Source organism: Mixophyes fleayi, chromosome 2 (genome assembly GCF_038048845.1).
Source record: "Mixophyes fleayi isolate aMixFle1 chromosome 2, aMixFle1.hap1, whole genome shotgun sequence".
Classification (NCBI taxonomy): Eukaryota; Metazoa; Chordata; class Amphibia; order Anura; family Limnodynastidae; genus Mixophyes; species Mixophyes fleayi.
This window is the reverse complement of record NC_134403.1, coordinates 28970078-29037298: the sequence shown is the minus strand read 5'-3', so window position 1 is coordinate 29037298 and position 67221 is coordinate 28970078. Positions and strand designations below refer to the sequence as shown.

General features: G+C 43.0%; 1 protein-coding gene across 1 annotated transcript; it reads right to left on the bottom strand.

Annotated features, from left to right (window-relative positions):
* Positions 1-8004: 8004 nt before the first annotated feature.
* Positions 8005-45031, bottom strand: DEUP1 (deuterosome assembly protein 1). The gene is made up of 13 exons (XM_075198727.1): positions 44890-45031; positions 43001-43068; positions 42353-42524; positions 40768-40863; positions 37042-37176; positions 34622-34735; positions 31294-31548; positions 29582-29718; positions 28477-28567; positions 24357-24527; positions 19062-19249; positions 11723-11963; positions 8005-8871 (listed from the first exon to the last, which is right to left on the bottom strand). Exons 1-13 carry the CDS (start codon positions 44971-44973, stop codon positions 8698-8700), a joined length of 1926 nt encoding a protein of 641 aa, XP_075054828.1. The 5' UTR covers positions 44974-45031; the 3' UTR covers positions 8005-8697.
* Positions 45032-67221: the final 22190 nt, after the last annotated feature.

Below are 67221 nucleotides of genomic sequence, written 5' to 3'. Positions count from 1 at the left end.
TACTTCCGCGTATTAGCCTGAAGATGAGCGGATGCTACAAGCTTATTGGGCTAGGACCCTGAACCCTTAATCGGACCCTGGAAAGTTGTTGCCACCACAACTTCAGGATGTTGCTGGAACAGCGCAGAGCCCTGAAACGCACACTCTGACCTCTTCACAATTATGTAGACATTGTGCATGGCAGATATCGTTGCACTTGGTCCCTCAATACACACTGTCATTTTGCAGCTATTCCCGTCACCAACTCTATTCATAAGACTGCAGCTTAGCAGGAACTTGTGACGCCTCAGAGAGAGAGCATAATCTGACACTCCCGACGAGAAAACAGGCCATCAATATACTAGCCAGTAATGTCACTGTTCTCTAGTGGTCGGCTGCATCTACCTGAATAATGGTTCAGCCCATAAAATGCCTTGTTCCACCCTAAGTAGGTCACAGGCACCCTGCAGCCTGTGGATATCCTGCATTGTTATGTGGAAATGTGCTCAACTTGTATTATTTGTACTTTGAGTAATGACCTGTATATCACCTGGTGTACACTTAGTGCCAGGGCCTGATCAACCACTAGGCTGACCAGGCTGCAGCCTGGGGCGCTGGGTCCCGGGGGGCGCGGCACTGTGGGCATTTTTTTTTTTTTTTTGTTCTTCATTCATTTTTTTTTCGGGGCGGGGGGTCGGCGCGGGGGAGTGGAGGGCTCGACGATCAAAAGCATTGGTGGTCAGTGGTTAGCAACACACAGCCAATCGCCAGGCTGCCTGTTGCTGTGCAGCAGACAGGAAGCAGGACGTCTTCACTTCCTATCTGCTGATCTGAGGAGAGGAGCGACGCTGGCACAACTACAGGTAAGTGAAGGGGGGAACTGCCCTGCATATCTATAGGGAGGGGGGAACTGCCCTGCATATCTATAGGGAGGGGGGAACTGCCCTGCATATCTATAGGGAGGGGGGAACTGCCCTGCATATCTATAGGGAGGGGGGGGAACAGCCCTGCATATCTATAGGGAGGGGGGGAAACTGCCCTGCATATCTATAGGGAGGGGGGGGGGGGGGAACTGCCCTGCATATCTATAGGGAGGGGGGGAAACTGCCCTGCATATCTATAGGGAGGGGGGGGAAACTGCCCTGCATATCTATAGGGAGGGGGAGAACTGCCCTGCATATCTATAGGGAGGGGGAGAACTGCCCTGCATATCTATAGGGAGGGGGGGGGAACTGCCCTGCATATCTATAGGGAGGGGGGGGGAAACTGCCCTGCATATCTATAGGGAGGGGGGGGGAAACTGCCCTGCATATCTATAGGGAGGGGGGGGGGAAACTGCCCTGCATATCTATAGGGAGGGGGGGGGGAAACTGCCCTGCATATCTATAGGGAGGGGGGGGGAAACTGCCCTGCATATCTATAGGGAGGGGGGGGGGAAACTGCCCTGCATATCTATAGGGAGGGGGGGGGAAACTGCCCTGCATATCTATAGGGAGGGGGGGGGAACTGCCCTGCATATCTATAGGGAGGGGGGGGGGAACTGCCCTGCATATCTATAGGGAGGGGGGGGGGAACTGCCCTGCATATCTATAGGGAGGGGGGGGGGGGAACTGCCCTGCATATCTATAGGGAGGGGGGGGGGAACTGCCCTGCATATCTATAGGGAGGGGGGGGGGGAACTGCCCTGCATATCTATAGGGGGGGGGGAGGGGGAACTGCCCTGCATATCTATAGGGAGGGGGGAGGGGGAACTGCCCTGCATATCTATAGGGAGGGGGGAGGGGGAACTGCCCTGCATATCTATAGGGAGGGGGGGGGGGGGGGAACTGCCCTGCATATCTATAGGGAGGGGGGGGGGGGGAACTGCCCTGCATATCTATAGGGAGGGGGGGGGGGGAAACTGCCCTGCATATCTATAGGGAGGGGGGGGGGGAACTGCCCTGCATATCTATAGGGAGGGGGGGGGGAACTGCCCTGCATATCTATAGGAAGGGGGGGAACTGCCCTGCATATCTATAGGGAGGGAGGGGGGGAACTACCCTGCATATCTATAGGGAGGGGGGGGGGACTGTCATGCATATGTATAGGGAGGGAGAGGGGACTGTCATGCATATGTATAAGGAGGGAGAGGGGGACTGTCATACAAATCTAGAGGGAGGGGGGGGGGGGCTGCCATGAAAATCTATAGGGAGGGAGAGAGGTTGATATGTATGTATGAAGGAGGGCAGAGGAGGGGGGCTGATATATGTGACTGGGGGAGTTTGGATGTGACGGGGGGGGGGGATAGCTAGCTGAGTGGAGGTAAGGAAAATAGCTGTAAGGGGGATGGATGCAGGGTGGGAGGTAAAGAAAATGGCTGTGGGGGGGGGGTTCTGGTTAAGGAAAATGGCTGCAGGGGGTATTTAAAAAATAGAGCAGCTTTGGGGGGCAGAATCTCATGATTGTGTGGTGGTCACATGGGTGGTCTCAGCAATCACTAGAATACTAAATATTAGTTAGATGGGGCTGGTAGAGGTTTGTATTTGATTGACAACAAATATTCAGATATTGCTTATATATGCCTGTCCAATGGGGTACTTTTAGCTGGCCATAATGGAGTGTTTTGTTTTAACTAAAGGGCCTTATCATTCAGGGTTTGCATTATAATACATTTTTGCATTTTCAAAACAGGACGCCAACTTTCCAGAAGCCAGCGAGAGGATAACAAAGTTGCAAGAGAGAAGAGCAAGAACAGGTAAGAGACAATGGCACAATCTGTCTAAATTTGAATGCTGGAGAATACACCTGAACATTCATATTCAGGAGTGTTCCTATACACCTATATATTCGGAGGAGGGGGGGGGGGGCGCTGCGGCCGTATTAGCCTAGGGCGGCCAGAACCCTTAATCAGGCCCTGCTTAGTGCTATGTCTGCACTTCTGGAACAACCGTTCAAGGATGAATATTGTTGTGCAAGATGTGAGCAAGTTGCTCATTTGGAAGTCCAGATCCTGGAGCAACTGACAAGACTGAGGTCCTTTGATAACATGGAGAAGAGTTTGATCCTCAGTGTTCGGGCACTTGTTGGGGCCATTGTAGAAGGGGGTGAAAACAAAGAGATGCAGGATCCTGATGTAAGTACCTGGGTTACTGTTGGTAGATGTAGAGGAGAGTGTGTCGGGGAGGATAGTTCTGGTCTCTCACAACGCCAAATTAATATGAAGAATTAATCTGTTGTGGAGTAGCAGGATGCAGCTGCCCTATCTGCCCACACCCAGTTTATTATTTATTCAAGGATGACCGCATAGTTTACTACGATGGTAGTCCGTTTAACGATACAGATTACCCCGACACAGAAGAGGACGACATGAGGACTCCAAATACGTAGTACAGAGATCTGCAAAAAAAACAAACCACTTACCAGGATGCGGATGACTTGATTGGACGACTCGCTCTGTTGCCGACTCTGCAAAACGACATCAGAAACTGCGACTCCCGTAAAAGGCACGGTGGATGGACCCGGCTGGCATTGATGTAATATAAGTATTAGGGTTAGGAGTTAATTTTAGGGTTAACCAATAATAGGTACTACACCCATTTACCTTCCTATTTCACTTATTCGAAGTTCTTCATCAGTATAATTGTTTATATTTCTCAGGCATCCATCCGTTGTACTTTGGGGTATAGATGCAGGCACCTTAATTTCCTAAGGGTATCTCTCTATACCCCCACTCCTGTAAGGCACTCGGTTTAAGTGCCAGTCAGTGAATGGGGCATTTCTTCTCTAGGAGCTGCCAGATGGTGCTTACTGCCAGAGCAGGGTATTGGAGGTACCAGGTGGGTGCTTCTGCTGGATGACTCCGGGGGAGCCGTCGCAGGCTGGAGCGGAAGGCTGCGAGTATAACACTCTCCCAACACACAGAGCTATGGAGTACCTGGCAGAGGCAGCTCTGGATACGGGACTGATTGGGGCTAGGTTTTCAGCCTCAGCAGTTTAGGCTCTGGTTGAAGGCCTGGGAGACTGATGTGGAGTCCAAGAGGATTCTAGAGTCACTTCCTTATTCTGGAGGTATCTTGTTTGGTCCTGAGCTTGATAATATCATTAATCCGGTTACGGGAGGTGTTTTTAGTTTTATTCTTCCTGTTAATGATCCCAAGTCCAAAGGCTCCATGTTTTGCTCCTTTTGATTTTCTGGGAGAATGAGGAGCCTGTAGACCAGAGGGCAAATTTCTGCCCCTAGGAGTGGTATACAAAGAGGGAGGCAAGCTTGGGCTGTTAGACATCCAGCAGCCAAGCCTTTCGGTCAAGCAGTCGGCATGACTGGCATTCTGTCCACCCAGAATCCACTGGAAAAAGGACATAGGAATACTAGTAGCTGAACATGGAGGAGCAGTACACAATGCCAGGCAGCAGCTGCAAAGGTGGATAAATTCCTGGCATGAAAAGGAGAATAAAAGCATGTTGGGGAAAACCTCAGTGTATTAAGCTAAATGCAGATGAGTGGTTCTTTTCTCACTCTTTGCTTTTGTCCAGCCAATAAGCGCAGTCATTTGTTGGGGGGGTATGGCCGGAGGAGGAGGAGGAGGAGGAGGAGGAGAAGTCGGGGCTGAGCTGGTAACCATACTAATAACCATGAAACCTGTTGCTCAGCTCACACTTATTCTCCTTGTGCTGGAATAGTCCGTCTCCTCTGCTCCAGGTTTCAGTAGGACCTCGCTACATCTAGTACCTAAATATTTCATACAGTGTCACTGTGTGCCAAACACTTAGGCTTTATACATTACTCTTATTGTGTCACCCGTTTAGACCACATCTTTAATCAGTGTTCTTGGTACTTCAGTGTAACAAGACCTACGGGAACTCTAGAAGATTCAGATCATTAGTAAATGGAAGATTAGAAAAGGTAGGCATGTTTACTGTCTGTGTGTGTGAGAAACGGTGGTGTATAGGTGATGTAATTAATATGTAGACATTTGTTACAAAGATGTCTAATAAACTTCATATCACAGGGGATGAGGGGTCATAAATTGTGAATGAAATGGTTACACCATCAGTCTAGAAAGGATTCTTTACTGTAAGAGCGGTTAAGCTGTGGAATTCCTTACACATGAGGTGGTGATGTCAAATTCAATTTAAAAATGAAGTGTATATCTTTCCTACAATAAATGGGATGTCCTTTTGATGAAAGTGCTGTTTGCACAGAAACGCATCAAGGCTATATTCAATAACACGTCAGTGCTTGTGTAAGACATTTGAATTTATATCATCCGTTTTTCACCTGTTACTTCAATATCTCACACGTTGTGGAGAATCCTCTGTGTGAAAAGAATCCACATCACTCAGTCATGTGATCGGGACTGGAAACTGCTATCAGTGTGACATTGAAGTGTCCATACTTCACCAAATGGAACAGAGAACACGGTGCTGCTTCAACTCAGCCTGGGGACCGATGTGAGTAGCCGTTTATACGGTAATTTAACCACACTGTGCAGAAACATCATTTATATTGCTACAATCCGGCTCCTGGAGTTATATCAATTGGATAGTGCCCTTATTAGAAAACTATGGTGAAACTAAACAGAGACTGTTTTATGCCTGAATATACCATCATACCAGGTCATAGTTACTGCACGTCATTCCAGTAATTGGCAATTTATACGGTTCATGAATTTGTAACCTTTTTTAAGGGTTTTAAATTTATACTTGTATATCAATTTTTATGAATAAATAATTTTTGGTTTATTGTGAATGGGAATGCGACTATTTATACATAATTACCGATTACTAGCGCAGTCACAATACACTTTTTCCTATATTAAATGGTATCTGTACCTACAACTAGTAGAACGACATTATGGTGGGGACTGATCCAGGGATTTTGTCATATTGCCCTGTTTGGCATCAGGAACTGGTTTTTTTTTTGTTCTGTTTAAATTATTTTTAACCCTTGCCTGTTAGACTAAATCAGCAAATTTCAAATTAGGATTATGTTTTGCCTTTCTTGAGATCAATTCAATTAGAATTCATGAAGCGTTGACCTCAATGGATCACTGTTGTGTATTCCCCCACCCCACCCAATCTTACTAATTATAGGTTTCTGCCACTTGGTGGGCAGTGAAGCAAGATGACGAGGGAGATAACCCATAGATTGTAAGCTTTCGAGCAGGGTTCTCTTACCTCTGTCTGTATGTATGTATGTATTACCCAGTATTGTCTTATCAATGTTTGTTCCCAATTGTAAAGCGCTACGGAATTTGCTGGCGCTATATAAATAAATGTTGATGATAACCAACTACAGAACATAAAAGAAACAAAGCAGTCCTAGCAACAACTTCTAGAGGAAAAAAACTCTTTGTTCATAGTCAAGAGACTCTGGTCCAGGTCTCTGTATTACAAGCTGAATCATTCTGGCCCTGGCTGTAGATTGTCGGAAGTCCCAATGTTTTGTTTTACTTAGCTGTTGGCTCCAATAAATTATATTTATTAATTAGAAATGTTACTAATTAGATGCCTCTACAAAATAACATTAAATACAAACGTATTCATTGGTGGCATACGGTAGGTTTATAGCCGCAGTGGGATTCGGTGTAGCAGAATGTCAGACTTATTCGGCGTTTAAGCAAATATCGCAAGATCAGTCATAATTTATTTAAGAACTCCTTGTGTTTTAGCTATATCCTGCGTTCCTTTACGATTGGTAAATCTAGGACACATTTGCTATTATAATGCATTATTATTACAGAAATAAAACATTGCAGAATTGTACCTCTATGCAAATGTTCAGATTTAAGACCTAGAGAACTACATTACTGCAGCTGTGTATAACATAAATATCTTAAAATGCAACATTTTGGTGATGAATTCACTTGTGGGAAGGTAACTAAGCATCATAGGACGGATGTGGAGACAGCTGAAACAGTTTAACCGATTTATGTAATGTGCCAACTGTTCGGAGATAATTAGGACGATTACTTAACATTAATCTTCAATAATAGGATTAATGTTTGAGTGGGAAACTGAAACATTAACTACCACATTTTTATTTTGCATACAACTAAAATTATATATAATACTTTTTAATGAAGTAGAAAATGTGAAGAAATGTAGGTAATAGGTCTCAATACCTTTTTAAGGAAGGTGTTCTATGATATTACATATAAATAAAACTTAGCTCTCTGTTTCAGCTGCACATTACATCATATTTGCCAACTTCTTGTCCGGGAGCTGCCGGGGGGGAAGGGGGCGGGGACCTGAAAATAACGTCATTTTGGCCCTGCCCCCTGTGACGTAGAATCACAGCATTATGGACTTAATTCGGGGGAGTGCTATACACTTCCGGGAGACCCACCCCGAATCCGGGAGTCTTCCGGACATTACAGTAGAGTTGGCAAGTGTTACCTCATACTCTATATTTCGCTGTATGTAGAATTCTTTCTGGCTGACAGGGAGAAAATAACCCCAGCACTAGGAGATCAATGTCTGTCTGTGAGGGAGCAGGACCAGCTCCCTGGGAATCCCCACTCACGCACGTGCCCCACCTTCTGGGATGCCTGGAGAAAGCAGCCACAGTGCTGGGAAGCTCTCCATAATGGGGGTAGGAGGACCGTTGCTGCATAGACATTGTTTATCATCGGATAACTAATTTATTTGGCTCCATAGTCCCTCCTGACGGAAACGCATTTTTGGTTGTTTTTTATTTCAGACATGTTTTTATACCATGAAAGAAGTTTTGGGGTTTTATTTTAGTTGCCTTAACAACAAAACCCAGAGAACACCCCTGTGTATTTTCAAACAATAAAAAGTAATCAATCCTGCCTGATATACGAACATGGCTGAAACACATAGAAGTAATCTAAACAAAAAAAGTTTCATGAAACCAGCTACCCAAAAAATAAATACCGTCATAATCAAAAGGTTATTAGCGCTCATCTTCCTGCGTTTATAAACATGTCCACATTCGGTTCTTATTGAATTATCGGGCATCACAAGGGGGTTGTGGCCCGGGATAAAATGGCAACTGCATAACATTGCAGCACGTTACCCCAGCCCGAAGAATTACTGATATATACAAAATAATAAGAAAGCTGGTAAATATTGCATTGGACTTTGCAAGGAATTTGTTTAGTGTTTTGTGTTTGTTAAAGTATATGGAATATATAAATAAAATACATTTAAAACATATCTGGCACTGTTATAGTATGACACTGAAAATTAAATTTAGAGAATAAGAAAAAAACAAAATACATTATTGTCATAAAACACCTGTCAAATGTTAAAATAAGTATAGTTTGTGCAAGATATAGATAGATATATTGTGTATATACATAAACACACAACTTGTGAACTGTTCTTTAAAGTCCACCTGTCACCCAATAGAAGAAGCCATGTTGTGGATGGCATCACTATTCATAAGAGTGCAGCCAACCACTCTACAAGGAAATACTGGCTCATTAAGCACCACAGCGATATTACTGGATAACGATAGGTTGCATTCTAATCAAGTTTGGTTTAGCCCACAAGATCTCTCCCTGGATGTAGGCGACAAGTGCTCTTTAATCTCCAGCTGCTGCCTAATTACAGTCCATCATTCCCTGCTAGACTGGCAATCTCTGGCGCTTTTCATTCTACAGCTGGCGAGCCGTAGCTTAGGTTGGCGATATCCATTTAAGTAACCATAAAATTCTGTTCTGTATAGTCCAGGAAGTGATCACAAGCTGAACATCTCTTGTATGTGTTCAGTTATGAGGACACTACGTATCGGCTGTGAGATATGTATTTGTTCAGAGTGCGCTCAGAGTTTCTCTGCAGTTCTTCAAGGTGAGAGTTCAAGATCTTTTCAAAATCTGTGGCTCGCTGGTCCTCCTCCTGCAGGAACCTCTCTGCGGCCGATATGAAGGACATTTCTTTGTCAGGCTGCAATGGAGCAAGATAATGTTTTTAAAGTGTACCTAATTTATTTTTTGTTCTCTTTTCATTTTAAGTAATAAAAAAATAAATAAGTTAGAATGCCACCTTGGGAATTCACTCAAGGCTCAAGTCTGGGGCAGGACAGTGGCTCAGTGGTTAGCACTGGGGTCATGAGTTCAATTCCCGACCATGGCCTTATCTGTGTGGAGTTTGTATGTTCTCCCAGTTTTTGCGTGGGTTTCCTCTCACACTCCAAAAACACACTGATAGCATCCAATTAACCTATCAAATTGACACAGGTGTGCATTTGTGTACGTATGATAGGGAATTTAGACTATAAGCCCCAATGGGGCAGGAACTGATGTGAGTGAGTTCTCTGTACAGCGCTGCGGAATTAGTGGCGCTATATAAATAAATGATAATATAAAAGAAAATATTTAGTTTGTCTATAGAGAACGTCTAATGTATTGCTGGGTTTTTATATACAGCGGACAGAGTAACATTTACATCACACTGGTATAAGCAATGTTGATTGTACACCTGGGAGATTATGTGAGAATAGATATAGATATACAGGGCCTGATTCAGAATGGAACATAAGCGGCAATTGCGACTGAAAAAGTTACACACAAGTGTATGTACTCTGTATTCAGAGTGGACGATGCGTCCAGGTCTGAATGAGGAGCAGATGAGTCTACTTAGCAACAGACACCCCTCATACAGTTACATCTAACATGTACAAAAACATTTTAAAATGTTACGTACATAAGTGCTATGAAGCATCATCTAAACTTCAATAACCTAACTTCCCAACATGCATACCAGAAAACACCAATATTTATTTTAAATACAAGTCAATCTATGGTTGAGCGACTGCTAAAGATTCAATAATCTGCTGCAAACCTAATTACAAGCAGATCTGGCGTTATCATCATCATCATCAGGTATTTACAGCTCCTATGAGCACATGGCCCAGTATGCTTGGGCACACTATACTGTACAATGCTTACATTAGAACAGCCCCCCCCCCCCCCATCACACCTCTAGAGACAGGAGGAATCACAAGTGTCAAAAAGTCGCAGGTCTGAATAATCTTAGTTGCGTACGTTTACTTTCTGAGCATTCGCAGTGCGAAAAACCACAAAGATACTCTATGAAATGGGCGTTCGTCTCACTCTGACAAGTCTTTTTTCTTCACCAGACGGTGGTGCCAAGACCAAGATCTGGAAATTCATGTATATCCTTAATTTATAGAGCGCCACCGATTCCGCAGCGCTGTTCAGAGTTTGTCATTCACAACAGTCTCTGCCCCATTGGAGCATACAGTCTAAATGCCCTAACATACATACATTCATAATGTCAGCAGCTAATTAACCTACCAGTATGTTTTTGAAGTGTGGGAGGAAACCAGAGCACCCGGAGGAAACCCACGCAAACACAGGGTGAACATACAAACTCCACACAGATAAGGCCATGGTCGGGCATTGAGCCACCATGTTGCCCCATATAATGACCCCACCTCTAATCCACTCCCTTATTTTAACCAAAGCTATACCCCATCCAAATAGACTAAACCCCTCAAGGGTCGAAACACCCAGACTGTGCTTCTAAACAGGTTTTTGACCCCAACTAGGATGTGACATGAAACAGGACTGCATCGGGATGACAGTTACTGTCAATGCAACTTACTATTATACATACATTTATTTAAGGTGTCCTGTTTGAGAAGTTTCTTTTTGGTTTTTGTAAACACTAATTTACATAAAGAGGTGACAAGTTGCTGTATACACACAGCGGAGGCAGACATTTTGTTTGAACCAAAATTCACAAATGCACAGCCTATCAATTCTCTAGATCATCCCCTAATGCTACATTCTCAGTGACGTTATATGACAGGGCAGCAAATACAACAAGTAATCCTTATCTGTGTGGAGTTTGTATGTTCTCCCCGTGTTTGCGTGGGTTTCCTCCGGGTGCTCCGGTTTCCTCCCACACTCCAAAAACATACTAGTAGGTTACTTGGCTGCTACCAAAAATTGACCCTAGTCTCTCTCTCTGTGTGTGTGTGTGTGTGTCTGTGTGTGTGTGTGTCTGTCTGTGTGTGTCTGTGTGTGTCTGTGTGTGTGTGTCTGTGTGTGTCTGTGTGTGTCTGTGTGTGTGTGTCTGTGTGTGTCTGTGTGTGTGTGTCTGTGTGTGTGTGTCTGTGTGTGTCTGTGTGTGTGTGTCTGTGTGTGTCTGTGTGTGTGTGTCTGTGTGTGTGTGTCTGTGTGTGTGTGTCTGTGTGTGTCTGTCTGTGTGTGTCTGTCTCTGTCTGTCTGTCTGTCTCTGTCTGTCTGTCTGTCTCTGTCTGTCTGTCTGTCTCTGTCTGTCTGTCTGTCTCTGTCTGTCTGTCTCTGTCTGTCTGTCTCTGTCTGTCTGTCTCTGTCTGTCTCTGTCTGTCTGTCTGTCTGTCTGTCTGTCTGTCTGTCTGTCTGTCTGTCTGTCTTAGGGAATTTAGACTGTAAGCTCCAATGGGGCAGGGAATGATGTAAATGACTTCTCTGTACAGCGCTGCGGAATCAGTGGCGCTATATAAATAAATGGTGATGATGATGATATTTTATTTTATGACCCATGGACACTATGAGGGGGGTGGGGGGCGGGTGGGGGGGGGTTGGCGCAGATGGCCACTGCCTCAATGTAACATCACAGCACATAGAAGTGCACAGACAATTGTGTGATGTTCAGGTACTGTAGTACCGGAAACGAGCGCAGCCGGAGAATCTACCCATTTAATCACTTGTCTGTGAGGCTTGTTCTCTCCAATATTTACTGCATTCATAAAAATACTAAATAATAAACCAAGAACGTTACTTACGGCTGTGGTGTAATCTTTTTGCTGATCACAAACAAAAACAAGAGAGAAATCTGTTAAATCCATCTCTGGAATGGTACAGCCATTTTGTAGAGCGATGGCGTCCAAGCATTCCTGGTCCACTAACAGGCTCTCAGACGGGGTGCCCCAGCCACATCCATCAAACTCACTGAGGAATGTTAAATTATTACAGGTGTCATTGAGCTGGTTCAGCCTCTTACAGGGTGTTTCTTCATTACAAGGTCTGAAATCAAGGAATATAAAAGGATGATGATTAATGTTTTACCTCACGTCTCATAACCAACCTGTTCCCCAAATAAATATGTGCTAAATTACTGCAAGGTTTTCTGTGCATGTAATGAAAATATGTACAAAAGTCTGTATATATGAAAGAAGTTGTCTGTTACAAATTAACGGTGTATTGGTTAATGTACTCCAGTGGTTCCCAAACTTTCTCAGTTTGAGGCACCCTTAGGGTCTCCATAATTTTTTCAAGGCAAAATAATTACCAAGTAGTCCCCGACTGGCTGTCCACCGACCCTGGCACCCCTATGAGTTTGCCGCAGCACACAGTTGGGGGAACTACTGCTGTAATCTAAAAGGGTTTATATTAAATAATATTTCCCAGGGCAAACTTTCTAAGCTCCCTGCCTATGGACTTTGTGCAGAAGGATGTGATCTAAAAAAAAACCCTCAAATTTTAAATGAATTTATAGATGCACGTGACAAAGAAAGTAGCGGTGTTGTAATAATTTGTTGTGGGCACCAGGATATAAAAAAAGAAAAACAAACCTCACAAGAGACCCCTAATTTAGTAACCTACAGCATTAGCAGAAATAGCACAACGTACAGGCTTTTACCATGCATGTCAGTGGAGGTTGGGATAGACCTTAGTTGCAAATGTTTGCCTTTTGTGCTGAAAAAGTGTAATAACCATTATTAAAGCAAATTCGTTACCAATACACAGCGAAGGCAGACATTTTGTAGGCGGAGCCAATATTCATGTGAATACCGCCGACCAATCCCATAGAACAGGCCTGGCCAACCTGTGGCTTTAGAGTCGCTGTGAAACTACAAGTCCCAGCATAGCCAGCTGATACCTAGTAGGCCATCTACCAGCAAGGCATGCTGGGACTTTTACTTCCATAACAAATGGATAGTCACGGGTTGGTCAGGCCTGGACTAGGAGCTAGTGACTCTGCAGCTTATCATTGTACAACGTGTCTCTGCAATTTACTTTGTGCCTCAGTGAGGTCACTAGTCTTTAATGAACTGGTAGGCTCATACGCTGCTATGAATTGTTCCATCCTGGCCCTGCCCTCTGCACTGACTCGTATCACGGCATTGTTCTGCAGGGGACGGGCTGTGATGATGCGAATTGGAGGAAAAAAAAAAAAGACAGTAAGTTTGGGCAGGCTCACATTCTAATGAATATTGGGACAGCCCACAAAATGGCTGCCTCCTCTGTAGGAGACATGGTGAGGTTACCCCATACTTGGCAAGTATGATCCGGGAGCTGCAGAGAGAAGGTGGGCGTGTAGGAGACGGGGCTCCGAAAATCTCGTCATTTTGGCCCCGTGACGTAATGACGCGAACCGCGTCATTGTACAGCAGGGGCGGGGCCAAACGCCGCGATTCCTGGTGAATTGCGGCCATTTGGACCAAATTCTGCCCGATGCAGGAAATTGCCATACTCTCCCGGGAGTCCGTGAGACTCACCCGAAATGCAGGAGTCTCCCGGACATTCCGGGATAGTTGGCAAGTATGGGTTACCCACTATAAATGAACAACTGTTTCCTCCAATCATCTTACTGGTTTATGGTTTAAACGACCATTTTATATGTCGTCGTCTCCCACCCCCTAAGAGTCATCTGGATTATGGCCACACCCAGCAGCGTGGTATATTATAACGGATTTTCCCAAACAAACTGGGTAGTGCAGTCCAGCTAGTAGTTTAAAACAACAATATAGCTTTTATTATAAACAACATTTCATCTTGCACATTCTTATTACCTTCTTTTATAAAAATAAACATTTCAGTATTTTAGTAGATACACTTTATACTATACAGCCAAAACAAGCCCGAAATAAACCAAAAGTCCCATCAAACATGTTAAAATCCAAATCACAACAGGATCATGCAGAGTTTTGTATTATTCAGATGTTAATACTCTGGATGAATAACGTTTAAGTGTAATACAGCGCCTGCCTGGACATGCTTCAGAGCTGGATGCATTTTGATTTTTCATTATCCTACAAAAGACAGCTTGGCTCATCTCATTCCATGTGCGAGAGACATTAATCGGACGTATTAGCATACATATCTCCCCATGTACAGAACACATTAATCAGTAGGAGCTCTCTGCAGTGCCGGCACACAGTAACGTCCGGGCTTCATGCAGATGTTTGCACACAGATTGTATCAGGTGATAACACACTGTCTTACATTAAGGAAGGGGAATTGTTTACCTAAATATTTAAACATTGTTTATTGTACAATATATGATCAGCAATCCACACATCTACATGTTTGGGGGGTGATGTCACTTCTTAAAGTCAACCATGAGATGGATTAGGGGATACTTAAAAAAGTTGTAGGCTGTTAAATTAAGGGAAGATTAAAATATTTAATAGCAAATACAGATTAGACTTTAGTTCACAATAGTAGGGAGGTCACAGAACGGTAACATTATTTAATTGGTAAGCGAAAAACTTTCATAGACTGCCCTATAAATATTTACTTGTGTAGTGTAGATGGTAAAAAGAAGCTATATGCTATTTTCTCCTGATCTTAGTCCGAGCCAGTCAGTCATCAAGCTCTTTGGTGGTCACATGACTTACTTCCATTCTTCAAAAAGAAGAAATAGTTTACCGATTGAGTTCTTTAATGTGTTCCCTTAAACGTAGACAGAATGAGTGGTGTTATGATTATTACATGAAGTGACATTTTAATCTACAAATTCTATATGAATGACCTTCCCTCAATAATTACCAATAAAGGATATTACAAGTGACCTCAAGGATCTATGACATTGTACCCCATCATTTTTTGGCCAAGGAAATTTACTGTAGGATGTAGAAACCTTATGTGGCACTTCAGCTTTGTTGGAACTACAAATCCCAGCACATAATCATCATCTATTTATTTATATAGCGCCACTAATTCCGCAGCGCTGCAGAGAGAACTCACTCACATCAGCCCCTGCCCCATTGGAGCTTACAGTCTAAATTCCCTAACACACACACACAGACTGAGAGAGACTAAGGGCAATTTGATAGCAGCCAATTAACCTACCAGTATGTTTTGGGTTTTTTTGGAGCGAAAGGAAACCGGGGCACCCAGAGTTAAGAATGGGTCACATGGGTTTGTCTCCCCACATCATAGATCAAGAGGCCCCTCTAATTACATAAGGTCAAGTATCTCATATAATGTACAGCTTAGAGTGGAGATTTCCAGTTAACTAATAGCAGTATTTATGCACATGCATGAGTATAGAGCAGCAACAATTTGTATATGTAAATGTTCTGGTTGTTACGACATGACCCCTAAGAACCTATAGATTAGCAGTAATTAGGATAGAGAGAGCTATTTATTGATTACAAGCAACAATCCTCACATTTGATTCAGATTTAAAGAGTAATTATTGTATTACTATTGTAGGCACACAATACAGTCACACTGGTGGTATTAATGTCTGTAATTATTTAGCTGAATGAGAAGACGTGAATATTGTGATTATCTAGACCAGTGTTTTTTCTGTGTGATACAAGACAAATCACCGTCTCCTAGGCCCCAACACAGAGAGTTGGGCTAATTGAACCTAAACACTATGCACGTCATTTACGACCATGGAGCACGGCGGAGATACGGCAGAAAAGAGACGTCCTCTTCTTGCATGACATTTAGGGATCGCGGTTACGCACATAAAAAGTGCCAATGTGGTACAGCAACATCACGGATTTCCCATTGCAACCCTATGGGGTAACCCGATGGTGCGGTAACAGGAGTATGCAGCCGCGTGTAACCGCGCTCTGCTGTCTTATTTGATTATGCCCCTTGATGTTAATTCTTGCAGGTACCTTCACAGGCATGGACAGGCCTTTGTGCATTAAGATGGTGCCAGTTGGGGAAGGAACAAACCTTTTCTCCTTCTGATGGGAGGAACTAGACCGACATGAGTGGATTAGGAGTGTTCCAATGCCACATTCCGTAAGACCAGCACAAAGCTCTTAACATTCTGTTTGTTGGTGGAGGGCTTTCATGAACCCATCACCACCAAATATAATAGGGGTGGTGATCGACTGGGGTTGGGTACGCTTTACTGATGTCCACTACTCCGTCATGGAGAAGACCTACAAAGAAAATCCGAAAGGATGAAAAACCGATTCCAATTGGAATCACTTGCGGTCAGCTTGGTGCTCCCATCGGAGATCTCCAGCGTTGGGTTGTAGACAAGTCTGTTTCTTTTCCAATCGGTTTTTCATAATTTCGGATTTTCTTTGTAGGCCTTCTCCATGTTGGAATAGTGGTAATCGTAAAAACGATTACCACCGATAGACTGGACCATCTCTTTATTATTGACCATCAGTCTCAAACCATCAGCACGGCTCGTTTTGTGAAACGGATACATCTGCATGTGCTATATTTATTCCACTCTTTTTGGGGCAAAATGGAGCATTACCATAACTAACCAGCAAAAGTATAATACAATATGCTTATATATAAATAATGGGACCAATCCATAGCAACCAATAACATCCTGACGCTTGAGTACAGTTTACAGACAGTGACAGCAATCTGACGTTTTGGCTGCTAAAGGTCACAAACTTTTTCCTTTATAGCTTCATAAATGTCACCGTTCTTTCTAATAAAATGTTTATTTTTCCATCATTGTTTTATGAAACCACAGAATGGTTTTCAATCTCCATACTCCTATATAATGACTCGCACAGTTCTACAATAAATTATAGTAAAACATATTTCTTCGGAGGCTTATTTCAGTCTCGTGATAAACATTAAATAGACTTATCAAACACAGATTTATTTACTAGAAGAAGCAGCAGAACAGTGAGATATTTCTGCCAGACAATCTGGTTATTTGTGTGGTTTATTACTTTGCAGAATGAAAATTAATAGGAGCAATCTCAATAAATGTCATCCATGCATTTATCTACTCTCCAAATGATCATTGTCTATCGCTGGTTGTTTATGAAGAACAAAAAGATCATTTTGGAGCAGACACACACACACACACACATACACAGACACACAAACACGTTATTGTGGCAGGGACAGTAAAATCTTCAGAGTTCTATCCGTAAAGAGTTTAATACTGGGGTCAGAGATGGCAGGATACAAAACTGGTCCTTTATGATGTTTTTTGGATCATTTTTCAAAGTAAAAGTGAACATGTAAAATATTTTAGACAAGATACTTCATTAATTCACTCTAGCGTGTTAAAGATGTTACATACGGAGAAGCCACATGGGAAAATAGGCCCGTCTGATAGTGTGTAACACGAAGCTTGGCACTCCTGGAATGTCATGTTGTCAGGCGTTCCGTTATAATGTACATACTGACTGAGTGCATTACATACATGACATCTGTGGGACTGGGAGAGTCCAGTTGACCTCACTAACAGTATTATTACTATTGATCTTCCTGGGTTAGTGTTCAGATTTGACAAACTACCAATACGACACATCTAAAACACTATGATCCTCCAAGAACAGTCCTTATGTGCCGTGCAAACCCTTACTAACATTATCCATATGTGCTCCCGGTCTCCACTGAACCGTACTTCACCAACATGCTACGTCCTGTGTCTGAGGCATTTACACTACTGGTTGAAAGAAATAACATTGGATGTATTTTATATAGAGACCCATTTCTTAAAACACTCATCCAGCCTCAGTGCCACAGGAGCCTCACATCACCACACTGAGCTGTAGGAGGACCCTGCTCCTTCCTCTATATAACTCTCAGTCTGTGGCTTCCTGCTGCCTCCATTCCCCTCCTCACATCATGTCACTGCCCCTGTCACATGCAGTCCTGTCCTCACTAACACATCTCTCATCTCCTGATATACTCTGTGCTGCTGGGGGACCCTGCTCCTTCCACTATATAACTCTCAGTCTGTGGCTTCCTGCTGCCTCCATTCCTCTCCTCACATCATGTCACTGCCCCTGTCACATGCAGTCCTGTCCTCACTAACACATCTCTCATCTCCTGATATACTCTGTGCTGCTGGGGGACCCTGCTCCTTCCACTATATAACTCTCAGTCTGTGGCTTCCTGCTGCCTCCATTCCTCTCCTCACATCATGTCACTGCCCCTGTCACATGCAGCCCTGACCTCACTAACACATCGCTCATCTCCTGATATACTCTGTGCTGCTGTGGACCCTGCTCCTTCTACTATATAACTCTCAGTCTGTGGCTTCCCACTTGCCTCCGTTCCCATCCTCACATCATGTCACTGCCCCTGTCGCACGCAGCCCTGTCCTCACTAACACATCGCTCATCTCCTGATATACTCTGTGATGCTGGGGAGCCCTGCTCCTTCCACTATATAACTCTCAGTCTGTGGCTTCCTGCTGCCTCCGTTCCCCTCCTCACATCATGTCACTGCCCCTGTCACATGCAGCCCTGTCCTCACTAACACATCGCTCATCTCCTGATATACTCTGTGCTGCGGTGGACCCTGCTCCTTCTACTATATAACTCTCAGTCTGTGGCTTCCCACTTGCCTCCGTTCCCATCCTCACATCATGACACTGCTCCTGTTACATGCAGCACTAGTGCAGGCTCTACCGATAAATTCCCTTATGTCCTCCCAAAGTCCTCTTCTGGAATAATTTTCAATTCTAGTGTAATGTATTATGACATTACAAAGCATTTTGTGCACAAAACCTGCAATGGCAGGTGGTGCTAAAGCCAAGTAGGACTGATGTGCGTCACCTTTCTTAGTTAATAAGAAAATAATGATTCAGTTGCTCCTTACACATACCCAGCTTTCTTGGAAAGTCTGTCCCACATCAATAGTCACGGAATCTATCAATAAACAAACTGGTCGTGTAGAATAAACATCATTTAGGTCATAGAAATGTATTTTCTCGCAGCATATAGAACAGAGTAAGGCTGAAATTTTAAGTCGATATAAAAACACCCAACGATCACTTTCTTATGTATGTCAGTAAATGTCTAAAACACAAGCTATTGGCTCTGCAGTGGTTACTGAATTAAAACCATAGACTGTTAGGACTCACACCGTGCCCTAGTTACACGACAGATAGAGTGCCACGTGTTACCAGACTCCTAGTGGGAAGACATCGCTGTGTACCTGTGTTGTTGTACCAGGCTCTGTGCCCTGGTGGCATCTCTCTGCCAGAGATCATCTTTCCTCCTCTCCGGCTTCTCGCGCTCTATCTCCTGAGCGCTGGTACAGTACTTCTCCGGCCTGTCCTGCTGTGGTTCCAGGGACGCACTACAAAGGTCCGCGTGGATGGACTCTTCTGCAGATTTCAACACCTACAAGATATTATATACAAGTCATAATATTACACCTTCTAGTCATTCAATAACCCACAGGGGACAAAAACAGCGTTTATGTTTAGTTTTTATGCAGTATTCTAGGCTATGTTCATGAACATACATACAATTCTGTATAAAAAAGGGAGACTTATCTCACAGAAGAGGAGCTGATCACATCATTATTTTCTACCCAGTTGAATACTGATCACAATAAACCATACTGTAGTTTTGTTTCTCTCCTCTTGGTTTTGTCTCTCCTCTTTGTTTCTCTCCTCTTGGTTTTGTTCTCGGTCATTAAAGCTGGTCTGTCATCTACACGCTGTGGAGGCAGCCGTTGTGTGTTGCACTAATACCTACCTATTAATGCACTAGGAACCAGTGACACTGCAGGGCACACGTGTGATGGATCTGGTTCCTAGTGAATAGAGGCTGCAATCTCATGTGAATTAAATTCCCTGGTTTCCACCAGCTGTATTACCAATATGGAAGACAAATATTTATTGGTCATGGGCAGCACGGTGGCTCAGTGGTTAGCACTTCTGCCTTACAGCACTGGGGTCATGAGTTCAATTCCCGACCATGGCCTTATCTGTGAGTAGTTTGTATGTTCTCCCCGTGTTTGCGTGGGTTTCCTCCAGGTGCTCCGGGTTCCTCCCACACTCCAAAAAAAAAAAAAGAGAGAAGAAGAAGAGAGAGAAGAAGAAGAGAGAGAAGAAGAAGAGAGAGAAGAAGAAGAGAGAGAAGAAGAAGAGAGAGAAGAAGAAGAGAGAGAAGAAGAAGAGAGAGAAGAAGAAGAGAGAGAAGAAGAAGAGAGAGAAGAAGAAGAGAGAGAAGAAGAAGAGAGAGAAGAAGAAGAGAGAGAAGAAGAAGAGAGAGAAGAAGAGAGAGAAGAAGAAGAGAGAGAAGAAGAAGAGAGAGAAGAAGAAGAGAGAGAAGAAGAAGAGAGAAGAGAGAGAGAGATTAGGGTTAGCCTAGCGCTAACCTGGTGCTTCTCTGCTGGAAATTCCCCCCGAGAAAATCTAGTTGCACTTTAAAGCTTTTATTGACTCTGTAGCTTATAGCAACAGGTCTGTATTTAAAGCACATAGAACTCAGAGTAGGGAGCAGTGATTTATGTAGGTTGTGAAGGCATAGAACTCAGCAAATGTTTGTAGCTTGATTCATAACTGGGAGCTCTGCATGGAATGTCACCATGTATAAAAGTAGAAATGTTGGAAGCCATGTGACCGTAGGAATCAATGTATCTGACTTTGCACTTTACAAGCACTAACAATACAGTCAGGTTGTTCTTATTACATGGCTTGTAAAAGACATTGCAAAAAAGCTAATGTGATAAAAGCACTTATAGTGTACCTGTTGCTTACACACAGAGGAAAAAGCTATTTTGTAGGCTGAACCAATATCATGCAATGTCAATGCACTAAAATCAAGGGATGTCACTGAAGAATAAGTCATGATAACGCTTCAACACAGAGTTTATCCATTTCAAATTCATCCTCTTAACCTATTACGCTGTCCTCTCTCTTGCCAAACAGTCCGACTTTAAAACCCTTATCTCCTCGCAGTACAAAAAACACCATTGATTCTTTTACACCATCAGCTCCCCTCCCTATTTTGTGTAAAATCACCTTGAACCGCACCCCAGAGAACGCAGCAACGTCCAATTCATCTTCGAGTGCAAAGGACAATTACTACAGCCTATGATTTCATGGGTGGAACGGGGAGTGGACTGGGCGTATGCAGGTAGTCAATGTACAGTAAGGACTTGCCAAGCTCAAGCGCACACAGCAGTGTCTGATCCAAGCTTTGGGCATCACTAAGATAAGCGTTTTACTGTCGTATCACTTGCTCCATCTACAAGTTAGGTGTAAGTGACCGCTGTGTATGCATGTACAGTAGGCGTTCATAACATCCTAATAAATGTATTTTCTGGAAGGAAAAAAAACCCAAAACACTTAGCCATTAATGACAAAATATTTTAAAAAACTATATTATTATTAACAGGTGACATGAATAGATTTTTTTTTTTCTTTTTCCCATGCATTCTTTTTTGGACTTTATATTCCACATAATTAACTTGTTTGTCAGAGAAGACATATCTTTATAGGCGATCCTTATTGAATACGGACGTGCCTATGCCCACTTTCCATACGTTTTTTGTTTTTTTTTTTAAAAAAATAAAAAATGCAATTCACGTTCGTTTTGTGTGCCTTATTGAATCAGGCCCGTAATATGATCTGATGCTTCCCTGAAAAGGTAATGTTTTAAGTCCTCTGATAAATATACAGAGATGAGCCGCTACTTCACCAAAACTACACTCAAGCATTCCTTTATTTTCCAGTTAAAAAGTTCTATTTAATAAGACTGGTGTTTGTACAAAATAGCACATTCTGTGTTTTCTTCTCTACTGACGTTTTATGAGCAAAGAAATCAAAGTTCTACTGAAAAGAATTCGGAATTGTCCCCAATACATTGCACCCTACACAGAGATGAAAGACACCCTGCACCTGCCAAGGAGATGTCTGAAGATATGAACCATTCAGCTGAACGAGTGATGTTGTGAAGAAGAGCCTGACACGCGGTAATTCATCACGCCTGTCTGTTTTTATAGCCATATAAATTATCATGTTACTTTGTAGGCTTCCAAGCCTCTCTACAGACTGACGAATGTGGATACACATAGAAGGCGAGGGGGAGCGGAGAGCCAGGGATGTATCCAGTCTCTCACCCAGTTACATATTGCTCTCTAGGCATCAAAGGTTTGCTTATTCTCACAAATCACTATACAGTATTGTTAGGATGATGTTGGCACGTCCGCTGAATGCAGCCCAATTACAGCTGTACTGGTTCTCACAATAATTGACAGCTCTGTCTTTTTACTTTGGTCAGTGTCAGAATGAGAGCGAGCAGCAAAACGGACAGTAACCCTTTGTGAACTAGCAAATATTGTCCTACCAAGGTGACTCAGATATGTGTTGGACTGAGATTAAAGTGGACGTTGTAGATTCATAGCTGGTGATCTGGTGACAACAAGAAGCAGCTTACAAGTAACCTGTATCCGATTCATGCAGATGTTCCCCCCCCCCCCCCCCCTCCCCACTCACATCAATGTGTGCAGGCAGCCTTATTCCGGCAATACCAGGAAAGAACAAGAGACCGAAGGATTTGTTTTTAAACCTCTAGATATAGATTTCCAAATAAATCTGTGATGTTTAGGTTATGTATTCACTCCAAAGAATTTAATATCCTATTTGATAAGTATAATATGACAAACAGAGATGTCACTTCCGTAAAATGCATCTTAGAATGTTATATATAACTAACCCTATAAACATTTTTAGTCGATTAAACTACAGATAACTGTTAGGTACTCTTTGACAGAGTGTATCCAACAACTTAAAGCAGTTAGATGTGAAATTGAAGTCAAATGAAGTGGGGGGGATTCAAATGTAAGAAACAAACCCACTCAAACATTTATAAAAGTGGACATATGTGTCAACCCTCCATAAAGTATAGGTCATTTTTACAAAAAAAAAAAAGGGACACTAAAATTGCTTTGTCTGAACCCAAAACAACTAGCAGTTGAGATGTGAATTGTTCAGCTGTTGATTGGGACAGGCAGAAAATCAAGTAGACGATGAGCGATTTGCCAGTGTTTGCCGTCATCTGCTTATCACACTTACTGGGCCTCATGTCACCCATCTGATTTGGTCAGTCACGTGGGTGACCATATTGGACTAAGTCTCCTCACTGGCTGCTGAGGCCAGCCGGATACATCTGCCCATGTACAAGCAGCTTCTGACACCATCTACTGCCCAGAAAATGCATATTGTTATTTTCAACTTAAATTTTCTCTTCTCTGATAAGACACGTCCCTCTCGGATTATCTTAATGTCCCTCTTGAAGAGCCACAGACTATGCTCAATCAGTCTCAAGTAAATAATGGAGAAAGCCAACTCCCAGGGCTAGATTTACTAAGCTGCGGGTTTGAAAAAAGTGGGGATGTTGCCTATAGCAACCAATCAGATCCTATCTTTCATTTATTTAGTACTTTCCACAAAATGACAGCTAGAATCTGATTGGTTACTATAGACAACATCCGCACTTTTTCAAACCCGCAGCTTAGTAAATCTAGCCCCCAGAGTCCATCAATCAACTCAGTCTCTCTCACTTGTGTATCAGTGAAGCTGTCCACACGTAACAATTGCATCAATTTGTCCAATTTAGACCAAATTGGCCCAAAAAAATCGCTACATGTACGTGGCTGAGGACAACTGAAATCCGACTGGACTTTAATCAGTCCCGAATGAAAACGTAGTCAGATAGTAAACGCTCCAGTAGTTTGACAATCAGGCTGAATGTCCAGATCCTAATGTAGTGGTGGACAACAGTCAGCCCCCAGCTGGTTGCTCCCGATCTGCGGTCTGAGTGGAGTGCGGAACTATTATGGAGCGCGTGGTCCAAGGGGCGTGTAGGGCTATTATGGAGCGCGTGGTCCGAGGGGCGTGTAGGGCTATTATGGAGCGCGTGGTCCGAGGGGCGTGTAGGGCTATTATGGAGCGCGTGGTCCGAGGGGCGTGTAGGGCTATTATGGAACGCGTGTGGATGGAAGAAAATACAGCTGCCAAACCAATCTGAACACACTCTAAGCTCGTGTAGTCATCGTTATGCAAGAAAAATTCTGTAACCGTGTCTGAGCCACAAATCAAACCAGAGCCGTAGTGTAAAATTTTAGCGCCTAAAATATTTATAAACTGCGCCCCACTTCATCATTGCGGCCTCTCACACAGCCCTAGTTACGGCCCTGCATCAAACAACAAAATGTCTATTATTCACAACAAATATATTTTTAAGAGAATCTAATAGTAAAAACCAAGAACCTAAGCAAACAAAAGAGAGTGCTTTCTTAGAATGCCCCATCTATAATCATGAAATGAATAAATGTAAGACTGAATGGACGGGCTCTGCATCGCTACCTGGTGGTTATAAGTGGCACGGCAGTTTTTTTCTTTAAAACTTTAAAATTGCAGGCACCTGCAATTCACCCCAGTGGATGGAGCACAACATGGTAAGAGCGTATAAGTGCCAAATGTAATTTACAAACCTGTCTGTGCACAGTCTCATGCTCTCTCACTTCCAGCTCCTGCTCCAGGCGAGACACTTTTTGGCTTATGGTTGCTATGGTGACATCTTTCCGATTTAGCTTTGCAGTCAGGTCAGAGATGTCCGCCCTCAGCCTCTCCAGGTCAGCGACTTTAGAGGGGTCTTTTTCAACCTGTCAGAACACAAAACCATGTACAAGATTGGCCACAAATCCGAGTTATAGAGATTTCCATGGGATATTAATACAAAACACAAGGTTCATATATTTCTATCACACTGCGGCAATATAAATAAAATAATGATATGAACAATGTTTCTATTTCTTATTTCAGATGATTTCTTTTTATACTCTTATCACTCTGTATGGTCACACCCAAGCTGTCTGAATAGCAATTTTTGGTAGATTATATATCTTAAATATACAGTGAGTTTTAGGCAATGTTTACTTTTTACTTAAAGCACACCAGTCACCTATACATGTGGGGGCATCCATCGTGGGCGTTGAACTAATATCATGCTTATCTAGTGTCCTGGAATGGAAGTGGGGCCTCCCTGGACTCCCGCGAGAGTTGGCCACCCCCCTGGATACCGCTTCTCTTTCCTTGTGAATTGAGCAGGCCTTGATGACGCGATATGCGTGACCAGGCCCCGCCTCTGCGGAGCAAGGACTGATGAAGCATTTTTATCTTTGCATTTTCTTACCAACATTCGGTGTATAGGCATCGATGTGTATTATAATCTTAGTAACTGACTATATAAAACTCATAATTGTGCCCCCCCAATTCATATTATGCCTTATAATTGTGCCCCCCCAATTCATATTATGCCTTATAATTGTGCCCCCCCAATTCATATTATGCCTCATAATTGTGCCCCCACCAATTCATATTATGCCTCATAATTGTGCCCCCCCAATTCATATTATGCCTCATAATTGTGCCCCCCCCAATTCATATTATGCCTCACAGTTGTGCCCCCACCAATTCATATTATGCCTCATAATTGTGCCCCCCCAATTCATATTATGCCTCATAATTGTGCCGCCCCCCCAATTCATATTATGCCTCACAGATGTGCCCCCAGGTTTTAGCCGCAGCTCACTCAGCAGGATACAATCCTCTTCAATAGACCTGACCATAAAACGGTTCTGCACATCTCGACGGGAGAGATCGGGTCCTCCTGTGCAGTCTCCTTCTGGCTTCGGGTAATAAGAGAAACACCAGTGGAGGGATCAAAACCAACGGCCTTGTAGTCAAGTATAGCAAAAGAAAGTCTGACCAAGGCTCTCAAGAAGAAATGCTTTTCAATATATTCATAGTGTCTACAAATACATCATATTTACCAGTAGTAGGTCCCAATCTATATTAACCAATAGATTGGGACCTACTACTACATACAAAGCGAGGGTAACATTTACCCTCGCTTTGTATGAATTACATTTGTGCTAACAAAGTTACTCTGGGGGTGACAGGACACTACATTACCAACGTGGCCAATTGTTTTCTTGTCTAATCAGCGTTACGCTAATATTAGTGAATGACCCTCGGGGTTGTGTCATTCTAAGTAGACATTATTACACAAGCCGTAGGTGTACCATCATTTACCGACATGCGGCAGAGGATGTAGAGTGATGTCATTGACATTACATAGAACATTTCAAACATTGCATCATTGACATCATAGGATCTTCTGAATGATGGGGGCTAATTAAAGTTGCGTGTACCCGTAGCCCAATTTCCTGTGTTTTTTTTGGCTTTCGGACAGATGTAATTAATTAAACCGCACTCTCCCATAGCAGTTGTACAAATAGTATTAGGGCGCTAGATAGGACCTATAAGATAATTACAGCTGCCCCTGATCGCTAGGATGCAAACCTAGACCAAAAGACAAATAGACATAAAACAGATAAAGAGGCGCTAGTAATTACTTGATTAAAAAATTATTGTCATTTATTATTATAAACATATACCAGGAACATATATTCCCTAAATAGGGATTTTAACAAAGGCTCCTATACCTTGGGTAGAGCAGGTAAAAAAATCACAGCACTATCAGCTATGAGCACTCGGACAGTTATTTGAAATGACAACCAATATTAATAAAAGTCAATAAACTCCGAGTGCTCATAGCTGTCCGAGTGCTCATAGCTGATAGTGCTGTGATTTTTTTACCTGCTCTACCCAAGGTATAGGAGCCTTTGTTAAAATCCCTATTTAGGGAATATATGTTCCTGGTATATGTTTATAATAATAAATGTCAATAATTTTTTAATCAAGTAATTACTAGCGCCTCTTTATCTGTTTTATGTCTATCTCTCCCATAGCAAGCAACAGTCCTAAAAGATTTTTAGACATTGGACACTTAAACATGTCTATTTCAGGATTAAAAAATGGATTCTTGCTTATTGGGTGATGATGATGATGATGATAATGATAATAAACTTTGCCCTGTATTGGTAAAAGTGAACTTGCATGTATGTTTATTACATTCTCCAGCCATTACCGGTCATTGAAATTAAAGACCACTGTCAGACAGCTGTTCCTGCAAACAGATCACTAGAACTTATCTTCTCTAACTATTTATTCATAGAACCCATTAATGTTACATGACGGAGTCTTACACAGTCTGCACATCCATCTGTCACTAAGCAGCAATTACCACATCACTGAATTCCATTATAAAATAGGACACAAAGGAGTATGCTAATCATTTATTTATTTTAATATATAAGTAAGGACAGTGTCAAAACCCAAAACAAATATCTGCTGAGGCGGACATGGATCTACGTAGAACATTACCACTTTCATCAAAGTAGTAGAAGACTGGAGTATGTGGTATATGAAACGCAGAAACAATGTGATCTGAAGGGTAGTAAAGGACATTACAATGAGCCGCAACCGGTGTAATCTATTTACACTTCATATGGGATGACACAGGGCCTAGAAGCATGTTTTAGAGAAACAAACTGCATATTCAGAACCACCCCGCTACCAATCAATGGGCCAACGGCTTCATCAGAACCACCCCGCTACCAATCAATCAGCCAACGGCTTCCTCAGAACCACCCCGCTGCCAATCAATCAGCCAACGGCTTCCTCAGAACCACCCCGCTGCCAATCAATCAGCCAACGGCTTCCTCAGAAACACCCCGCTGCCAATCAATCAGCCAACGGCTTCATCAGAACCACCCCGCTGCCAATCAATCAGCCAACAGCTTCCTCAGAACCACCCCGCTACCAACCAATCAGCCAACGGCTTCCTCAGAACCTTGGGGGTTCTACTATTTGGCCTCTGTATGCAAACTTTTCTTTCTCCAAATTAGGCCCCGCTTTGAACAATGGGCTATGGAAGAGCCCAGCAGTGTCACTGATGATCATCATAAGACTCGGCTATATCCAAGTGCCAGGAACCTGCTAAAGACAGTTGGTGGTGGGGGGAGGGACCACCCCCGAAGTGGTATTATTAGGAAGGGAGGGGTTAAAGTAAAACCCTCTATATAGTGTGGTGTCATCTAAATCGCAATGTGTCTTCTGCATCAGTACTGTCACAGGGTCCTAATGCACTCTCCAACAAAGTGGGTGTCTCCACTGTGACAAATTATAAACTGACTTGGAGGCAGTATATCTGAGTGAAGGTTATAGAATTTTACGAAAAATGTGTGAAAAAGGTAAAATCATTGACAACTGGAATAAGTCCTGATATATGGAATAGGACATCTTCCTGAAATCAGCAGTTGAAGACTCAGACATGACTACTATTGCAAAGTTTGAGGTTCAACTACCGTTCTTCAGTAAAATTTCTATTTCAAGCATTAGGAGTTATTCCAACAGTACTCAGACTAATTATTTTAATTGGGCAAGATCATTTTTGAATGACGTTACCCTTTACCTTGAAATATAATTTCTTGAAACCTGAATATTGGCAGTATGCTTTATCTCTTTATGCAGTTTGTATCTAAATAATGTCAGCCAAAGACTTCACATTGCAGAACAGTCTGCGTGTCCAGGAATTGATTATGAAAATATCAACCTTTCAACAAATTAAGCAGAATAAATATCAGCTGTAAATGTATACCATGAGCACCGCCCTCAGCGCTGTCAGTTCTCCTGCGGTAACATTACCTGATCTTTACAAGGAGACAATTGTAACCTCTTCTGAACCTTCTCTTTGTTCGATGTTCTGTTCTTTGTGTGTAAATCAGACTCTGGAAAGCTGAAATACAGAAATAAAATGTATTTTCTCATGAAATATGACAAGAAGCTGCTTTACGGTCACTTCATTTACTTTTGAACCCGAGAAACTGAACGGTAAATATATATATATATATATTAAAAAAATCTCACTTAAAAATGATTAATCTGACTAACAGTACATACATCTCATTATGTATTAAGCTTTGCTATGATGTGGAGGTTTTATTAGAAATAAATCCATCACAATTTACAACATGAATGTAGCTTACAGAATATAGAAATACGATGTAAGTTGTGAGTGTTTGGAGGTCACTATATTATAGGATTGTTGGGGTTTGCCATTTCATAATAAAAAAAAAAAAATAGAAACATGTTTTATAGAAACACTGCATCTTCAGAACCGCCCACGGCCTCAGAACTGCCCGTTAACCATCAGCCAACGGCGGCCTCAGAGCCGTCCGTTAACCATCAGCCAACGGCGGCCTCAGAGGCGCCCGCTACCCATCAGCCAACGGCGGCCTCAGAGGCGCCCGCTACCCATCAGTCAGCGGTCGGCATCAGAACCGCCCGCTACATAGATATATTACACATTTTCAAGTTTTCAAACCACCACTCCCGCTCCCCATCACAATAAATATGCACTGGCCCCCTGTGTCTCCCAATGTACAGGGCTTCAGTAACATTGCTACACCAGAGCAACAGATGGGGCACATCTTCGGCTACCCGTACACTCTAGGTGGAAAAGCTCACCCCTCTTCCTGTCTTTAGATCAGAAAGGAGGGGGGGGGGGTTATCCAAACTCTACACCGCAGCAGTCCTCCGACATGATTAATATCAGCCACATACTAAAGGTTGTGCGCCTAAAATGTAGTTGTAAACCCCGCTGCCCCCTTTCTGGTCAAAGGACTGGAAGAAGGGTGGTCTTTTCAATACACTGCATCCGACCAAGCCATCCCCTGTGCAATACTTATCACAATGGGCATGTACATGGCAAACATGGTGATACTTCACCAGTGCATAACATGGTGCTTACCTGAGCTTAGTGGCCTGTGAATTCGGATACTGCATCATGTCTTTGTGTATCTGCCTCTGATCCAACTCCACAGCCCTCAAAAGGTCATCGCGGGCCTGGAGTTCAATTGTAGCTTCAGAGAGCTCACTCTCCAGTCTCTGGAGGGGTCAAACGATACAAAACAAAAATTGATTTTATATTTTAAAATGTGCGAGTCTGTTAAACATGTGATAATCAATCAGTAACCATTTAAATAAATAAAACGTTTTTATGTTGGCATTGGGCCATTATTAGACTTTTGTAACTAGCAGGATAATGACAAGACTAGCCAGCCATGCCATAATCTTTACTTATTGTGCACGTTTCACAGAGAACACCCTGAGATTCTTCAGACAGACAATCTCACAGGCAAATGTCATCATCAAATTATCTAATCAACTACTTTCTTTAAGTCCCATCAGGCCATCCCCAAATTTCAGCCTTTAAATATTCTGTTCAATCAGGACCACGTCCACATGTTCTCTTTACATCCCTCACTGTCTCCTTGTTACTACTTCTATCATTCAGCTTTACTTTATGCCGTCTGGTTATCACTGGTTATCAGCGGATGCCAGTACTGCTACCATCCATCACCATGTGTTCCCTTTAATGTCTAACAAACTCCAATTGGACAGAGCCGTGTCACATGCTAGTGATGGAGAGCGGGTCTGAACAGAGCCCATTAGACAGGTAACCACAAGACCAAAATCTTTTCTGCAAACACCTAACATGCTGAGAATTTCAATAGTACTCATTGGGAAGTCCCCTTCCTTGGCAGGGGACTTCAGGAGCTTGTTCAGGAGCCGCTACATGCGAGGCCTCCACGAGCCACAAACAATAGCCAAGAACGGCTTTTGGTCTGAAAAGGAGATTGGCCAGTGACAAATCATTGTGTGTAATAATTGCCCTACTGCACAAAACAGTGCAGTCTTATTTGCCTACCCATATAGGAGGACAAATCGAAGACAGATCCAGCCGTTTGTTGATCAGACAGAACAACCAGACTTTGATACGAGTGATGTACCAAAATGTAATAAAATGAAAGCATCTCAAATAGATTCCATGATACAGATTCACAGTATATAGAATATTGAAGCAGACACTTAATTCATGGTGACAAGTTCCTCTAACACAGTGTTGGCTAACCTGTGACACTCCAGGTGTTGTGAAACTACAAGTCCCAGCATACCCTTCCAGCAATAAGCTGCTATATATTGGCAAAGCATGCTGGGACTTGTAGTTTCACAAACACCTGGAGTGTCACAGGTTAGCCAACACTGCTCTAACACGATGTGGGAGTTGCAAAATGCCCCATCAATGGGAAGTAATGTTTTTCAATACACACTGAACATTATGCGACTCTCTGTGTGAAATAAATTGAGGGGACCAATGTTGTCTAATATTTTACAGACTATAGCTTCATTTTAGTAAGAAAGGTGCAATACAAATACATTCCTCTCATAAATACTAAAACATCCTTTCAATTGTGACTCTTATTTTAGGTCACATGGAGAATCCTGCAGCCAGGAAACGTACTTGGCAGCCTGTAAGGTCAGCACTGAACTTGGTAAATGTTCCATTACAGAAGAGCTGGATATTTGACCCGTAAGAGTCTGTTAGGGTAACACTGTGGTTGCACAAGTGACAAGTTATGACCATTGATACTTATGTGCTGTGTTCTATAATTTCGTTACCTGGCACCGCTGCTGACAGTTCCTCAAACCTTGTAAGAGCTTCTGCTTTTCATCTTTCAGAGAGTCCCTGCTTAATGTGATTTCTTTTACAGTAGACTTTAGCTTCTCAATGATGAGCCCATCAGCCCCGATCGTCTCCTGAGAAGCATCAAGCTGGCATCTCAGTCTTCTCCTCTCACTTTGGATGTTGGTAATTGCTGGATCCTGCATCTGTGTCCTGCTGGACAGCTGTTCCTGATAGCTCAGCGACTGCTTCTATACAACCAGACATCACATTACAATTATACACTGTATTCTCCATCGCCGGGGAAAATAATTACACCCCAAGTGCCAATTAGACAGATGAAAATGCAAAAGCTTTCTGCTCACTAAGCAGAATAATTACTGGATTGGAGTATTTAGAGTAAATATAAGGAGGTGAAAGCAAAGGGCAAAAGAAAAGGTGTCTATTGAGGTCAGTGCAAAAAAACCCCCCCAAAAAAACTTTAAATGGAATTACTGACTTGTGTCTCTAGGTTCACAGATCTAATTTTATAATGATCATGACACAAGCAAAACAAAAATGTAATGGATTAAAGAAATCCAGTTTTCATTGGTGCGAAGGTGGAAGAAGTTAAAGGGTGTCAAAAACTAATTGTTAAGATGATGAATGAATGAGTGAATGAGTGAATGAATGAATGGATGATGGTGATGATACAATTCTTAAACACAATTTCAGCAGCTCCTCTTTAAATGTTTAAAAGCATACCCACACTTTACAATATGGTCATTAAATTTGATTTGGATTGAATCTTAGAAGAGATATCGGATTCTAGAACTATTCTTGCAGTTTTATTTTTGGAACTACAGACTTTCTTTCTATTTCCGGTCTACGGCTGTCTCAGTATTAATTGATCATGTCGTTTAAAGCCAAGGCTAGGTACACACTGGACAATTTTCGGTCCAATCTGTTGTCTACACAATACAAACGATTTGCCTTCAGATCTGTGCTCTTCATCTGGTCCTCTAGTCGGTTATAGAATGACAGAACAATAGTCATTCATTCACTCATTCCTGTCACACGGATTAAAACTACCTTGTTATAGCTTTTCACATGACTGTGACTCAAACTAAATATTCAGTCTCAGAATGAACAGATTACTCCATCTACAACACTTTCTACATTTAGCCACCGGGACATGTTCATTGCCGGCATCGGCTGAAAAGACCACGACTCTAAGCTCTACGGAGATCGTGGTCAGTGAGTGCACACACGCTGCATGATCGGAAGGAGATTATTAAACATGCCGACCAACCAAATGAAACGACAATCGGCACTTTGTCGTTCATCGTGCGAGTATACACACCAACGCGATATGCGGCTGAGCGACTGTTTATCGGCTGATTGGCCCGATAGATGGCTGAAAAAACTCCAATGTGTACCTAGCCTTAGGTAGCCTAAGGAAGAAGATCTTCACTTCTGTGCAAAACTCTTATAGAAACACGATGACCGTGCACATGGAGATTCCAAGTCGGCACAACAGAAAAAAACTTGGCTGCACATTTTGATGAATACCGACAACAGCACCATGCTCTAAATCTACCATAAAACACAAAACATTTTATATGACATTTTACCTTTACCATATAAACTGTCCTATGGCAAAAGACGTCCATTAATATGGAAATTTATTTGTGCTCAATTACTACCCACTTTTAGACACATAGCTATGAGATAATGTACTATGGATGAAATTTGTATATATTACAAATGTATCCATTTAAAAGGATTTAAAAAAGCCATAAATACTATTCTGTTCGTATGTGTAATAATAGCTGTGTTGCAACACTTTACTTAACTTGTATAAGAGGTTTCAAAATAATTCGGATGCTTTGCAACCCATAAGAGAGATCAGAAACCGAGAAGTATCCAAACATTCCGAGCCACCAAGTGATTGTTTTAACCTGGTCAGCGATATACAGGACAGTTTGTATGTAGAGCTGACACTGCACTTAGATCCAAGCCAGGAATTATATCTGCTGCATTAGGAAGGAGCTTATGAATTTTAATCCGTAATAAACCAGAACACACATCAAAATCAATGGAGTGAGTCAGTCACATTAATTCCATTACAAGCTGAGGTTCACAAGTATCTCCATGAATCCAGTTTCTACAAATGAACTTTAACCTCTTATGAATGATAAAGGTCAGGACCTGCATTCATCATTTAATAGATACAATGATGACATCATTGCCTGGAACGGCAGCTACAGACTTCTGCAATGGTTTAGAGAATACATTACCATAAACTGGCTCAACTTCAATTTCACAGAGAAATCAGCTACCTGGACCTCACACTGAGAATAGGGACACAATAAGCCCCACGCCCCTGGTTTGTCCAAACCCTGCCCATACCCCCCTAAAACACCCACTTGTAGGAGAAAGTCCACCCATTTCTGCAGAAGCCCTACTCCTTTCGAGGCCAATGATTAGGGACTGTCCCAACAAACTTGAGTTGGGAGGTATTGTGCTAACCTTGTGGATAACCTCAAAATATAATAAAAAAAAACCAAAAAACAACATACCACAAGCACGCAGATAGCTTCTTACCAACCAGAAATGTTGTGACATGTAAGAAAAGTACAGTCTACCCTCCACTACAACAGTTATACAGTCTACAAACACCTCCACTGTTAATAATGACATTGTTCTGCAGCGTGCAAATGGGGCTTTCAGTTAATATAGCACACAAGTTAACCCGTGCATGATACTCATGCATTCTAGTCAAATCAAGCTACTTAAGGTCTTAAAAAGGTTCTTGTCATGCATTTGGGCCTAGCCCAGGCCTCCTCAGGGGAAGAGCGTTACTTCCCAACGCAAGCGCCCTTTTTAATGTGTGTTCACGAGGTAAAATAACCTCACGAAAATGAGTTTGACCCCTCAACTCGTAAATTTAGCCTTTACTACCCCTCCCACGGGGGGAAGGGGGGGATGATGGAAGTTAACTGACTTCACTATTCTAATTTTTTTGTCAAATAATGTCAGTATACCAAATTTCAGGTCAATTGGATGAGCCCTTTCTGAGAAAATAGTTTTTTCCACACACACACTAACACACGCCGCTAGGCTTTTATATTATAGATTCTCTCTTCTGCCAATAGAAGGCCTTTTACAACAATCCAGAGAGGAAGTCTTGCAGTTTCTAGTTGTCATTGAAATACAATACTAAGAATAATATGTTCGTAAGCAGGGGACGGACCATCCAAACCAGTCACCTAGCATACAAAGACTAAAACATATTTCTTCTTGAAGCCCCCCAACAGAACAGATTAGGAGCAGGAAGATTACCTGGAAAAAGTCACATTTCTCGGCTAGTGTTTTCCTCTGTTCATTTAAGGTTTTTAAATTATTCTGACACAGCATCCATTGCTTCTCCTGCCGCTTGGCTTGCACTTTATATTCCTGTGTCAGAAAGAATACAGAAAAGGTGGTTTACAAAGACTCATCAATTAGTAGCATGCACATCAGTAATTACTTCAATCTAACTAGCACTAATAGGTTCAGCTATAATTAGATCCCGGTTACACTGAATCTATTAGTGCTGACATTGCAGGAGACACATCAATCCTCTGATTCCTTATTATCGCCATTGCAAAAATAAAAACAAAAACATAACATATCTATGTTTATTTTATATTTTTTTAACTACTTGTGGACTACATGAAGTAGATTTACAGCAGGATGAGGTCTCTATTTATTAGCAATGTTTCATTAGGCCTCCTTTTAATGACGCTGCACACGGCTGTCGCTGGATCTGGGCTGTCACTGACAGACGAAGGAACACAAAGTATAATGAACAGACTAAGGGAGTTCCTGACCCTCCGATCACCACAACACTGTGCTCTAAGTGAACATAGTTTGCTCAATGCGAAAGTATTTCCCAATCCCAACATAGTGATGAAGTCCCTGTCATGGTAATGTGAGGGGAGCCCTTACCAGATCTCTTCCGCCACTAGAACTACTAGATCCATCCAGTGTCCTCCTTGCCCTTTGTTGTCATGTCTGCAGTTGTGTCTACCTTGTATGTCTAGAAAGCACCAGATGTAATATTACTGTGCTGGGGAAGGGGAGTGGGTCCATAAGAAACACTGTTGGCTTATAAATTACATAATTAAACAAATAATTGTGGGGGGGGGGGGGGGGTGAACCCAAGAAACAAAAACACAATGGGCCCAATTTATTAAGTAAAGTAAAGAGGGGAAAAAAAAAAAAAAAAAGAAGGAACTTTGCACCTTGACAAAACCATGTTGCATTGGAGGTAAATTTAAAATGTGATGGCAGATTTATATTTGGGGAGAGGCAAGTCCTAGGTCAACTTTATATTTCATGAAAAAACAGTCAGTATTTATCTAATGAGCAAATTAATATGCACCCCTCGCATTGTACCATGGTTTTGTCCAGGAGAAAACTTACTCCTTTTTTTGCCTTACTTTTCTCAATGAATCAGGCCCAATGTATTTTGTGGCACAGTTACACAAACAAGAGTGCGTCTACATTATGTTCCATGATCAAAATTCCCCAAACTGCCCCCCAGCCAACGAGATATGTCTTCCTAGCCTTGGCCCACCGCCAGTTTCTTAAAAACCAACCAATATTACAACCAACCTTTCTGGACTCCTAGAGTTACGTCAGACCTTGTACAAAACTACAGCTACTTTGTATTACTATACTCGGGCTGTGTATGATTATTATCAGGAGGGCAAGAAGTCATTAGTGCAATTAGTCTGGAAATATCAGTGTTCTCACTAAACGAGGATTATTTACGGCTACACTGCCAGTAATCACCTTGCGAGATACTCCACACTGAACACTCTGTAAATTGCTGTACTCAAAATAACTATTTACTTAATGATTCAAAGCTATTAACGGCAATAAACAGCAAACACGTCGTAAAACAGCTCCGGGTGAGCGTGGGGATCTGTAGCATTAAATCTGTCAGAGACTAGCTGTGTACCACATTTCTTTATTATCGTACGGACACCAGATGAAACAACCTCATAATATTTAATTGTCCATCATCGTTTAGCTTACGGAGCAGAAGGAAAGCTGTGTGTGCAGTCCTAGAGCCTTAACACCATCAGGAACAAACAGCAAGACCTGTACAATTCTCCCTGGACAATACCGAGTGGGGTGGAAATGTTCAAGATAAAAGCAGAGAAAAAAATAATAATCCTGCACCGGGTGCATCCCATATTCTATATGGTACCCGCTGCATGGCAATAGAAATGCCCATATATGATTACAAAACAAAGACAATTGTTGTCAGCGCTTATCGTAAACACTGCATATCTGTGTGTATCTAGCAAAATGACATGAGGTATTGGTTCATATTTAGATAAAAACAGTTAAGCCTGCATCCCAGCGTCAAGGGCACCTCATTATATGCAGGTCTTGCTAGATGTAAACCCCTATACCTTGGAGGCGAGTGCACCCGATTAGAACTGCATTTTAATCCCTTGAAGCTTGGATGCAGGCTTAAATGTTTTGATCAAAACATGAACCAATACTTCATGTCATTTTGTTAAGATACACACAGATATGCAGTGTTAAGGATAAGTGCTGACAACAACTGTCTTTCTATTGGTAAATATTTAAGAATCCTTACCAACCAACTGGATTTTTATTAACGAATAAATAAAAGTAATCTGAAAATGTGGGGTTGTTCTGTTATATACCACAAAAGACATATATGCAGTAACTCCACTCACCTCAAGCTTCTGAAACAACCACCGCAGCTCACACTGACTTTTCTCATGGTCTGCAGAAGCCTCCATACAGTTGTGCTTCTGGTTTTTTACATGATAGTAATGTAGTTTTTCATAATTCTTCTTTAAATTACACAGCTATGAAAAGAAGAAAGAAAATGAACTTAAGGAGCAGCTACTTTGATTGTCCATAGAACAGTAACGGACAGCAGAAAGCTCATAGTTTCTCTCTACATGATGTCCAACTGTTCACAGGACACAAAGCAGCCAATACCTCCCATATTAAAGTTGACTTGTAGACTAAACAAAGTGCAGGAAGCAATTCCCAACTAATAAGAGAATGCAGCCAATCAATTCATGAGAAACTAGTAACATCACTGAGGCACAAACTTATCGGTTCATTGTCCTAGTGACATCACAGGTTCACTGTGTTCTGTTGGATATTCATCATAATCAGCTATTTATATAGGGTCATTAATTCCACAGCGCTAGAGAACTCACTCACATCAGTTCCTGCCCCCTACAAGTATGTTTTTTTTTTGTTTTTTTTTATTGTGGGAGGAAACCCACACAAACACAGGGAGAACATACAAACTCCACACAGATAAGGCCATGGTCAGGAATCAAACTCATGAGCCCAGCGCTGTGAGGCAGAAGTGCTAACCACTGAGCCACCGTGCTGAATTTTCATGAATAGGAGTTCAGCCTATAACATGACTGCCTTTACTTGGCTTCACGTATGAGGTGCAACACAAAAAGGTGATTTTGTAAAAGGTGTGCCTCCGTGATTCAGTTAAGGTGTGCGCCTACACCAATGGTGGCCAACCCGCGGCTCTTTAAGCTTTAAAATGTGGCTCCTGGCATGACTGCAGCTCTGGGTGACCGCGAGAGCATCCAGTGACAACATGTAGGGAGCTCAGAGTGTCACCGATTATCCAATCAGGGAAGGAGGAGGAGAGTCTTCTCCTTCCTTCCTCTGCGCGGGCTCCAGCTGCTAAGTGTGGGAGTTGTAACAGGTAAGGAGCATGTGAAGAAACGGATTGGCATGTATGGAGATCTGATGGCATTTGGGGAGATGTGGGGAGGTCTGATGGACATACAAGGGACATTTGGTTAAGTTTGATGGTGTGTGGGGAGATATGATGGGTATATAAGGGGCATGTGAAGAGGTCCGAGGGGCATGTTAGCCATTTATGACTTTTTTTTATTTTTTATCCCCACTTCAACTGCTTATTGTGTATGCGGTAGCAGTGTGAGCTACTGTAAAGAGACTATAAGTACCCTTTGAACCCTCTTACGCTGTACGAAGCAGCGAGGTAAGAGCTGTGCGGTGCAGACCGCTGCCAATTTGGCGATTGTGATATTTTCTTTTCACTTCACAAAATATTGTAAATGATGTAATATTTTCAATGTACGTGGATACAGTATGCATCTGTTTATACTGTGTATAAGTATATACACACATATAAAAAGGTAAAGTTGGCTCTTTGCCGTATCTATAGATATTTTTTGTCTCCTTGTCTCTGACTGGTTGGCCACCCCTGGCCTGCACTATCTCAGGAGACCTCTCCACAAACTAGAAGTGTGTACAGACGGAAGAGGTGCACTCTATACGGCACAATTCCAAGCTCCTAATACTTTAGTCACTCCAATTATTCCATAAAATGTGTTTTTCTACTACAATACTCATCTATTTAACATCATTTATCACTGTAATGCTACGAATGAAGGGACATTAAGACTGGTTTTATTACAGGTGGCATTTTTGAGTGTGTAAAGATTGTTATTAAAGTGCTTGGAGAGTGCCTAGAACCACACTTCACTGCAGCATAAGACAGAAAACGTGCCCCGGTACGCCCGCTTAGTAGTTGACAAGGAAATGCTCTTACTCCATCCAACACCTTCTCTAAGCCTGCGCAGACTTCTGCTCCCCTGCAAACTATCATCATAATTTATTTATACAGTGCCAACATATTCCATAGCGCTTTACAATTGGAGACAAACACAGTAAACTAATAAACAAACTGTGTAAAACAGACAAAGAGGTGAGCAGGCCCTGCTCGCAAGCTTACAATCTATTGGACAATGGGAGTTTGATACATGAGGTTAAGTCTACATTTTGCATTTCGGTCCAGCCAGACTGCAAAGGTAAAAGTGACTCATAAGCTAAATGATCCTGTCACACAACAATGTTGGTCAGGGGGTAGTTGTCTTGTGTGAAATTGTGTAACGGGTGGTAATAGGGTAATGTAGCGAGGTTAAGAGGATGGTTGAGGAATATTATAAGCTTGTCTGAAGAGGTGGGTTTTCAGAGAACGCTTGAAAGTTTGTAGACCAGAGGAGAGTCTGTATGAGGGAGAGAATTCCATAGAGTGGGTGCAGCCTGAAAAAAGTCCTGTAACCGGGAATGGGAGGATGTAATTATCTGCTTTTGCTGATATCTAGTGCACTAAATGGAGGTGCACAGTGACAGCTAATGGAGTTTGTAAATGGTCTCCACTGTAGGTGATCTTATTTGCAGTACCTAATGCACTGTGTTTTGAAAGAGTGACATACGTGGGTCTTTTACAGTGAACCTTTAAGTGTCACGGTTTCGTCAAGTGAAATATTGGGAGGTATGCAAATGTAATATGAGAGATCAGCAAACGTGTTAACACACCCTATAAAATATAGATGTTTCTTATACAACACTATTTATTGGAGGGAGAATTCATTACCTCTAAGGATTTATCTTTTTTAGAGGGTGAAATGATCATTGAATACCATGACACGACCATTTTGGTATTACATTATAGTTATTAACAGAAACAATACAAACAAAACAGAAAACAATACATTTTTCATCTATTTTGCATCATATGTACCTAATGAATTAATAGATCCAAACAGTACACATGATCCATCCAGCAAGAGAGGAAACCCAATTAGACACAAGTGGCAATGGTTTAAAGAGTAATAATATTTGCTGTAGCTCAGCAGCTGATCTGAAAGTTTAATATAGGATACAACCTTAAGCTCCCCGCAGGCTGAACACATTTTATTTAAAGCACCGTTTTCTTACTTTTCACACATGTCCCAGTCTTTATTTTAATATCTCGCCGTAATAGGTTGTATTTGTAGAGACATTTATATTTTAAGAATAACTAATAAATATTTAAATTTTGGACTTTTCAACCTAGTGGACCGGAGCTTCTCCTTTTGTTCAACTCTAGTCTTGTAGTCTAAATGTATTTTTAAAACTAAAGTGAGGAGTTTAATAAGATTGCATTTTTTGTACTGAATTCTTATAGTAGAGAATTACAATAGTTGACAAGACTATGTGGTCTTCCATCCCACCGGTGGCCTCCAAAATCCATATATGATGCTGCTACAATAATAATCTACAGCGCTTCCTGTTCTGCATCTACCCCTATTCACACAGTCCCCAGCTCCACCTGACTTTCCAGCTGTCAGTTACACCCGGATCATCGCCTTGGTACTAGATCATATAAAAGAAGGGGAATGTGCTCACAGTCAGCCATTGACGCTACACCCGGTTGGAGTAGGCCCTTCCAGCACCTCTTGGGGCGCCAAGATTTTAACAGCGCCTGTTATTTCATCGATGCCAGCAGCGATCATTATGTATTGGTGCTTGAGGTCACTTCCACATCTCCTGGGGAGCGTTAATAAGAGGCTTTGGGGCTTCCAAGAACAGCTGGTTTGCAGAGTACAGGGAGCGAAGACCTTTACCTGACTTTTCAGAGATTCAAGTTGTCTCTCGTTGTTCTGGACAATCTCACATTGAGCTTCATCTGCTTGTTCCAGCTTCTTTGAGAGGATTCCAATCTGACACATGAAGAATAGATTGTAATGTTATACAGTTTTCATTTACCAGATTATGAAGTATGTTATATACATGAACAGTCACCCTTTACCAGAAGGGTCTTATACTTTTGTTTCCCCCCCAGAGAGATGTCCTCTCATCAATGACCAGCAACATTTACATTCTCTAAAGACAACTTACTCAAATGACGAGCACCAGCGTATTAACCACAACAATTACAGATCACTAGACATGACAATGACACTATTACTTCAACTACTTATTGAACAAAATTCAAAATAACTATTGGGATGCATGTGTCATTATCATTATACATTTGATTGCAATACAGACACTCAGTTCTAGACATGCAACAAATCATTAGAGATATACATAATTAACAGGTCATGCCAGTAGTACATAGGGTTTAACTAACATTAGCAATATCTAACTTTTGAGAGGTGTGTTCTTATTTGGCTTGGTTTTATCTATATCTATCCAGGATGGCAGAAAATTATTTAAATAAAGAGGAGGTCAGTTTAACACATTCCTGCAACAATGTGGCAGGAGCCTAAAAACACTATGTTCTGCTATTGATGACCCCACTCCTTCTACTATCTAAGATTTAGGATTTGGCTTCTTCCTTGCCTCCGTTCCCCTCCTCATATCATGTAACTGCCCCGTCACATGCAGCCCTGTCCTCACTAACACATCACACATCTCCTGATATACTCTGTGTTGCTGGGGGACACTGCTCCTTCCACTATATAACTCTCAGTCTGTGGCTTCCTGCTGCCTCCATTCCCCTCCTCACATCATGTCACTGCCCCTGTCACATGCAGCCCTGTCCTCACTAACACATCACACATCTCCTGATATACACTGTGCTGCTGGGGGACACTGCTCCTTCCACTATATAACTCTCAGTCTGTGACTTCCTGATGCCTCCATTCCCCTCCTCACATCATGTCACTGCCCCTGTCACACGCAGCCCTGTCCTCACTATCACCAATCACAGGAGTGGACAGGTCACTGCCTCCTACAAGATCAGCACATTCATATCCTGCTGCTGTGACCATTCTGATGATCTGATCAATACAAAAAAACAGGACGCACACAGACAAGCAGGAGATGAAGACTGAATACAAAAAGTTATCTGACTCTAGTCAAATACTCCTTAAAATGATGATATTATGTAGTGGTGAGTTAAGTGAACTTCCATACCTTTCCATGGATGTCAACACAGCTGTGAAAATATTTAAAGCTGCACCCTGCCCTATTTTTATATTCCCATTAGCGCCTACAGCACAGAGGAAATATTCTGCTCTCCAGCTGTTGTTAATGAAAAGTCCTGGTAAGAGTCAACCAAGGTGATGGAAGTGCAACACTACATGACCCAGGTGCTGAATTGCAGGTGAGAACATACTGGCATGCAGTACTGATAAGGGGTGAGATCTCCCCTGCCCATACTGTACTCTAGCCCTGACCACTATAGCACTGCTGCGCGGTTACCTCGCAGTCTTTTTGCGCCAAGACACTTCTGGCTTCTGTCAGCTCCCGATCCCGAGCTTCCAGTCTCTGTTCTAGTACATGGACCCGTTTCTCCCATTCCACCTTCTTACTGTTCACCATGATGTCAATCTGATGCATCAATTCCTCCAGATCATTTTCACAGGACAAATCGCTAAATACAAAAACAAACAAAACAATCATTTACACTTTAAATAAATAAAATATTTTCCTCTTTTTCATTTCCTTTATATGGCTAGTAATATGATTTATAAAATAATATTTATAATTATATTTTATATTAAATCGCCACTTACTGTAGATTATATAGGTATTACCAATCAAAGACAAGCTATGTGACCAAATAAAAACACGAGGCTTCAGGTGCTTTTATCAAGGTCAGAGAAATCCATGACGACTTCTAATATCTATATAAGTTTACAGTATGCGGTTAAGTGATGATAACAGAACTCACCGATTATAAGAAAGAACATCAGAACTTAAAATTATATATATATATATATATATATTTACAGGAGTTCAATGGATCACCTGGTGACACAAACATGACATTTCTTTTATGTATATATAGTTATTAGCAGTGACAATCACAGAACCCCTTTAAAGATCGGGAGAAGCGACCATACTCACCCCATTGTCTGGTATGTATAGAATCCGGAGTGCTGCCCGGCGAGATGTTCTCCAATTGGACCGTTTGTCTGTCATGAACAATATATGGTTAGAATAAATCAGTCCAATGCAGCGCTGAACATTAGACTCTCCCACAGAACATATGTGCACAGGTTGATTATTCACACGACCGAAGACATAGATATATATCTCTATATATAGTGAGGCACGTTCAAGTTCATCTAGAGAGTGGAGCAGAGCCCGTTGTACGCTAACTAAAAACACAGTATTGTCACCTCCATTGCAACTGTTGACGACTTGTAGTAAAGGGGGTAGTTCTATTGGGTAGTGGGACCATTTAGCAAAAGATAGAAAAAGTTTTAAAAAACTAAACAGCGCTGCAGGGGAATAAACAAGCACACAAGTTACAACTGACACAGGGGATGAGAGTGTTGTTGGAAGGAACTCATGTCAATCTTGTATGGGTACAATGGGGCCATTACTTAAACCCTGCCCCAAGTCTTAAAACATGCCCACCAATGCAAGTCAGAAAACAGCACCTTCCTCCACATCTACAGATTTCAGTTCATAGCCGCCCACAATACTTTTTGGTTACATTATGAACTCTGAACACTTGCCATGTTGGATGAAATCTCTACCCCGTTTCATATGGGTCATTTCAGACTGTAGTAGTTTTTGAGGGCAGATCTATGCTTTATATAGTACTTGAAATAGATCTGAATAACATGAGATAAATATGAGCTCCCTCTATGTATGGCAATAACTAGAATACCCCCTTTATAAGGAGGAGTGCTATGCATATCATTTGCATAACGCACTTCTGTGCAGCAGACTTGGATATGCTAGGCCACAGAGCTGACAGTCTATAGTAGTACAGATACATTATAAGACTGAACTAGGCTGGTTACAGCTAAACCGAGGGTTTCTTTTTACGTTTATACCTGATGTAGGTAACCTGTGGCTTTTCAGTTTGTTCCTAACTACAAATCCCAGCATGCCCTGCCTACATCTAAACCTGAGGTAGGATACCTGTAGCCCTTCATCTGATGCTGGAACTACAAATCCCAGCATGCCCTGCCTACATCTATACCTGAGGTAGGAAACCTGTAGCCCTCCACCTGATGCTGGAACTACAAATCCAAGCATGTCCTGCCTACATCTATACCTGAGGTAGGTAACCTGTAGCCCTCCACCTGATGCTGGAACTACAAATCCAAGCATGTCCTGCCTACATCTATACCTGAGGTAGGTAACCTGTAGCCCTCCACCTGATGCTCGAACTACAACTCCCAGCATGCCCTGCCTACATCTATACCTGAGGTAGGATACATGTAGCCCTTCACCTGATGCTGGAACTACAAGTCCCAGCATGTCCTGCCTACAGCTATACCTGAGGTAGGAAACCTGTAGCCCTCCACCTGATGCTGGAACTACAAATCCCAGCATGCCCAGCCTACATCTATACCTGAGGTAGGAAACCTGTAGCCCTCCACCTGATGCTCGAACTACAACTCCCAGCATGCCCTGCCTACATCTATACCTGAGGTAGGTAACCTGTAGCCCTCCACCTGATGCTCGAACTACAACTCCCAGCATGCCCTGCCTACATCTATACCTGAGGTAGGATACATGTAGCCCTTCACCTGATGCTGGAACTACAAGTCCCAGCATGTCCTGCCTACAGCTATACCTGAGGTAGGAAACCTGTAGCCCTCCACCTGATGCTGGAACTACAAATCCCAGCATGCCCAGCCTACATCTATACCTGAGGTAGGATACATGTAGCCCTTCACCTGATGCTGGAACTACAAGTCCCAGACATCTTTGCCGCCTCCTCCGCCTGTGCAGAGCCCCATATAATGCCTTTCCCAACGCAGCAGTGCTTATACCTCAGGTGCAGGTGGTCCGCGGTGCAGATCTCCCCCGGGAATAGTTGATGTCCCGGATATAACACTGTTATTACTGTTCATCATCCGCGCCTTTCATGCCGCTTTTACCTAAACCACGCCCACCCACTACTAGCACCGCCCCCGGCCGTGCAAGGCTCATAGCACTGACAAGAGGTAGCTCCTCCCACGACACGCCCTATGAGAGCACCTGCTCGCAGTTCTAGCAGGGCCACGCCTTTTCCTCCTCTGACAGTTCCAGCTCCATGTTGACGGCGTGGGTTGCCATGGAGACAGCAGCTAATATGGGCGACGGGTGGCAGTTGGTAACAATCAATATTGAATAGCGAAGTTTTACTGGATAAACTCTTAATATTTCTCCAGCTGTTGTAGAACTTGTCCTAGGAAGACCACACAGACATATGTTAGCAGTTGGAAGTTGTTTCAGCCATATACAGCACAGTCATCCATAGGTGACAGAATACTATCCAGAAGGGCAGGTGAATGTTTGCAAACCATGCAAATATAGCCATAATTATATATTGCATTCTTTTCAATTTCCAACCAGTGGCTCAAAAGCTCAATGTAAATACAAACGTTGCACGGAGCTTTTGGGCTAATACAGTACTCGTCATCTAACCAGAAGCGGGACCCGCTATAACCAATCATCACTGCGGGACACCTCTGCTGCTAACAGTAAACCGCAATATCAAAGAATCTGGTAAGAGACTGTTTCTTTTAGCTGTTGAAGCCTGTTTATCGTTTCACTGACCTTGCTACAAGCATTTGGTCACTGCACTCCGTGGAATCATCAGCTTTATCCAAGGTTTCACTTGGTCATTGGTACTTTTACACACTTAATAGTCCCACTGCTGTCCATCCAAATGGATTGAGTATTATTCTCTGATTCTGCCGTTATATTATTGACTCTTGGCCAATATATATATACATGTCATATACATGTCATTATAGGTGCACCTATACATTTGATGTTTTAATGACCAGCTATTGCAGTCAATTTGTTTGATATCAAGTGGCGCTACCACTGGTTATGTTTTTATATCTATATTCATATGTTAATAAATTATATTTGTTGAAATTCCGCAGTGTTTCACCAGTTCGTTGTGATTGTTATACCATTGTAAACTTTTTTGTGTAAATCATAACGAAGCTACTATTGCTTAGTTCTCCTATCATAATACTGTTCGGAATAAACAAATAGTATCCAAGGGTGCAGTTAGATAGGTTCCCTATCATTGCCGTATGTACCAGCAGCAGGTGTGAACGTCATTAAAGGCGTATTTTTAGGGGAGGGCAACAATAACGACCTTGAATGTACTGAGGTTGAAAATCCACCGCTTAGCTCTACTTCAGCAACAACAGACTAGTGATGATGAATCCAATTCGGCTAAAATTGGTCAGGGTATCCAAAATATAGACAGGCCTGTTACACCAACTTGAACGATCCCCCATCCTGACAAGATATAAAAAAAAAAAGTAAGAAGTTGTTTGAAACAATATGGACCTAACCAAGGCCAAGATATTGCTTTTAACAACTCATTGACAGAAGATGGGTGATAATTTTCTGCACTATATGTAATGGTTCACAAAGAAACTTCCTAATTGTGATTATGTGGATATGAGTTGGTTAATTTGTTTTAAGAGAAAGCATATCTTTATTTGTTTTTTTCCAAACATTGCTATTGCCAACCAAAGAAAGGTTTTTCATCTTGACCATGAAAAGTCACATGACCATCGTAGATAGTTTTTAAATTGGAAATCAATTGAAAAAGAAATAATAAGTTCCGGTCTATCGACGATGCTCTAGAACAAGCAATTCAGTCAGAACAAGAAAGATAGTTAAAAATACTTTAATAGAATAATTTTGGATGTCATTTTTTATTGTGCAAAAATAATCTTGCACTCAGAGCTTCAAATGAAATAATTAGAAGATGCAGGAAAACTATAAGAAGAGAACTGTTATTTATCTAATAAAACCAAAGTGAATTTATAGATTTGCTAGGGAATACAGTTTGTACTGAAATCACATCAATAATACAATAAGTGAAATACCATTCTCAAAATAATTGGATATGTGCATTTCAGCTACGGAAAAGTTTGATAGAATAAAGTTTTATTAATTTCATTTAAATAGATGAAAAGACTGGTAACAGTTTAAAAATAGAATTTCTTAGCAAATCGGAAACTGATCACATTGAATGAAAACTGAAAGAGGGTACGACTGTGGCACCAATATGATTAGGAAATACAAAGGCGTTCAAGCTATAATATGTAAATTATGTGAATTCGCTCCATTTGTACCATGTTTTGCACACAGCCTATTGTACAACTGATTTCATTTTAAGGAAGGGATGAGGGTAGAGAAAAAAAAAGGGTGAGGAGGGAACAGGGTAAGGACAAAAGAAATAGCGCAATCAAAATATATAAAGCTCACCTTGACACTGTATCCTTGTCAGAGCAACAAGTTACCACTTGGCGTCTGGCTCTCCCTGTGTACCCTTGTTCTGCATTCTGGTGTTTTCTTGTGTAAGACCTACTGGCTTGTTAGACCTCTGCTTCTGGACATCCAGTCTGCTGCCTGTGCTTCTGTGTATCTGACCCAGCTATCCATACCAATCACTCTGCTGTCTGTGCTCCAGTATATCTGACCCGGTTATCCATACTGACTACTGTGCTGTCTGTGCTCAAGTGTAAATCGACCCAGCAACTTTTCTGTGTGAGGTGTTTCTTTAGTGTATCTGACTCGGCGTCTCTCCTCTGGAAGTGCGTCCCGTTGCTAGATGCAATTCAGCAGAGAGACAGGCGTCCGTCCCTGGCACATATGCACAGTGCGGGGACTGCGTCTGACAGTACACCCCTCCCATTTTTCCGGACTAGAGGTCTCCTCTCTCAGAAACTGGGCCAGAAGACGAGGAGCATGGAGATCCTTTTTGTTGACCCAGGATCTCTCTTCAGGACTGTAGCCCTTTCAATGGACCAAAAACTGTGGTTTACCTTGGAGAGTTCGCATTTTTAGGATGCGTTCCGAACTCATCCCCAGACGTGGTCTTGACGGTAGGAGGAGGAGGCGATCTCTTGGAAATTTTATTGATAACAAGAGGTTTTTGAAGGGAAATATGAAAAGAGTTATGCACTCGGAGGGAAGGAGGTAACTGGAGTTTGTAGGTAACAGCATCCAGAACTTGAATACCATGATAAGGTCCGATGTAACGAGGTGCAAACTTCATGGACGGCACTTTGAGTCTAAGATTTTGAGTAGAAAGCCACACCTTATCCCCAATATGGAGTACAGGGATGTTTTTCCGATGGCGATCCGCAAAGTGTTTGTAACGATCCAGAGAATGTTGTAAATTGATTTGCACCTCACACCAGATTAAAAACCAGAGAAAAATAAGCCCGCACTCGGTATATCCCACATTATATATGGTACCAGCTGCTTGGCAACAAGCCCGCGCTTGGTATATCCCATATTGCATCCCACGTCATTACTAATACCTCATGTTTTCACACCAGATTAAGGAAAAATTGTGAACCAAATATTGAGCTGCCGGTACCGTGGAGTCAGGTAAGTCCGAGAAAGTAGGCAAAATTGGATGTAACCCAAATAAGGTGAAAAGGGGGACATGTCTGGATTCATGCAGGTGATTATTGTGGGAGAAATCTGCCCAAGGAAGCAACTTACTCCAAGTGGATTGTTGTTCAGAACAAAAGCATCGAATGTAGGACTCCAAATCCTGGTTGACACGCTCAGTTTAACCACTCATCTGGGGATGGTATCCAGAGGAGAACTTTAAATTGATTCCCAGAAGTTTGCAGGAGGCCCTCCAGAAGCTGGAAACAAACTGCACCCCACGGTCTGAGATGATCTCCCAAGGGCTGCCATGACGAAAAATATGATGAATGAACAAAGATGCCAATTCTGAAGCAGAAGGTAGACCCTTGAGGGGATCAAAATAAGCAAATTTGGAAAATCGGTCAATAACTACCCATATGCAAATGTGACCAAGACTACTAGGGAGTTCAGTAATAAAATCCATACACATGCAGGACCAGGGATGTTCAGCAATGGGAAGCGGAAGCAGGACACCGGCAGGAGATTGGGGTTTTCTAGGAGTTGTCACGGGCACTAGGATTCTCGACCCAAGTCCTGCCAATAGTTGTTGCTCACCAGAGGCGCGGAGTCTAACGCAGAGGCTGCTCTTCTCCATGGTCCCTCGCAAGAGGGTATGGATTTAGCGGCTTCCGCTATGCAGGTCGCGGCCCTCGGGATAGTATGGCAGAATCAAAGGACATTCAGCTACACGGGGAGATGGTCTGCGGTCAGCAGGTAAGGTGACAGGAGATGCTGAGATGATCTGCGGACTGCAGGTAAGGTAACCAGGAGGTGAATGAACCACAGCTACCTTAGCAGAGTGAGGACCAAGAATAGGCACTGGCAGTAGGTAGAGGGTGTCTAAAATAGGGAGAGACAGTCTGCGGACCAATGAGGAGAGAGGGGAGTCTTTAAACCTCATTAGCGTCTGCGCATGTGCAAACCCCTACCTAAGATGACGGCCGGTCGCGGCGCTGCGCTGCACGGACACCGGCAGAAAGGTGAATAAACCGGGTCTCGGTTTAGAGGAACCAGAGACCCTGCGAGTAACAGGAGTTTTGTGTCTGGCACATACTTCACAGGCCTGAATAAAGTTACGTACATCAGGGATCAAGTAGGGCCACCAGCAAGAACGGGAAAGAAGTGCCACCGTTTTCTTAACACCAGTGTGTACTGCAATTTTGGAACTATGTGTCCAATTTAACAATTGGCTGCGCAGATGGACATCAACAATGAACGTCCGATAGAAGGAGTTTTAATAGAAGATTGTGTCAAAGCCAAAATGTTCACAGGGTTCATGATGGGTTTGGCAGGCATGGAAGTCTTAGAGTCAGAGGGATCGACGGATCGTGAGAGGGCATCAGCCCTGAAATTCTTGTAACCCAGCCGGAAGGTCAGAATGAGCTGGAATCGACTGAAGAGTAGAGACTAACGGGCTTGCCGGAAATTAAGACATTGAGCGGATTGTAAATAAATTAGATTTTTTTGATCAGTGAATACAGCGACCGGAAAGTGGGAACCCTCCAGTAAGTTTCACCATTCTTCCAATGCGAGTTTAATAGCTAGAAGTTCCTTGTTTCCAATCCCGTTATTAGCTTCAGTGGAAGAAAAAAGAGACCACACCCTGGATGCACTGTAGAAGCTGGGCCTGGTTGGTGTCTTGTTGGTCCACACGCTGGGCTACGTGTAAAAGAAGATCCCGGGCCGATGGTTCGCCCTGTGTACTCATGGCCAGAGTATACTGTCACATTTGTAGTACTGAAGAAGCCACTGACTGGTATTGACACAACTAGATTGAGAGGTGCGGAGTCTAACGCACCCTTGGTATTCACCAGGGAACCCCGCAAGGAGGTATAGGCTTCACTGCATGAGGTGAGCAGATCGCAGTTTGCAGTTCACCCAACTAGTCACCAGTGCAATGGAGCGTACACAGGATGGCAGGATAGCGAGTGCATAACAGCCGAGGCGAGGTACGAGGGGAGTTTTCAGAAGAATGATCAGAGAAAGCCGAGGTCAGGAACTGCTGGACAACGAGGTACCTAATCACAAAGCCAAGGGGTGGTCAAGAAACAAGCCAAAGGTCAGCAATAATAAGCAATGAACAGGAGAAGGACACTGGAACTCTATAGACTGGAGAACCAATATTCTGGCACCAGACTGTTGGGAGGAGGTGCCTGATATAGCTTGATATGCCCCTGATTGATAAGGGGAGATTTCGGCGGTCAGATGTACCTAACCGCCGACATTCTGGGGGAGAGAAGCGTCCCGTTGCTAGGTCTACTGTGCCGCGAAACCCGGAAGTGCGTCCCATTGCTAGGCAAACGGACGCGATTCAGCAGAGAGACAGGCGTCCGTCCCCGGCATGTATGCACAGTGCGGGGACGGCGCCTGACAAAAGGAACTTAGAACTGAAATACAGTGTAGATTCAGATGCTCCAGATATAATTGCATAACTAGAAAGTTTTAAACATCAAGCTGTATCAATACTGCCAAAATCAAACAGAAATAACAATGGTAGCTTAATTCGCTCAACTCCTGAGTGTTCCCTGTGGAGGTGGAATTTAATCCCTGAAGTACTTTTCCAAGGTGATGTTATAGTTACATCATTGATACTTCCTGATAACAACATGGCTAAAAAGTACAGTTCAATTATGGATTAGATTAAGGGGTTGTAACACCATACACCATGCCCGTTGCTTTACAGTCCTAATGTATTATAAGGATTAGTTAGACAATTAGATTATTTACCAACACTTTTCATCTATCTATTCAATAGATACTAGACTGCCAGTTATAAATTATTCATACAATTGTATATAAGAATACAACATCAGGGGCGCACGGAGGATTGTCGGGGGGGGGGGGTTTCTCCCCGCCGACCGAAAAAAACAAAAAAAAAAACAACACGAGAGAGAGCAGCTCAGTTTCGCCAGCTCTGTCCTATACAGCAGCCGCAGCGCTGTCTAAGAAGCATCTGCGGCGGTGCTGTATACAATACAGCACCGCCGCGGACGCTTCTTTGACAGCGCCGCGGTTGCTGTATAGGACAGTGGCCACTTAGTTAGTGCAGAGGGGGGTTTCTAGAGACTCAGAAACCCCCCCTGCGTGCGCCACTGAACATTTTAAATCTCATTCCAACTAATAAAAGTATTTGAGCCGTCCTTCTCGGGTATACTAAAATATTATAAGCTAAAGCTAAAAACAACATTCTTTCCTCTATTAATATGGGGAGTATTATAGGTTGTAGTATAGCTGTATATTTCTTGATAATATCCTTTATCTTCCCATCATATGTATTATTATATTGAATAACACTTTAGGGTTTCCCTTGTATCACAAATGAATGTTACAAAGTGGAGGCCTGTCTACTGAAGTCCCTAATCTTAGAGCAATTCCTCCGTAATGCCTACAAATTGGCACTTAATAACACATCATCAGGGATGTACGATAGGAGCCAGCCTATCATAGTTTACATTTTTGGGGTTAAATGTATCATGCTGAGAGTTTCCGGCGGGTTTGAAAAGTGGAGATGTTGCATATAGCACACCCTGAGCCGGGAGCTGAAATCCAGCGAGAAAAGTACCATAATGACGGTAATAGTGCGCGCGTCGCGAGAATTTTGGCTATAATGCCAACAATTGAATATGCCCCTATGTCTATGTTTGCCCTTATTACCAATGCTGAGTGGCTGTGGCAGATTCAAATAATTGTGTGAACATCTCTTGGCCTTTGATGAATTCTGGGATACTCAGTGTTCAACAACTTTGGTTAAAACTATTTTGATCATGTTGTATAGTGGTTTGCTGGGATAGTTAAAGGTCATCTTCTATAATGTAGATCCTCTGCTTAGCAGTGGTGATTCTCTGAGCTTGTTGGGTTAGCTGGACGGGTGTTGTGTCAATTGACTTAATGCCTTTTAATCTAGAAATACTGGAGAGATTTCAAAGAGAATCATTTTTGAGATTTTGATGTTTCTTGGAGTTTTTTTAGGATACTTTGTATGTATGATGTATTGTGTAATCAGACGCACTTGAATGATAGGGGTGTCTGCAGGGTTGTTTGCTTTTACAAGTTTTGTAACTGTTGATTTGACTTGTTCAGATATTTTTCATTTAAATGTAGTCTCAGAAAACAAGCAAGCAATGTTGCCATCTGGTGGACAGTTAGGGGATTGCCTCATGGAGTATACACACATTTTTGTAACAAATGGGAGAGCATAGGACTATAGATAGCAAAAAATCAATGTGAAGTTTTTCCTTTTAATGTACGGTGTGTCTCTTCCCTGTGCGGTATACGAAATATAAAATAGTGTTCTCTGTTGAATATTACTGGCTTTGCTTTTAAATAAATCTTACCCCTACCTGATGAAGGTGAGACAGAAAACCTTCAAAGTGATTTCCCACTTCATTTGTTCATGGTAAATCCTGGTCAGACGTGTTAAAAAACGGGTGGAAAAATAGAGAAAAAAAAGCAATAGTGGAAATATTTACTACAGTGCAGTTTAGTGATTCCACTGGCGTTTCGGGAATTATTTTGGAGGTTTTGAAACTGTAAAATTTGCAAAAGGCAAAACCACTGAAAAACAGTTCACCTTTCTATGTCACATTACAAATGTCAGACCTGGTTTTTTACATGCTGTAATAATACAGTGAGATACAAGGCATGATTAAGGGTTCTGGTCGCCATAGACTAATGGACCTGTAGGGCCCCCCAACCCTCACCACCAATGCACAGTCATATAGGTATACTCCTGAATATGAATATTCTCCAGCATTCAAATTTAGACAGATTGCGCCGTTCTCTATTAGCTGTTCTTGCTCTTCTCTCTTGCTTGTTCTTGCAGCTTTGTTGTCGTCTACTTGGAAAGGAGTTGGGTACCTTATCCCGATGGTGGAAACGCTGACATCGGATACCCGACAGGATGAGACCGAAGGTGTAATTGCCGACAGAATGGTAATAGTGACAGCTTCAAATACAGATGTCAAACAATTCAGACGAATGAAGATCCCACTTCAATGATGTCACTTTGAAGGACCACAGTATGATTAGTGCTGTTAAGCTGCTAATTTAAGGAGGCGCCGGCTGTACAATGTTCTTTACAAAGCCTCAATCCCCCTGCAGCCATTTTCATTACCAGGGGCAAACGCAGGATTTGAAGAGGGGGTTTTCCACACCACGCTGTCACTGGGCGTGACCAGCATGCATGGGGGCGTGGCTATAATATTAGATAGTGCTTGGCTGCTCTCCAACTCTTCCTATCCCCATAATATATATGGGCAATGCCGCGTGCACTACTGTTAGGTGTACACAGCTCTCCCTTTTCAAGCAGAGCAGTGTGAAGTGGGAGCAGGGTCCAGCCACCTCAATTATACAGTGCCCCAGGCTTGGAGGGGGGTTTCCAGGCACTTGAACCCCCCCCCCCCCCTCGGTTTGCCTATGATTACCTCAATCCCCCTGCAGCCATTTTCATTACCTCAACCCCCCACCAGCCATTTTCATTAGCGCAACCTCCCCTGCAGCCACTTTCATTACCTCAACCCCCTTGCAGTCATTTTCTTTACCTTAATTCCCCCACCGCCATTTTCATTGCCTCAAACCCCCATAGCCATTTTATTGCCTCCAATCCTTCCCCTGTAGCCATTTCATTACCTCAACCCCCCTGTAGCGATTTGAATTGCCTCAAACCCCCTCTGTAACCATTTGCATTGCCTCAACCCCCCCATTAGCCATTTTCCTCACCACCCCCCTGCAGCCACTGCCCCCCCCTCTCGCCAACTCACTTACCTTGTCACAACATCCTTCCTCTTCTACATGACAGGCAACCTGGCAGAAAATCCGCTTGCTGTTAGCTGTCTGTCAAGCCGAGGGCAAAGAATGTGTAGTCTCGTGAGACCTGACTAAGATCTCCTTAGCTGCACTGACAGGCAGCTGACAGCATTGGATTTGCTGTCAGGCTGCCTGTCTGCATAGTGACAGTCTGGGCTACCGCCTTTAGACCAGGGGCGATCCTGATGATGCCAGACAACCACGGAGCGCATCATTTAAAATAAAAAAATAAATAAAAATTAATTAAATGCTCCCTCTTGGGACCCAGGGCCTCAGGCTGCACCCTGAGCAGTCTAATGGTTGATCAGGCCCTGTTGAGATATGAGAACGTTTGACAAAGCGCCAGCAAATAGTGATGGTGAGAAGCAAAATTGCTAGAACTGCAGACCATTGGCCTAGGGCGGCTCTCTATAAAATAGGGCCCAAAACTGTGTGTGTGGTAATATGGCAGCCTTAGGAAATGTTGCTGATGGAATGCTGTATCAGTTTGTATTACAGCCCATGGGGGTAGAAAGAGCCCTAGGGCTTTCAGCACTGGGCTGGTTATTCCTAGAGGTTTTTTTTTGCAGACCTCACTCCCTAGGGAATACAGCCTGGGATTGGTATGTCATTATGGCAGGGGGACCCCTGCCGCGTGTCCCCCTGCTATAGTGCCAACCACCCCGGCTGGTTTGCCTAGTGATGGTTATGTGAAAATCGAGTGGGCCCCTCGGAATTTTTTTCACAATTTTCATGAAACCAGCAGTAGGCTGGCAGCACTAGGGTTAATAGACGGGGGGACCCCACGCTTTTTTTTTTTTGAACATTTATCTATTTTTACCCTTTTGGCAGTCGCCGGACCTCCGGCTCTATAGGCAGGGCAGTGTAACAGTGATGTGTTTACTAATCTCGCAGCTAGGATGCAGCGTATTGTCTATAGGATTTTTAACCTGAACACAGGAGAGTTAGCTAAACACAGGAGTGTTTGAAATCACAACAAATCGCCAGAGATGACCAGCGATTTTGAAGATCAGAGTAAAAAACGCAGCTTAATACATCTAGCGACTTGGGGACTAAAATCACGGGTGATTTTAAATCGCTGAAAAAATCAGGCCTCGATACATTTACCCCTAGATATTAATAAGGATTTTGTGGCATTCCTTTGCACTCTTATAGATTTTTTATTATATTAGCTTAAATCCATTTCTCCTAGTCCATCTGGGGAATACTGCTACATTGAGGACACTGCTATATTAAGGATGTGGTGATGGTGCAGGAGTTGGACACTCAAGAGTTAATTCTCTGAAAGCTGAAGCTCAGCCCCTGTGTACCTCAGTTTATAACTTACAAAGAAAGAAAATGGTAATAAAAGATACAATGCATCCAAACTATATACAAACCAGAAGACTGAGCATAAAGGGTAGGAGTGCAGTGTCCTCCAGATGGCTTAGGAGAAACGGATTTAACGGTAAGTACAAAAATCCTATTTTGTCCAACATTCCTATCTATGGATCATTGCTACATCGGGGAGGTAGGGCTGAAGGTCCTTGTTCTGATGCCCACGCGCCAGAACAAGCTCCAGGCTGCCTGGGCTGGACCGTACATGTTCTCAAAATGCCTGAGTGACATTGGTGTCATTTGATAGCGATGGTAGTTGGCAACTGACCTACCACGTGAATATATTGAAGGCATACCACGAGCGTGTGGAGTCGGTAGCAGTGGTTTGTTGCTTATCGACTGAGGAACCCGGGATTGATTCACTACCTGACCTCCTCGCCTATTCCAAGGGCAGGGGTGCAATTAAAGTATAGGAGCAGAACGGTGGCTCAGTGGTTAGCACTTCTGCCTCACAGCACTGGGGTCATGAGTTTGATTCCCGACCGTGGCTTTATCTGTGTGGAGTTTGTATGTTCTCCCTGTGTTTGCGTGGGTTTCCTCCAGGTGCTCCAGTTTCCTCCCACACTCCAAAAAACATACTGGTAGGTTACTTGGCTGTGATCAAATTAAACCTAGTCTGTGTGTGTATGTTAGGAAATTTAGACTGTAAGTTCCATTGGGGCAGGGACTGATGTGAGTGAGTTCTCTGTACAGCGCTGCGGAATTAGTGGCGCTATATAAATAGCTGCTGATAATATAAATAGTTCATTTTTAAATATTCTGGATCACAATAACCTGACTTTGTTTAGTCCCCACAATGCCTCCTTTCCCATTTTAGCCCCAAACTACAGACTGGCTCCTTTTAGCCCCCACAGTCTTTGACTTCAATGGTTTTAATATCTTTAAATATTTTGCTCTGAGTTGATAATGTTGCAGTCAATTCAGTTTCACCGGACTCTGAGTCGAACGTAAGTCAATTTTAATTATTTTTAGTCTTGAGAAACCTCAGATGCAATAACAGTAATGTTATTAATATCTTAAGAGTGATTGTCACATTAGAATACAATTAAACCATTCCCTTCCTTCAGATATACAGTATGTGAGGCATACACTAACAAGGCTGACATTATTTAGAAGATTCTGCAGTAAGCAAATTGAAAAAATCATAGTCATCAATGTCGTCACAAGTGAGAACTCTCTCTTCCCTTTGTGTGGTCTCTAATTTCAAATAACGTTTTAATATTTCTATATTGAAGTCTTACTGCTCTCATTGCATTTATTGTTCTAGCAGATATTTTACAGTAATCGTAATTTGCTTTTTAAGTACTTTCCATCTAACTGTTGAGGCTGAAAAAATAACAAACAACCTTTGAAATGTTTCATAAAAGTTCTGCAGTAGGTGAAGAATGTGTTGCGTGAAGTTCAGGTTATGAGAAGCACAAGAATCAGAAAAGCTCTTTGGTTTTGTTGCAAAATTGTAGCCTGAACTTCACATTGTTTTACTTTCTTGTTGCTGTTTTTGTCATAACCTGGTCCTCTGCAGTCACTTAATTGTAAGTTTTTATATTTGAGGGTTTCAAACAATGATGTAGTCCTTCCTTCCTTTAGTGTATCCCATACCGCTCAACTGATTTGGGTGGGCCAGTCCTGATTTGAGGGCTTTTTCATGCCCAGGGCCGCCATCTGGGGGGTACAGGGGGTACTGTTGTACCGGGCCCGGGCTCACCAGGGGGCCCGAAACAACAGTGCAACACATGCTTACCTGGGGGCCCGCTGTCTTGCAGTCCGCTCTCCGCTACTCTGTCTTCAGCCTGGCTGTCACCGTGGCAGCCAGGCACCAGGATGTGATCGCAGGGGTGGAGGATTCATTCCCCCTGCGATCATGTGATCTGCCTGTGACAGATTGTGTGAGGTGTTAATGTTATGTAGAGACTGGTGGTAACATTACTGTTTTGTGGAAACTGGTGTGTGTGTGTTTATAATGATGCCTATGGCATATCTTTAATGCAGCCGCATCAAGATACACTTAAAGCAAATCTTGATGTGGCTGCATACTTACCTAGAATATTGATTTGCATGTATCTAAAAATACATTTAATTCGGAGTGGGAGAGGGATCTGCCCCCCCCCCTCCTCTGGAGGAGGATTATTGGGAGATCATAAGGGATCAGGTTGCCACCAGCTCTATTTCCACCTTAGTCAAGGAGAATGCATATAAAATACTCTACCGGTGGTACTATACCCCCGACAAACTTACTTAAATGTTTCCCTCTAGTTCTCCACTATGTTGGCGGGGTTGTTGCCAGATAGGATCTTTTTTACATATTTGGTGGACCTGTCCTAAAATATCCTCCTTTTGGGACCGTGTTAGGGCCCTTCTCTCCTCTCTCCTCCCGTGTCCCGTTCGGAAAGACCCATGGTCCTTTCTACTTTGTTATCCTTTGATTGATAATGATAGGCAGTCCTCGAAATTAGCTTCCCATATCCTTACTGCAGCGCGATGTCTAGTAGCTAAATCATGGAAGCAACCTAAACCCCCTACTATGGTGGCCTTACGCTTCTTCATTTGGTTTATGGCCCAGATGGAACAGATGACATATCATTTACATGACAAGGACGATAAATTCCACCAGATTTGGCCCACCTGGCTCTACTTGTAATCCCTTTACTCCTATACTAGCTCCTTTCTACTAAGTGATCCTTCTGGGGTTCTTAATGGTGCACGATTTATAGGTGACCTGATGTTGGACGTTGTTTCTTCTTCCTGAATCTTTGGGTAGTTTTTTCTTCTATATTTTAATTTTGAAGACCGGTGCTCCCCCCCTCCCTCTTTCTCTACCTCATATTCTTAGAAAATGTTTCTGTATCCTGAGCAATTGGCACAACCAATGTTTGCTTACTTGTTTGTTCTGTGACAATATGTTGTTATTCTTTGGCAATGTACTAATTGCTGATTCTTGTTTGTTTGTCAATTCTATTTTACAAAATAAATAGTTAAAAAAACATTTAATTCAAAATACAAAAATTAGTAATTTTGCAGCCACAATTGTATGTTTAAGTTTGGAAGCAGAATTGCCTCTACCTTGGGCCCATAATGTGATCTGACGCTCCTCTGATAAGGTTGTGTGCCCTTGTGAAATTCCATGTTGCCCTCCATTGCCCTACACAACGGTAGAGATGACATTTTATTTCGCTACATTCAAACATTCCTTTGTTGTCCAGTTAATGTTCTATTTAATAAGACCGGTGTTTGTGCAAAATAGCACATTCTGTGTTTTCTTTTCTATTGATGCCTTATTAGCAGTGACATCAAGAGCTACTGAAAAGAATTCGGAATTGTCCCCAATACATTGCACCCTACACAAAGATGAAAGACACCCTGCACCTGCCAAGGAGATGTCTGAAGATATGAACCATTCAGCTGAACGAGTGATGTTGTGAAGAAGAGCCTGACACGCGGTAATTCATCACGCCTGTCTGTTTTTATAGCCTTATAAATTATCATGTTACTTTGTAGGCTTCCAAGCCTCTCTACAGACTGACGAATGAGGATACACATAGAAGGCGAGGGGGGAGCGTAGAGACAGGGATGTATCTAGTCTCTCACCCAGTTACATATTGCTCTCTAGGCATCAAAGGTTTGCTTATTCTCACAAATCACTATACAGTATTGTTAGGATGATGTTGGAACGTCCGCTGAATGCAGCCCAATTACAGCTGTACTGGTTTTCACAATAATTGACAGCTCTTTCTTTTTACTTTGGGCTCAGGGTGGTCAGTGTCAGAATGAGAGCAGAGCAACAAAGCGGACAGTAACCCTTTGAATGCACATCCAGAATAATGTTAGCAGTTAAGCAAGCGCTAGCTTGACCAAGCAGTCAATGGCTGCCAGGCCTTGCTGGGACTTTTGCAGTTCCACAGTAGTATTAAATATAATTTTCACCGACACTATTACCCTGACACTCACAAAAACAGGGTGGGTTTCAGTGCTACTCAGCTTGGTGCTGGGTGTCCCTGGGGTGGTGGACATGTTTTTTGCAGACCTAATTCCCCATTGAGATATGAGATGACCAGACTAGGGCTGGTGTGACATAATGACATGGGGATCCCATGTCTTCCTGTTCTAGTGTGATCAGACTATTATAGCTTGGTACTGGTTACCCCTTCTGTAGGGGGACCCCCATGCTCGCTGTACCCCTGCTTTAACGGTTCTCAGCCCATGCTATAGCACTGGTGCTGGTGACTCATTTACAGGAATAGGGACACTGTAATTTGAGCTGGATATAAATCCGCAGTTTGCAGCCATAGGCTTACAGCTACGTTCAGGATGCAAAATTGCCTTCAGAGCTGGGTATACGGTGACAAAAAAACAGCTTACAAATGCCCTGTAGCTGCTGATTCATGCAGATGTCCGCCCCTTCGCCAACACTAGGAGAGAACAAGAGACCTACGGGTTGGTTTTAAATCCTTAACTATCTTTAGGTACACAGTACAGTTACATCTAGATCTATGAGGTTGAAGGAAATTCTAGATTATAATGCATTTAATATCATTATATTTGGTGAGTCGTAATGTTAGCACTGATATTTTGGGGTCAAGGATATCGCATCCATAAAATGTAACTTAAATTTGTATGTGGACTAGCCCAAGAGACACTGTAGATTTTTAAACTTCAGGTAACCACTATTCTTCTCCTTCTTCTTTTTCTTCTTCTTCTTTTTCCTTCTTCCTCTTCTTTTTCTTCCTTCTTCTTCTTTCTTCTTCCTTCTTCTTTCTTCCTTCTTCTTCCTTCTTCTTTCTTCCTTTTCTTCTTTCTTATTTCTTCTTCCCACAAAGGGTCCGCAGCGCTGGCACATAACTTTACAGGACAACACAATATAGACATAACAGCACTATATACAACACAGCTATGAATAGCTGAACCAGCAGCAAAAGATCTACTTGGCAGGGAATAGTATCTCACTATAACTTTAGGAAGGAAGCATGAGAAATGGGGGGCAGAATAGGAAGCAAATTAGAGCAAGCTGAGCCTGGGCGCAACAAACAGGAACAGAGCCACTGATAGTGGAAAGTAGACAAGACACTCGTGTGCTCGTGGTATATGTAATGAAACAAGGAGGACACACACTTGACTCTTAATGTCTAATTAAGTGAGAACTAAAAATCACAAAAGTGGACATTCCTTTTAAGACACCCATAAAGTATAGACCTTTTAAAAATTACGCTGTAAAATTTCCTCATCTGGGTCTAAACCAAGCAGTGATTTTGATTAGGTATTATATAGGACCAACAGAAAATCCACTCGCTGATGGGTGTGATAAGCCACATGGCTAAGCACAGATCTGAATCCCTTGGTGTTCAAGCCAATGCCCCATTGGTCAAACCTCTTGACTTGGCTCCATTTTTCTCAATCATACAATGTAGGTTCAAAGGTAACTCCAATAGTCCACCAATCCGCTCAGCCTCTCTCACTGGTGGCAGTCAGAATATACCTCACTCTCTACTTTCTATAACATGGATTTTCAGCACCCACCAATGTCTTCTCATAAGATGATCCCTTCAATTGTCCCGTAAAAACACCACTGCTCTGAAATACTAAAGCTGACCACACATGTAGCAATTAATTTCTTAAACAATTTAGCTGATTTAGAGCAATCTGGCTCTAAATTGCTAGAATTATCTGGCTCCACATACCACTAAAGGTGGCCAAAGACTGAAATCCAGTCCCAAATAAAAAGGAAGTCTGCCAGTGACTTCTATTACATCGTGGTTGCATTAATTGGCCAGTGGGGTCCAATAGTGTGAACTTAAACATTTCAGGCACCTGTAATCCACTCCGGTGGATGGAGCTCAACATGACAAGGGAAATATTAGATTATAATTATAATGTTCATACCCATCTGTGCACATGCTCATGCTCATGTTAGAAAATGTCCTACTGCTTTATCTCCTGATGCAAACTCAGCCACCTCATTATGTCATAGTTCTGCCCGAGCAATGACACTATGCAAACAGCCTTATACCCTATTCTGCACATCAATTGCTGAGTGCATCACATGGCACATAATGTGAATTCAAAGAAGCCAAACTCACCAGCCCAGATGTGAAACAGGACACCCGGGCTTGATTTAAGAAGAGGCAATTGTTAGTGGTAAAACAGGCACCACAACAAACAGAGTTAATTAGGTAAGAGAGAGGTTTGGAAGTTTTCTTCATGTCTATAGAAATACAACTGTCACGTTACCAGAGAGACTTCAACTGGATCCTGATAGTTCAGCCGAGATTGACGTTACTTCAGCGAGGGGCGCGGAGTCTAACAAGTGAAAGGTGTTCACCAGAGATTCCCGCAAGGGAATATGGGATTTGCGGCTTCCACTTGCAGGTCGCGGTCCCCTGGAGAAGTTCTCAGCGAACACAACAGACGGAGCGTAGAATCAGGTAGAAGTAGTGCTGTCACTTGATAGCGGTGTTTAGCCGGGAAGTTTGGCAGCGTTGCCACTTGGGAGAGAAAATATAGCTGGGATGTTCAGCGAAGTAGTCACTAGGGAGCTGATTAGCAGGAAAAGATAGTGTCGCCACTTGGAAGTGCTTTCACCGGAATGTTAGCAGCGTAGTCACCTTGAGGTGAGTTCCCCGGAGAGACGTAGCTTGGAAGCTGAAGGAATAGCAAAAACACAGGAGCTGTTTCCAATCTTAAAGTCAGGGACTGACTGAAAGAACCAGCATTGAGTTCTGGTCAGAGGAGGTAGATATAGTGCAGTTCCAATTGGACAGCCAATAGAGGGCAGTGAGAACACATAAAACAGTTAGACGGTTCTGCGCATGCGCAGAACCACTGAGCGCTGAACGGAAGAAGGGGAGAGACAGCGCTGGAGAGCTGCAGCAGCGTGGACCAGGTAAGTGAAAAAAAACAGAGAGTCTGGGTGGGGATGGCCTCCGTAATTAGTGGATACACCCGCCGGCTCCCGGGGAGGCAGCGGGAGTCCGGCGTGTGACAGTACCTCCCCTTTAGAGGTGGGCACCGAACACCTAGGACCTGGTTTCTTCGGAAATTTGAAGTGAAATTTTTTCAGCAGAAGAGGAGCACGGATGTCTGCAGCCCGTACCCAGGAGCGCTCTTCGGGACCGTACCCCTTCCAATCCACTAAATACTTGATTGTTCCTCTAGAACTTTTGGAATCCAGAATATGGCTGATCTCGAATTCATCAGTTTGTTGGAGAGAAAGGGGAGTGGTAGATGTGACAGGAACCGTGAATCGATTAATGATGAGTGGTCTCAATAAGGAAATATGAAAGGCATTGGCAATACGTAGAGTGGGTGGTAGCCGTAACTTAAAACACACGGGACTGATTACTTGAATGATCCTATAAGGACCAATGTAGCGAGGAGCAAGTTTCATGCAGAGCACTTTAAGACGAATGTTCTTTGTAGATAACCACACCTTGTCGCCAACCTTCAAAAGAGGAATAGCTCTGCGTTTTTTATCTGCTGCCAGCTTGTAGCGAGTAGAGGATTTCTGAAGGGCCTTTCGAACTCGAGACCAGATGGATAGAAAGTCCTGTCGAAGAGTGTTAACTGCTGGAACTTGGGTGGGAGGGAGGGCTGAAAATTCTGGCATACGAGTATGGCCTCCAAATACCACGGAGAACGGAGTGGTTGATGTGGATTCGTGAAAGGAATTGTTATGAACAAATTCTGCCCAGGGTAGCAAATCCACCCAATTACTCTGGTTGGCTGAAGAAAATATCCTGAGAAACGTCTCCAGATCCTGATTGACCCTTTCTGTCTGGCCGTTGGTCTGGGGATGATATGCGGAGGAGAATTTCAGACGGATACCCAGAAGATGACAAAGGGACCTCCAGAATTTTGAGACAAATTGTACCCCACGATCCGAGACAATTTCAGCGGGGCAGCCATGTAGTCGGAAGATTTCCTTAATGAAATGTTGAGCTAGACATGCTGAGGATGGAAGGCCGATGAGTGGAACGAAGTGTGCCATTTTCGAGAAACGGTCCACAATAACCCAGATGGTATTAAATTTGTTAGCTGGAGGTAGGTCAGTGATGAAATCCATGCTAAGATGGGTCCATGGTTTGGTAGGTAGTGGAAGAGGGTGAAGTAGCCCTTGTGGAACCTGGCGAGGAATTTTGTTTTGGGCACAGGTAGGGCAGGCAGCCACGAAATCTTTAACCTCGGAGTGGAATTTGGGCCACCAGTACTGTCGAGAGAGTAGTTCAGATGTTTTACGAGAGCCAAGATGACCTGTAAATCGTGAAGAATGACACCAGTGAAGAAGGCTCTTCCGTAGATGAGGAGGAACAAATGTTTTTCCCTGGGGGGGAATGGGGGTTGAGGAAGTTGAGAATAATTTAATGCATTTAGAGTCCAGGATGGGACGTTCCAGCAAGGTGTCTGATCCCAAATTTTCTGGGAAAGCCCGGGATAATGCATCCGCTTTCTTATTTTTGATACCGGGTTTGAAGGTGACCCGCAGATCAAAGCGGGTAAAGAAAAGGGACCAGCGGGCTTGACGTGGATTCAGGCATTGGGCTGACTGGAGGTAGAGTAGATTCTTATGATCCGTGAAGATCGTAACTGGGTGACGAGCCCCCTCTAGAATATAACGCCACTCAGTTAGAGCCAACTTCATGGCCAGGAGTTCTTTATCCCCAATGGCGTAATTACTCTCTGCTGGCAGGAACTTGCGGGAGAAGAATGCGCAGGGATGGAACTTGCCTTGAATAGTTTTTTGCGAAAGAACTGCTCCCACACCGGTGGAAGATGCGTCCACCTCTAGGAAAAAAGGAAGAGAGACATCGGGTTGCTGGAGGATAGGTGCCGATGAAAAGGCTCTTTTGAGAAATTGGAACGCTTCCAATGCTTCTGAGGTCCAATTTTGCGGGTTTGCCCCTTTTCGGGTAAGAGCTGTCAGAGGTGCCACCACAGATGAGTAACCAGCAATAAAGCGCCTGTAATAATTGGAGAAACCCAAAAAACGTTGAATGGATTTGAGTGTAGTTGGTTGGGACCAGTTGATTATAGCATGAACTTTTCCCGGGTCCATTTGTAGACCGGATCCAGAAACCAAATAGCCCAGGAAAGGCAACTTAGGGACCTCAAATATGCATTTTTCCAATTTGCAGAACAAATGGTTGGTACGTAATCTGGAAAGAACTTCAGCCACATGTAAACGATGAGTGGAAAGGTCCTTGGAGAAAATTAAGATGTCATCCAGATATACTACTACATTGGAATATAGCAGATCGCGAAAGATTTCATTCACGAAACCCTGGAAAACGGCTGGGGCGTTACATAAGCCAAACGGCATCACTAGATATTCGTAATGGCCGTCCCGTGTATTAAAAGCCGTCTTCCACTCATCCCCAGAGCGAATCCGGATCAGGTTGTAAGCTCCGTGTAGATCGAGTTTAGTGAAGATTCTCGCACCTTTAATGCGGTCGAAGAGTTCGGTGATTAATGGAATGGGGTAGCGGTTTTTAATAGTGATGGAGTTCAGGCCTCTGTAGTCGATACACGGACGGAGAGCTCCATCTTTTTTTTTCACAAAGAAAAACCCGGCCCCGGCGGGTGAGGAGGAAGGTCTGATGAAACCACGTTGCAGATTTTCCTTGATGTAGAGTGTGGTAGCCTCTGTCTCGGGCAGTGAGAGCGGATAGACTCGACCTCGTGGAAGAGTTTTCCCCGGAATGAGATCGATGGGGCAATCCCAAGCTCGATGGGGTGGTAGACGCTCAGAGGAGGCTTTAGAGAAGACATCCGAAAAGGAAGAATACTGGTGCGGTAAAATAACTGTGGTGGGTTCTGAAGGAATCTGTGTGAAGCCGAGAGGCTTGACTGGTGTTAGACATTGGCGAGAGCAGGCAGGGCCCCATGCAGTGATTTGTGATGAAGGCCAATCCAGATGGGGTGAATGTAGATGAAGCCATGGTAGACCTAGAATGATTGGGCTGATGGTTAGTGGGAGAACGAGAAAGGAAATCTTTTCCCAGTGGAGAGCCCCAACTTGCATGGAGATGGGTTTTGTTCGTTTAAGAATACTGCCATTAGGGAGACGGGAACCGTCAATGCCCATAGTAGCCAAGGGCTTTTTCAGCGGAACAGTGGGCAGCGCTAGTCTAGTAACTAGAGATTGTGACATAAAGTTCCCGGCTGCTCCTGAATCCAACAAGGCCTTGGACGACTTGGGCCCTGAAAGTAAATGTAAGGTGACAGGAAAAGAACATGTTAGATCTGGAAAAGAAGTTGGAGAGGAAGTAAGAGTCCCTAGACTGACCTCTCCAATGCAGGCTAGGGTTTGTCGTTTCCCGAACGCCGGGTACATGAAGCCAGGAGGTGACCAGAATCTCCACAATATAGGCATAGTTTATTCTTCATTCTTCTCTCTCTTTCATCCGGAGATAAACGGGAGCGCCCCAGTTGCATAGGCTCATCCGTAGATGTGGGTGGTTGAAAGCGAGGAGCTAGACGAAAGGTAGACCGTCTAGGAAGGTCTTTCTCGGACGATCTTTCCCGAAGCCGAAGATCTACCCGGTTGCAGAGAGAAATTAGGGCATCTAAGGTGGGTGACAATTCTTGAGAAGAGAGGGCATCCTTGATTTTATCTGACAGCCCTTGCCAGAAGGCAGCAACAAGAGCCTCATCGTTCCACTGGAGCTCGGAAGCTAGGGTCTGAAACTCAATAACGTATTGAGCCACAGAACGGGAATTTTGACGTAGTCTTAGGATGCTAGTAGCAGCGGACGTCACTCGCCCCGGTTCATCAAAAATCCTCCTGAATGCCGAAGTGAAGGCGGAAACATCATTGAGGAGATTGTCATTACGTTCCCAAAGAGGCGAGGCCCATGCCAGGGCTTTCCCGGATAGGAGGGAGACCATATAAGCTACTTTTGACCTGGGAGTAGGAAAATTCTGAGGTAATAACTCAAATTGGATGGAGCACTGATTTAAAAAGCCTCGGCAAGAGTTAGGATCACCATCAAATTTGGAGGGTGTAGGCAAACGCAGAGAGGAAGCGGCTGCAGCAGGGACCTCGGCTGCTTGTGGTTGAGCAGCCGGCTGAGGCGGGGTCTCCTGTAAGGCGTCTAGACGGGTAGCCAGAGTTTGCAAACATTGCAAAAGTTGCATCTGAACTGCATCCTGACGCTCCACTCTTCCAACCAAGTGTTGAAGCATGTCCTTGGCGGAAGGTTCTCTATCAGGATCTGACATGGCTGGTTCTTAGTGTCACGTTACCAGAGAGACTTCAACTGGATCCTGATAGTTCAGCCGAGATTGACGTTACTTCAGCGAGGGGCGCGGAGTCTAACAAGTGAAAGGTGTTCACCAGAGATTCCCGCAAGGGAATATGGGCTTTTGCGGCTTCCACTTGCAGGTCGCGGTCCCCTGGAGAAGTTCTCAGCGAACACAACAGACGGAGCGTAGAATCAGGTAGAAGCAGCGCTGTCACTTGATAGCGGTGTTTAGCCGGGAAGTTTGGCAGCGTTGCCACTTGGGAGAGAAAATATAGCTGGGATGTTCAG

Excerpts from the sequence above, each read along its gene's own strand:
- DEUP1 (XM_075198727.1), bottom strand. The coding sequence starts at position 44,973 with ATGATGAACAGTAATAACAGTGTTATATCCGGGACATCAACTATTCCC. Across the intron at positions 28,568-29,581 it reads TCACAGGCCACTAAGCTCAG|CTTTCCAGAGTCTGATTTAC; the intron begins GTAAGCACCATG and ends TCTGTATTTCAG. Across the intron at positions 19,250-24,356 it reads ATGAGACTGTGCACAGACAG|GTGTTGAAATCTGCAGAAGA; the intron begins GTTTGTAAATTA and ends AATATCTTGTAG.